Raw genomic sequence first — 72,089 nt, forward strand, 5'->3', positions numbered from 1 at the left:
AGTATCTCACGAGCTGAACTAATTTGTAAGCAGATCCAGTTCAATTACATTTCTGTGGGCACGTTCATTCCACAGTGAAGTGGATGTCATTCACTGCTTTAGCAAATTAGGACACAGAAGCTGAAGAACACAAAATTTAAATAGGACTGTCCACAGAAGATTTAGCCAAACTTTAGTGAAAAGACTTTTACAAATGTAGATCCATTTTCCTGGTATTCTCATACAGACAAAACTCACAGTGGAGGACCAGCTTTAACTTTTGGGGGCTTTTTTTGCCATACTAGTGGCTAGAAAAACTGTAGTGGCTCTTTTAGACATGTATTACAGTGGAGCTGTTGAGCCAGACAACCTGAATTGATTTTTCATTTCTTTTTCATCTACCTGAGCCATTGCATGTAACTTCTTTAAATACTGCGTTCTCTCCGCAGACAGTTCATCACCTCCTGTTAAAGCCAATTCCAGCACCTCCAGCCCTGTAGAAGAAAAGTGCCCCAAATATTCTTTCAAATCCTTTCTGTGCTTTACAGATATCCTTCAAGCAAATCTGTCTTCTCTCCTTCACACCAACATTAATTCCCTTGTGATTTTTAACAAGCATGGAAGTTCATATGTCTCCCTTTACCACAAGTTTTGTCATTTCAGGGGTTAAGAGGATCTCAGGCTCTTATTTCCGCTCTCCACTAAACTCACCTCTTTTACTTCATACACACTCAGCACAAGTCAGTCCCTTTGAGAGATGTTTCCCAGCCTTCTGATGAGTTGGTTGTCTGCCGTGCCCCTTATCATGAAGAGCCCAAACACCTTCCCTGTTTTGGTGTTTTTCACTTTTCCAGTATCAGGATTTGCAGAGGCCTGCTCTCTCCCTATCGCTGATTGTAATGAGGAGGAGTTTCCACTTGCCACCTCCAGCATGCCTTCTGCAAGGTTTCATGGAGGTCCTGCCACCACCATGCCCAGAATATATAATGTCTGCTCTCCAGGCTTGTCATAAAGGGTCCAGCTCATTCTGTGATACAGGAACACAGAGTAATGGACAACAGTTGTGCTAGACATGGGTAATGGATTGCATTTCTGCAAACAGAAAAGGATAGCTACTTAATAAAGATAATAGATTTTAATAGGCAGTACATTTTTTTTCTTGACACAACATGGTATTTTCTGAATGTATTTTGCACAAAAACACAAACAGGTATTTCACAATCTTTCTCTGCTTTTTTCTACTGTCCTTTCACTGTGATACAATATACCACAAAATATCTTGGGTTTTTAATCAACATGAAAATCCACAGTGACTGCTTTTTTTTTTTTTTTGAAAGAAACTTCATCAATCAGGAACCAGAATAGTTGTAGATGCCAACTAGCATATTTCAGATGGCCTGACCTTTCCAAAGTAGGCATCCAAGACTCCTCTGCTCCTGAAGAACACAAATGATCCAGGAATACCTGAATGAACCATGTAAGTTCAGCTGCAGCATGGACACTTGTTTGTTCCCCATCTTTTATCAAGCTTCATCAAAAGTCTTCCATGGTGCCACTAAGACAGAAGATTATCAGACCCACCAAAGTGGAAGTAAGAGCAATGGCCAAGCACAGGGAAATAAACACTTTTCAGATTTGTCTATAGATATGAACTAATAAATCTGCTCAGTCTCTTACCATAATGCTAGGCAAGTTTTAATATTTCAGAGAAGGAAATTGGAGAGAGAAGTTCCTCAAAAGTATTGTATCAATAGGTAACAAAACTTAGATGATCATCCTGGATCTTGGTCCTACACTTAGACCAACAGTTGTCTTCTTTCAATTTTCAATTAAAAAAAAGTAATTCCTGGAATGCTACAAGTCAGTGGATTGAGACTGAGCAGATGCTCACAGTAATATAACTTTCAAACATTTATAGTTCTAGAAAGGTAGGGTACATGCAGATAGAAGCACTACTTGATATTTTGGAACTGCCAGCTCTGTACAAATTAAGAGCTACTGTAATTAGCACTTGAAACACTCTCTAAACTTCCAGAGTTATTCAATAACCCACAGGAATCCAATGCATTACTCAGAACACAGGGACGAAGGTTCATCTGTGAAATTGCTTCCCTTGCTGATTCCCACTGTGTGCCCCAGGCTATATGGGAGTCATATTTGTAGCAAACATAATGTAATTAGCCAAGGAACAGGTGAAAACCAACTATTGCCTGCTACATTACAAGGATTATATTCAGTAATTTACAGAATTTAAAAGAGCCTCAGTGCAAGGTATATTCCTCCCTTCACAGAAAACAAGCACACACTTCAGCATCTCAGCCGGGCATCCCACCCTGTAAACATTTGTGACAAGCAAAGCATGTGCTACAGTGAGGAGTCTCATGGAAAACACTGAATTAATTTTCATAGTGGCTGTTTGCCCAGTCCTGTTTCAAGGGTCAGGCCCTGTTTGTATTCTGCTACATACAATTAAAAGATCCCTAGCTACCATAGGTTCAACAAAGTATACTGACATATTCCTTCCTCTGTGTGCAGAAAACATTTTTAGTAGCTACTATGCAAACATCACCTAATTTTTACATTATCTTCACCCTTCTTCTTTTTACATTCTCTTCAACCTGTTTCCCTGCTTTTACTATATGTGAAAATAATAAATATATATGATATACCAGTAATTAAGCCATCAAAAAATTACATGTCTTTCCAGAAGTGAAAGGAGATGCTTGAGATTTAGAAGTCAAAACCTGGTCATTGACACAAGTGCCCCGATGGTAAAAAGCTTCAGCTGCTCCACATTTCCCATTTAAATGCAACTTTGGTGGGATATTCCTGGATATCGTGATAAAACAGGCTGCTTCACATCTGAAATGACAAGTGTATCTCAGGATTATTATTCCAGGTAGGGTTGTTCAGGAACATAGGAGCAAGCTAAAATGGAAGACACAGAATAAATCCAATATGGGTTAGACAATAAGGATTAAATTCATTGTCCAGGCCATTGTCTTGCATCCACACAAACTGAACCACCTCTGGGTTTTCAATAATGTAGGCAAAACTGCATTCTGCTGCTCTAATTCAAGGAACAAAGGAGGTAATTTTGTCCTTTTTATTGGCATCAGGAAAGCTCAGTCTCTGCATGCTAGAGGAAATGAGAATAGGCCAAAACCATCAAAGATGTTCCTCACATCTCTGGTCAGCCAGGTATTTCTCAGTGGAGGGTGATGGGACCCATTCTAGAGGGGCTTCATCCTACAGTGCTGGTGGGAGGCTGGGCTTTGCCAGAGCCTCTGTTGGGTCCATCCCGCACATGCTGGGACACCCAGCTCCTCAGGCCATCCTTCTCCCCTACCTCCTGCTCTACCCTGGTCACTTAGGACCCTTCCCACAGCTGCTTCCTTCTCCCTCAGCAAAGGACCACAGCTCTCCACAAATGAGAGAAGCAGCTCCATGGGAAGTGGATACTGTGGTGCCTGAGAAAGCTTCATAAATGAAGGACAATGCAGTGCCCACATAAAAAACTGGGTTTCAGAGGCACTCTGATGGTCTCTGCCACCTCACACATAAAAATAGCATCCAGCACTTGCTGTGTATGTTAACCACCAAGGATTTCAAGCGGTAATAAACCACCTCAATCAAAGTGCTGGCTTTTTTCATGAAGTGAAAAAGATTCAGATTTTTCATGGAAAAAAAAGGAGCAAAAAATTTCTGGGTACCATATCTTTTTTTTTTTAATAGGTATCTGTCTTTAAAAATCTATTCTTTCTCACACAAACAGAAAGAAAATTTACTCAGGGATTTACATCCAGGAAATGCTGAACAGTTAAAGTCACATGCTCTTGCCTATATAGGTCTGTCTCTGGAGCTGGCAGCTTCTTCAGTTTGCCTGTGAATCTGGTCACAATGGTGTGCTCAAGCTGAGCTTTCTTTAAGACATTTTTCCTTGAGGCTGCTGCCAACTTAAGTCATTGTTCTTTTTGGTTTGCATTTTTAACCCTTTTTTTTAGTTATGTGGCACAATACCGAGACTAAAAAGTATTAAAGGGACTGACAAACACTAATGTTACAGGATGGAAAACAAAGGCTAGAAACTTACATATTTATTGCTGAGATGTGAAGAGTTGCCGAGTTTTATTCTTCCCATGAGATGAGTGCTCTCCTAAGACACAGAAAATATATTTGCATCAGATAAACATGGAAAGACAAAAGGACCAATGAGTCTAGCAGGAACACATCACTGACCACTGTACAAACCAGACAGTGTCTTTGTCAGATTTACTTAATGCCAAAAACTGTCCACACGATAGATTTTTAGCACTCTTCCTAGTTTATTGATTATCTCCCCTGCGATTTGCTCAAAAATGGTGGGTTACTACCACAACATATTTTCCAAGGCAGTTCTCAAGGGGGTTGAAGAGGAATAAGACTTTAATTAATTTATAGCTATGATTAGAACATTGAATTATAAAAATAAGAAGATAGAACTATAAAATTAATTTTTGCCAGTAACACTGACATCAGCTCAGTTCCTCCAAAGCAGAAGAATAAATATTTAAGAACTTCACACAGTTCTCAATCCTCCTTCCCTGGAGAAGCAGAGGCACTACCAGCAGTTACAGGCAGGCAAATAAGAATCCAGATGAGGACGTGTTTACAGATGTCCTATTTCCAAGGGCATGTCCCAGGAATGGCAGTGGAATTACTTTATGTCAGAGATTTGCACATGGAGATGAACAGGGAGTGGCATTCACAGACTGTCCAGAGCCACATGGAGATAGGCATGAGGGTGAGAAACCCCAAATGCCTCCAGGAAACTGCCTTCTGCCTCCCTACTCACCTGCAGGAGACAATTTAATTCCTCATGCACACACGAGAGGCAAGGAAGTGATGTATTACATTCCAGAAGAAGTGAATATGTGTTAAAAAGCTACAAATGATCAATGGCCTGGGGTTGCAAATTGTAACACAAGTTAGGATTATAGAAAAATTCACTGATTAGGCATTTAAATGATTAGCAGCCAAATTAAATAGTTGCACTCCTGAAGAGAATGGAAAAGACTTATCAATAGTTTTACAACAGCTTTTCTTCACAGCAAAAAAAGGCTCTTTAATTTAGTCCAGCTTTTTGGAGATGAGTATAAGACTTGGTATCTGCTAAAAACTGTTCAACAATAATGTGCTGGAATGGTGTTCACTTCCCAAGGGTTCAATTTTGGAAAAAAAACATTTTAAAGTAATTTTGAAGTGTTGCTAAGATAGAGCTTCAGAAGTTCTGATCATGTCACATTTCAGGTAGAGAAAAGAGAATCACAGGTTTCTTCTAGGAAAAAACTGAAACATCTTAACAAGGCATGTTTTTTGTTAGATAAAAATCTTGTTTTGAAAAGCTAAAATAAAGTGAACCAGTTCAAATATTGCACAGTTTTATACTAACAAAGGAATGAGATTTTCAAGAACGCTCATTTCTTTTTTAGTTTTTTTCCCCTTCTGCATGTCTCTACTTTCCTTGTTTAATATATAGAAATAGAAGATTAAATAGAGGATGAAAGAGAGAAGTTGGCAAAACTGTTTAAAAAAGAAGGTGATGGAGAAATTGTGAAATATATTACCATGCAGAAGAAAATATTCAATAGTGGTAATAAATATCAGTACTTTTCTATCAATTCCACTCTCAGCTGTTTTTTCTGCAGACAGATTCACATGGAAGCACCCCAGGAAAATAACATGTCTTAGGGCAGGCTCCAGAGTCAACGTAGCTCCCCGAGAACATCCCATTTATGCCACTAGACCTCGGATCAGTGTATGAAATGGGCGAGCAGCATTGGCTGCAGAAGGCAGAGTGTTTGAGTGGTACCTGCCCGCAGCAGTAGCCAGGCCAGGGGGGGTGACTCTGCCTTTCTGCACACCCTGAGACTGCAGCACACAAACACTCACGCCCTATCCAGATTTCCTGCTGCTACACCTTTTATCCCTGGAACAGTGAACAGTATAATATCAATGTCTGGTGAGAAATGGATGCAGGCAGGGATGCTCTATGTTGCTTTGCACTTCCAAGAGGGCAGGAGCCTGCAAGACTTGTGAAACGAAACCAAGTTATGGCTGCTCCATGGTTGCAAATATGCCTGAAGATATTTGTGTCATAAGGTCTGCGATCATTAGTGCCAGCCAATAATTCAGTGATGATGAGACAATGATTATACACTGGAGAAGAAGTGGTCACAGATGCTCTCTGTTCAAGAGATAAAAGGGTAATGGATGGGTTTAGATACAGGGCTGCAGTATGCCTGGAGATTGCACAGAGACGTGTCCAGATCAATTTGGGAGTTCAATGGTTCAGCAGTTTGATGTTCTGCTAAATATCCAGATGCAACTCAAAGGGCAAACCAAGAACATTCAGATTAGGTGCAAGTAAGAAGACATTTATAATGATTTCAAAACAGCGTTAACTGACACAAATAGGTTCCAAGACTAAAAAAAACCCAAACTTGCCCCCAAACCATCACCCACCAAAACAAATGGTTTGAACCTTGCTTCCCATAAGGGAAATGAAAACTAAATACTTGTGTTCGGTAGCTTGTTAGAACAGATGGCATTTTAATAGATTGAAGAAATTATTTCACACTGAAGTTTTTGGTGACTGAGAAAATAGAGTGTGCACTGGAGGTGCTCAACCAGTCCAGATAGATTACCTGGATCCTTTAAAGGCTGTCACAGAATCATAGAATTGTTAAGTTTGGAAAAGACCTTTAAGATCAAGTCCAACCATCAACCCAGCAACATCACCATGTTCACCACTAAACCATGTCCTCAAGTGCCACATCTACACATTTTTGAACACTTCCAGGAATGATGACTCTGTCACTGCCCTAGACAGCCTGTTCCAACAGCAACCCTTTTTGTGAAGAATTTTTCCCTAATATCTAATCTAAACTACCTTGGTGCAACTTGAGGCCATCATTGAAAGAGAAAGGGCATAGTTCCACAAAATATACCAACAAGAGCATAATTGCTGCACAACATTGTCAGTGAAAAACTGGGATTTTATTTATTCTGGATTATGCATTTAGAGAAAGATGACACACAAACTCTAGTGTTGTGCAGCAGAAGATGGAAGGTATCAGGAGAAACTTGAACTGTCAGCTGCTCACTATTTAGGTATTCAGCATCTTGAATAAAGGTATTGGTTGGTGTTCTGATACTCTGATCCAATTTGATGGGTACTATGGCAATAACTTTCTGATAATGGGTTGAAAATTCACTGTACATTTGTCCGCCTTGAAAAGTAGGTGCGCAGCCTCAAAAAAATGGGAGATGAAGGAAACTGGAAGAAAGTATTTGGTGCATTTAAAGTGCTACCAACTGCACAGCTGCAAGTGCTACGTGACCCCCTTTACCTGTGGTCCTGCCTTGTGACACCTCTCCTGATGGAGGAGGAGTTGTGGGCTCAGATAGATTGGCAGAGGGCAGTGAGAAGCCAACCTCATATATATCACGCACTTCTACAAAAACTGAAAGAAATGATGCACAGTTTGAGAAAGAGGCCTTAGGCAGAATATTTGGAAAATGAAATCAGATACTGATGTGGAAGTTTTAGCTGACAGGCAAAGCCTGCCATTACACCTTTTATTCTCCCTCTCATCCTCCAGTGTTGCATCTGTTTGTTGATTTTTGTCTAAAATTGGATTGCAAAAACAAAGACATAGGCATCATGAGGTCTCTTAACTATTACTGTCATATAACAGACAGATCTCTAGTCAAACTATCAGGTTCATTGCTGCAGGAGGCTGCAGATATCACAGCAAACAAGACAAATTTGTGGAATTAATAGCCACTGAAATCTGTGAAACACCAAGGATACAAAGTCTGATTCAGGATGTCTCCAAGCCACAGGCTGCTGGAAGACTATGGTGGAGGACAGGTTATTGGAGTCCTTTCCTGTTTGTCACGCTTCCTTTCACACCTCATGTGATCCACCCTCAGTGACAGGATTTGAGGCTACATAGATCCAAGGTCCGAGCAGGTACAGCTGGGTCAGATGATGGTTTCTTAGCCTCAGTACTAAAGGAGCTGGTGCTGTAGCAACCACCACAATACAGCACTGGTCTTTCACATACACAGCCTCCACGTGGCTACCCTTTGTACACTTCTGCTGGAGCCTTGGTCACCAATCCACCCAAAGAAATTGGCAGCGTAAGCACTGGGCCTGATCCCATACACCCTGCACACATCCTCCTCTAAAACATGGCCATGGTTCAAAAGGATAAAGATAAGGAAGACGTACAAGGAAAAAACCCAACTTTTGTACTCATAAATCCTCATCCTTCAGTGTACTTGTTTTGAGTTCATAGAAGGTAGACTGAGTACACAGATACTGAGGGCTGTTCCAAGCTGAAAGATAGCCAGGAAAGAAATAGTGCTGCAGTGAAAATGCAGGGTTTTCTTCCTAATTAAAATTTCACTTGTGCAGTATTTGTTTTGATTTTTCACTCACAAATATATCCTTTTCTAACTATTAATGTTGCATCCTGATGCCAATGTATGTGAATAAGTAATGGGTACAATCAACTGAAATTACAGATTACAATAAGGTCAGTTTTGAAGCTCTGAAACAAACATTTCTTTGTCTCACCATTGTGGAAGGATATTGGATTAATCTCACTACAGTTGGCCCTCTTCCCCTGCCCCTCCACATTTGATTCAGAATCTGAATATAGTATTCAGAATACACACACACTGCAGAACATCATGACATAAAAGAGAGTACAGACTGAGTACTATGAGTACAGAAAGCCTTTGACCTGGGTAAAGCCCTCTGACATTATTGGGAAAGCTGGAAGTAAAAGGATGTAAAAACAGTCTTTCACATAAAAAATAGGTTGTACCGCATCTCAAATTATATTGTCTGTAAGAAAGAAATTAATTGTGCTGTTATTTCACTGTAATATCTGCTGCTGAGAAATTGCTGGTAAGTGGCACTCAGGTTTGGAGCAAAGAATTAAAGCAAGCTTTCCATAAAATCTGATTGCAGAAGCCTATCTTTTATAAAAGTATAAAACTACCTCTGCAGACACAGGAAACAAAATATCTATTTTTACCATACTGAGATAAAAGAAAGAGGGGTGTATTACAGATGCTGGAGAACAGCATTAACTGGGAACCAGTGGCTGGGTTTGATGTGGGCCAGTGGGTCCAGCACCTGCAATGTACTGCAGCTCCCCTGCCACACACTTCACCATTTCCCTGCAAACTGCTCCTCGCTATGGCTAGCACGACAGAAGGATCTGAACAATTCACCATGGCAGAGAGAGGGTGTGTGGAAAAGTTCAGGCAAAGGACAGGAAGGCAATTGCTGCCGAATGGGCAGCAAAGGGTGGGAGGTGGCTCCCTCATGAGGAGCATCTCAGAAAACTGCAGGCTGTAAAGTCAGCAAATGCTTCACAGGGGAAAACATCCCCTGACCCTCAGCAGTCTGAATGTAAGAGACTGCTTTAAAAACCCTTGAAAATATGCACAGCTCACAAGTCAAATTAGAAATACAGAAGGAAGCATATGCTGTTTTGACTACGGTTTGACTATGTTTTTGACTACGGTTTTGTCCAAAAGTTTCAGCTGGAAGTGTGTGCAGTCAGAACTTGGTGGTGAGAGTAAACACAAACAGAGTCCAACCACAAGCTGTAAGGAGCTAAGAAAGTTTATTCCACAGTTTCTGTGAAGAAAGAAACACAACTTCAGGCTATTATACAATACAAGGTTAAAAAAATAGAGTATCAGAAAATGAGAAAGAGAAGGAAAGGGAGGGAGGTACTTGACATCTTTTTCTGTTGCAAGGCGAACCTTTCCTACAAAGTGGCATCTAGGTGTTCTACCTGCAGGGGAAAAAACATAAGACCCTGAAACTACATCTCAGAATAGGAAACAGAAAAAAATCAGTATCATATCCTACATTAGCAGGAACATCCACTCTTACCGTTCCTAAGCATGCAGCATGCCAGCAGACTGCTCTTCACTGACCTACACTGCTTATCTTGCAAGTAATTGGAAGACGGAAGGGAATTTCCATTGACAGAGTGTCTCATCTAGGGGGTCAGATTCTTCTGCTCCTAAAGACATCTGGATCCTAGATATAAAGAAAAAGAGGTCAAAGTCCCAATGCATGTTGAGAAACCTCATGGCCCACTATGGAACCATGCCCCCTCACAGGGGTAAATTTCCCTTGGTTGGGTCTGTAATGAGGTAAACCCCAAAGATTTCTTACCTTCTTAAATGTCACGGTCTGTGCTTAGATGTACTCAACATAACAGGAAACGAGGTCTGCATCAGCTCCTGATTTGTCCCATTGTACCAAAACCACATCTGTGGTTTGATGAGTGAGGCAGAACAATTAGTCTCAGCATTTGGAGGGTCGTGGAAAGCAGTGACGAAGACAACGTCATCCGACCACACTGTTTCAGAACATCACAGGATTTTCCATGTCCAAGCCCTAGCACCAGTGTGGGTTGTCTTGAGGTACATTCAGTTGAAGCAGCAGATAACAGGTCTAAGGCCATTATTCCTGTTGAACAGCAGCAGCTTTTGGAAGAGATGTGGAGCATATGGAGAATGCAAGTTTTTCTGCTTCCTCGGTTCATGCTATCGCGCACTGCACTGCCATCTCAGAGCACCTCTAGGTATTAAACGATCTCTTTCTCCAGCATGATTGCAATAGGTTAAAGGGGTTTCAAATGGACCAGGTTAAGTGTCTCCCAACTATCCATCTTTGCCTGGTACATTTTCTCATCTCTGTTTAGTAGCAACACTTGAATTTTCATTTTTGTCCACAATGGGTATCTTTGGAAGCCCTAATGCAGACAAGTACCACAGACCCTTCTCCAGCCTCAGGTGCCTTTCAGCAAACTCAGTGCAGAACAGGCAATACGCCTACAAGCCAAGTAAGTCATATCCTACCCTTTCACATCAAAACAGCTCAGTCTGGTCATAAATCATGCTTTATTGGATCAGCTTATGCTTAGGTGCCAGGATTATACCCATGCCAGAAATATTATGTCACCTGCACATCCCTACGAGACTTTACATTGAATATTGAACTGGTGTGCTTCTATTAAAAGGCCTTTCATACATTTTACATGCTCTAGAATAGTTATTCCAGGCAAGGGCCATAAAAGAAAATTGTCAAGTCATTACTCAGGTATCAATACTTCTATCACGCATCATACACCGGTATGGAGTAGCCTTACCCAATTTTCTATTTACTAACCTTTCTGTAACGGAACAATTTTCATTCCTCGACATTTTTCATCAGTCCTTAAAAGGTGATCAATAGCCTTGCTGTTTCTCAGTGTAATACACAAGAACCCTTACAGAAAAAGTTAGGTCTGTTTTCAAGACAGGCAATACTTTAACCTCATAGCTGATGGTATTGATCTCTTAGTCATCAATTAAAACCCTTCATCTTATATTCTCAGGAAATATAATTGTCACTGACAAGCTAAATGTGCAGTTCTGTGGGCTATGTTGAATCTCAAATAAATATTTTTGCAGGTAGGTTTTCTAGAATGCTGTATTGTAGAAGACCATTTATTCTCCGTAGGGAGAGTCACCCTAAATTTGCCTGTACAGCCAACATGAAATGGCTGCCTTAAGTCCTGCATTTGTACATTAGTGTAAAACTTCTGAGATGATTCAGCATCCTGAGCATTTTTATCCAAGACGAGTTTTCAAGTTAGATGCAAGAACAGGCACTTATCTTGTATCAGGTGTTGCAGTTCACTGACAAACATGCATGAAAAATTTACTGAGTCTAGTTTAGTTTTCGGGTTTTTTTACTTTACATCAATTCTACACCAGTTGTGCCTTAGAGCTCAAAGCCATTAGCAATTCCATCTTTCTAAGAAGATTTATAAAAAATGAGAATATTAAAGCTCCATTTTACCTAGTATAATACCATTAAAAAACATTACATTAGTCCAGGCTTAATTGAAAACCATTCTTTTCCTGTATTCTTTTCACATTAATTGTAGGTATTTGAAATAATACTCTTGAATTCAGCTGTGTCTCTGAAAATGGAGTCTTTCCTTTTTCTTTCATTTCATATCCAGAACCTAATTTTAGAAGTCCCGAAATAGGATCCTTCAGTAGTCCATGGACTGCCACAGGTCAGCCCGTTCCAGCTCAAGGCAGATGGGATAAACAGGGATAAACAGCCCTCTGGACATCTCTTTCAACTATGTGCAGCTGGCATAGTTTTTAGACAGATAAAATAAGGCAAGATTAAACTCACCATAACCTTTGATCAAGATCTATGCACAACACTGACACAGGGTCTTTCCAAGTTGCTAGCTTGAACAGTTTGTAGGTCCTTATTTGTCCTGTATATATTTTACAAAATTATATAATCTCAAAGTCTTCTGTTTGGAATAAAAAGCAAAAATTAAAAAAACCCCAAATGTATACTTCTAATAAAGCTTAATTTGAATACAAATCAAAGCAGAATTTCATTGTATATATGCTTGACCTTAGGGAGGAGCTGCCTATTCATAGTGAGAGGATGATTTAGCCCTGCCTGTAAAGTTAAGGCTGCTCTTTAGAGCTTTCTAATTTTAGTCTTTCTACTCACAACTCCTTGTAGTTTTGCTGGTACGTGCAGAGACAGCCACAATAACACTTTCTAAACAGCTGGACCAAGGAAAGAAGAAGAACACAGGCAAAGAAGTTTTATGCAGGGCAATTGCTGTCAGTAGTTGTGAGAAGGCCCATGAGTCAGACAGTTCTTGCGCCTATACTATAAGAAATATTTGCCTTTATGCCTGAGCTTTTAACGAAGCAAGTAAATCTGATTTCAATGGGGAGGCATCCTAACATATTTGAAATACCTGTATGAGTGACAGATATTTCTGGAAGAAAGAGACTCCTCTGCCAGAGTGCTTTTAAGTTAAGAAGTAAAGCGACTCTAAAAACCTGGGCAAAAGCAGGACTTCAATTTATGTGAATGCATTTTTAATTTTGAAACATATAATGATGTAAGAATTCAAGAGAAAATGGCAGCTAGTTTAAATATGAATTGTATTAATGAGAAGAGGGCAAGAATCTTGTCTTCTAAGTGGTTATGACTCAAACCTTCTAATTATAGCATGCACAAATCATACTTCAGTATAAAGGAATATCAAGCATCCTCTGGATGGAAGATGCTCAGATAATCTGTGAGCCAGTAGCTGATTAACAGGCACCAGAGCTCATCTGGGGGGAAAAAAAAGTGAGCCTGTGTCTTTTCTCATTTACCCTGCTGTAAGCCACAAACATTTCTGCTACTGTCAATGAAGTCACTTTATTTCTGAAATGGCATGAGGGCAGAATCAATCAAAAAATGTCCATTAATTAGTTTCTAACTTCATTCAGTTTAAAACAAACAAACAAACAAACAAACAAACAAAAAAACCCCACAGTGGGGCAGAATGATGTGTCCTGTGGTGGAGCAGGCCCTTCCTGTCCCACTCTACCCCTAGCTCTGTGTCATGAGGCCATGGGGAGGGACCTTGCCCGACTCTGATTTGTTGCAATGGCTGCGAGAGATGCCCTGTAGGCGTTTTGGACTGCATGAAAACTTCTGGGAGTTGCAGAGAAGGCTGGAGAGTCTAAATTGTGCCTCTCCAGCAGGCAGAGGATAGTTCAGATCAAGTGCTGTATTTCAGAGGACTTCCCAAGGATTTGGACAAAAGGAGAATGCAGTGATTGGTCAACCTCAGAAATGTCAGTAGGAGAAACAGATGGCCAAAAAGCTTAAAGACAAAAAAAGAGCTTTATACCTAAAAAGTAGGAAGTAAGTGATGGAAAGACTTCTGCAGATGAGGGGGGACCTACATGACTGAGAAAGCATTGGGTGAAGGTGTGAAGTTTCACCATGGCTAGCTCTACCATGAGAGATTTAGGGGTTTTGATTGATTAGTCAGAATTTTGTTCTGCCTCAGTCTTATTTTGTGCTACTCCATTTTTTTTCAGAATCTATAACTGCATCCATCTCTTTCCTTTGAGATTTTGCTTTCTTTTGTGCATGTTATGAATAACCTTTGTTCCTTTAGGCTTTATACCCCAGATTTTGTAAGAACCTGAAGCACAGGACAGACGGATTTGCAATGAGAGTAGGATTTTGAATGCAAAGGGTTACTGAGTACAGGGCTCAGTCACTGTACACTGACTGACACCAACTCCAACAGAACCCTGATTACATACAGCACTGACCCCGAGCCTTTTGATCACTGGGATATTAGCTCAGTTGGTTGGAGCATGGTAATAACCACACCAAGGTTGTGGGTTTGATCTTCATGTGGGCCATTCACTTAAATTCACCTGAGGGCCCCTTCCCGCTCAGAACATTCTGTGATTTTGATATTACCAGTCTTCAAACCTCCTTTTACAGCCAGATCTAGCTGATAAATACCATGATCACTGTTACTCCTGAACATGCCTAGCTAGATCACTTACCATCAATGATTTAAAAAGTATTTTCCTAAACCAGTCATACTTCTCATTCCCAAGTACTGACAGCACACACAGAACAGCTGAACTGCAGCTCTACAGGATCCCAGTCTGGGGATTTGCACTGTAGAGGAATTGTTTGCAGCAACTTTGACCTGACAGAAAGTGAACACGGGCTTGCTATAAGAAATGACATCCCAAAAGCTGCTCTTCTCTGAGCTCAGACAGGGAAACAGACATACACACAAAGGCAACACTCACCAGTCTCAGAAGAAGTTGTCTTCACAGAAAGAAGTTTGACTCCTTCTTTGTCTGACTGGGCCCTGTTGAAGCCAGAAAACATTTAAGCAGACAGTCAGCACACATGCTGGTCAGCCAAACAAAACTCTAAAATTATGGTCCCGAGGAGGCAGCATCTACTCCAGTCTACACTGGCAGGCTTAAAAAGGGCTTTGCATGGGGTGATGAAGTGGAAATCTTGGTGGTGGAAAACACCATATAACAATATCTCTGAAAATACCTTTCTCTTACAATATGTAATAAATCAAGTTTAATGACTCCAGGCTTAATCTAGGACTTCACAGAGGAGGTACATCTGGGGAAAAGGAGTCATACTTTTTCTGTCAATGCAAGCCCTTTAGACATATTGAATTGCAAAGGACCACTTCAGATGCCCAGGGAGTCAGGGCTACCAAGTAAATCAGCAGCCCAAATGTTGCTTTTGGTCATAGAAGTGGCCACTGCCAAGCTCAATGGCCTTTAGCACATATCTTCTAATGGATCTTTCTCAGTTTCCCTCTCCTCACACTCCTTATGCTGCTACTATTTCAACTGAGCCTATGCAAATGGTCTAGTGGAAACAAGATGGGACAGAGGAACATGATATAATGGGGACCAAAAGAAATGTAAATATAAATATAAATAAATAAATACAAAAATAACCCAGAATAAAAAGGAAACACATTAAAAAGAAGGAAAACATGAACAAAAGAAGGGGGGTGGGAAAAGATGTGGGGGGAGAGGGGAGGGATCAATGGGGGAAAAAGTGGAAAAAAAAAAGAAAAAGACTGGGCCAGTGAGTCCTGTGGCACAGTATAAGCTGTTTATCCATTTCAAAATGACCACTTGCAAAACAGTTGAGAGTCACCACATTTCTACCCATGCTGAAACAGCTGCTTATCATGCATACAGGTCTACAATAACTGCAAGTGCAGCACTTTCAACAGGATATTTCTCTTTGGGGTGGCAACTGATTATTATGTTTGAATAGAGAAAGATGAAAGAAAATCCTATGCAAAATCTGCTACATTTACAAGTGCCCTGTGATAGATCTCCAAGCAATGAAAAGGATCCAACTTACTGTTCAGCGCCATTCTCTTGTCTCTCTGGAAGAAGAAAAACAAGTTAATATCATTTTGACTGCTGGAACTCAAACCCCAAACGTTTAGACATGACTATTGCAGTTGCTGGCACAAGGCTCAGTTGTAATTTTGCAGTATTGCATTAAGTTCATTCACACAATCAATCAGCTTCAATAGTAATTGTTATTTTTCTGGTCATCTATGGAAGCGAACTGATGCTGCTCGTACTGATGCTTCTGGAAACCAGGGAGAATGACAGAGGACTTGCCCAAGAGCACAACAGAAGCACATTTTTCCCTGCAGCTCCCAAATCCCTGGGTAGCTGGCACAGAGGACATGAGCATGCAATGGTTCTTGAGTACACAACAACTGAGCTAAAAGATACGGGCTGAGGGGACTGAGAGAACAAGGGTGTTCCTGAGGCCATACCCCCTGTGGGGTACAGCCTGGCACGACATCCAAGAACAGAGTTTGTCATCCCCATCGATGAGGAACAGGTTTGTCTCCAAAATGAATCATATGCTGAATGTATTTTATGTGCAAGTGTGGGCAGATAGAAGGGGCTGGGGGTTACATCAGAGACACGGCACCAACTCCATGGCACCAAATACGGGGCTTTCCATCCGCAGGGGAAGTGCACTGGATGGGTCTGGGCAAATCCTACAGGAAGCACCACAGATACCTACTCTATCTTCAAAATGAATTTGCTAATACAGTGCCTGATGACATTTGCGCAGAGGGGAGGCTGGTAAGGAAATGTTCTTCATCTCACATCTTTGTCTCTTGACTCTGAATATTCAGTAATTTCCTAAGTAAGGATCATACCTTCCTCTGTTTATCTGGGTCTGTTTTGCCATGTCATTGGCTAAATTGGTTGTGACACACTGTTTGTCTTGGTTTACAGTTTCAATACTCTGTTGTGATTTTGTATTTCCAAGGCTGGGTGATTTCACAGCTCTGCACAGGTCTCCTAACTCACAGCAGCTCACAGGGACAGAAAAACCACAGTCTGGATTCAGATCTGGATTTTCACTTAAGGAGATTTCCACTTACCTGTGGCCTACTTGGGCAGCCCTGGAATATTCATCAAATGGACTCTGATGGAACTATAACCCATTATCTTAAGTGTTTAATGGACAACAGAGAAACAGATACTGACTTTAGCTGCTCTGTCAAAATGACTATTTCTGCAAATACTATTTGCTCAGGGATTTTGTTCCATGCACATTATACTGTAACTGGAAAATTTTACTCATGCGTCATGTGCGTGTGTGTGTGTATGTATCAGGTATATCCCAAAAGAAAACATTGATATTTCTTTGCCTGTATCTAGAAGAAAGATAAAATAAATAAAGGGATTTTGTTGAATATCTTCAAATTTAGTTTTCACTGTCTATTTCTATCTGATTGATTGTGTTAGCACAGGTGTTTGTTAGCTCTTTGTAGCTGCAAAATCATGAACAAAAGGCTTTACAGCATTATATGTTCTCCAAAAATCATTTTTGCTCACTCTGCTCTTCCTACTGATTTTGAAAATGAAGTGTTAGTTTCCCACTTTAGGCAAAGCACTTCAAAATACAAAAGGCTTTCCCACCAGACTGCCACAACAGTGATGGTTAAGGTAATCTAAAAGAGATCTTTTAATAATGAAAAGCACATTGATTTCCCCCCCCTCCCCTGCAGAGAAAGCAAACCAAATACCTGGAGTTTTCTTCTGGCACATCTTGTACAAAGCCACCAGTGAGAAGACAGAGAGGGTAGTGACTATCAGGGTGATGACAATTGGCAAGATAACATCTGCAAAAGAGGGAGAACAATTCTGGCTGCTGCCTCTGGCTTACATTGCCTCTGTGTATAGGCACTAACACACACTAAGGTGAGAGGCACCTCCAGCTCCATTTCACCAAACATTATCCATTTCTCTGGAGCAGGGTAACTTGCTGCTCCTGTTAGTCTTCCTGCAACCACTGAGCCTCAGGCTTGGACTCTCTGGGGAGGGAAGACTGAAGCACCTTCCTTCTCCCACCTTTACTCCTTCCCTGACACTTGTGCTGCCCTGTGGAACTGCTTTCACCCATTTTTCAATAAAAGAACAAAGCATCTGCTCCACTGGGTCTATCATAATTTTGAGGAAAACACTCGTCATTCAACCCCAATGCTGATGGCCTCCAAAGGTTTTGTGAGAAAGTTGTGTTCCAGAAATAAATTTTTTGAACATGCAATTTATTTTTTCCTCTTTAAAAAAAAAAAAAAAAAAAAAAAAAAAGAGTTTTAGCATTGTGCACCCAGGAAGACACCAAGGAATTACATAATTCAGTAACATTCCCCACAGCACTTACAACGAGGGATAGAAAATGCAAGATCTCCTCTTAAAATGAGGACATTTCTTTCCTTTTATTATTTCCCACCATCTGCCATTTCCTGACAGGTGTTTCCCAGCCAAGAAGCAAAAAAAAAAAAAGAATTATGTAATGAAGAAAAGCTTTCCCGGGGAAACATATAAACCCAGCTTCTCCCTTTTTATCTTTTCTCTGGCAGCAACCAGCCACATTCAAACTTATCAGGCACTGTTCCACCTGCTGGCCTAAACCCTGTGTCAGGGGGAGGCTGCATTCAATGGCTCTCGATGCAATTAATATTTAATATTCATATAGATGTGTCTGTGCATCTATGGAACTAGAGGGAGACTGCTTACAGTGGGAAAGCATCAAACATATTTTGCTTAGCCAGTAGGTTGGGTAGGAAAGAGCAAATCTGCAGCAACACTCTTGCCCCAGAGATGCATAATATTAAAATGAAAGATTAAGTAGCATGCATCAGGCAAATATCAAGTGCTTAAAGAGTCTGCAGAAGACTGCCTCCTGGACCTTTCCTCCCATGACGATAGGAATAGTATATGTGTATCATACATTCACAACAACACACTCATATAATATGTACAACATGTATATGAGCAACTTTTTTGTATGTTCCCTTGTGTCTTCTCTCAGAGGGGATGACTCTTTTTCTCTCTTTTTTTCTTTTTTTTTTTTCAATTTTACCACTCTGAATCAATCCTGTGCTGCTCTACAGTGAGAGCGGTGTAAACTTATCAAGCTCTGTTTTTCTTTGAGAGGAGTTTTATAACCAGCATTTAAATGGTTTGTAATAGGGCTTAAGTCCAGTAAGGCTACAAATAAAAATGCCGGTTTAATTTGTCTGCTGTGCCAATCACTCATCAAAAGCAAAAGTGACCAGCTCAAAACTCAAAAGCCATACAGTTAAGTAAGAATACTCACTAGAATAGCGGATATCACTCCCTGTCTGAGTCTGGTTTCCAGAACTGCTTTTAGGATTTCCAGAAGCTAGACATGCAAAAGAAATATTGCCTTTCAGGTAAACATGTATTGCCAGAATTCCCCAAACAACTCCCTCTGAAAAATCACCCTCCCAAAACAACTTCTGTGTCCCCAGTTCTGGAGCTTCAACTTGGTGCTTCACATCTATATTTCTTCTCAATAATACGTGGAAAACTTGACAAGAGGGGTGGAAAAGTTTACCTAGCATGGCCTAGAAGAAACACACACTTTGTATGGGTGCAGATCTCCCTAGGATTGTCTGCTTGTCCACTTACAGGTTGTGAGCTACAAAGTTTTTCACTTTGAGGAGGTTATGGTACTGTTCAACATTGAAAAGAACTTTTAACAAGTAAATAAACATGAAAGAGAGTGAAAATTAGACCTGTCTCCAACAGAAGAAAGACCAAAATATTCACTGCTAATTAAAAAAAAAAAAAAAAAAGTGCTAATAGTAGATGAAGAATTCCGAAGAGGTGCAATATTTGTAGATAGCAAGTTTCTTGAGTGTTGTTATATATGAATGTGCCTGCTCTCTGCCACATTTGGAGAGAGCAATGACTGTTGTGAGCCTCTGGGACATTTTTTAGGGCTGGATTTAAAGGAATACATTTCTACCTTCAGGTGCTAATGTGAATTTGAGTCAGGTATCAACAACACAAAATATTTATTACCTGGCTGCATACAGCCTATGAAAAAACAATGACTAAACTTCCAGAGAGAAAACAGAAACTGCATATATCGGTGTTTCCCTGGGTGTAATGTATAACACATGGGATTGCATTCCATATTGGATGGAGGCTTGAGCAGACAAGTGCTCACTGCCACTGAAGGAGCTGACTGGCTGGACAGATGTGATGCAAGGTCAAGCATTTCCATTGCTTGGTTAAATATCAGAAGTGGCTCTCAAACAAAGGCATCTGGGGAAGGTGATCTCTTGAAAAGGGGTCCTAGCAGAGGTTATAGCTCCATATAAAAGTGGTGAGAACATGGTAACAGCCATTGAGGTTTTGTTACTCAGGTACCTACTCACAACCCACACCTGTAGGATCGCATGGTTTCTCTTCCAAAGAACAGAAGAGGGCTCAAACTGTTGGGTGGAAGCTACGAAATTAGTTAAGTCATTAAAACCAATTTCTTATGGCCATTTTGAGGTCTAGAATACAATTTTGTTCTACTAAGTCTCTGAAAGACATGTCCCTGTTTTTACAGAAACTTTTGTATATACAGTACTTGTAACTTGTCATAGGTTAGCAAGCATAGTCCCGGAAGGGATGTCCTTGCTAAGGGGTCCTTACAGTTTCCTCTGGGAACTGATAGAACCTATCAGCTGGCCAGTTTGAATATGGACAATTCTCTAAGCCACTTAAAGTTGTGACCGCCTCTGTGATCCACACTTAAGAATAGACAAACTCCCCCTCCAAGCTCTCTCTCGTTTCCGGCGCTGGGACAGGTGGCTGCGGGGCCCGAGTGGGGGCCAGCGGGCCTGGCCAGGCCCTGCTCTGACCAGGCCAGGCCGGGCCACGGCCATCCTGGGTCGATGGACCTGTTCCATCTGTGGAACCCTCCCCACTGCTTTGCTGTGGGCAGCTGGAGCGGCTCGGCTCTCCCCCCTCTCCACTTTGATAAGAAACATTCAACATTCCAGCTGCAAAGCTGCAAGGCCAAGGTGAGAGTAACCCTTTTACTGCTGTGAAGAGCTGAAAACCTGAGGGAAGAGAGAGAGGAGATGCTTAAAGCTGAAATTCTGTTGTGAAGCTATGATATATCAGAGTATCCTGTTGTAATTCCATGAAGATATGGGGGGTGGAGTGTTCAACTCGTAAGCAAAAGCACCTGTGCTGAGATAGGCAGATGCTGATGCAGCTGTAATTTCATGAGAAGTTTGGACAGGGGGAGATGAACCAGATGAGGACTTTTTTGCTCCAAATGGGAAAGGAGAAAACCTCAGTTCCTAGAGATGCTCCCAGAGATAGTCCTAACGATGAAGATGAGGAAGACCCTTTGCTCCCAGGGAAGGAGAAGGGCCTCTGTTTTTGTTCCTGAACGGCTCAACCTTAGAATTGTACCCAAAAAACTTCAAGAGTGGACCCTCGAAAGCAGTTGCGGGAAAAGCTGCAAGTCGGGGGAAAGGACTCACACGCAGGCAGAGAGACTCCTCTTCCTAAATGGACTGAACGATATTTGGAAGTGGGCGGCTGTCTCGTTGTGATACTGTTTTCATAGCATGAGCAAGAAGAGACTTCTCTTTCTATATGGACTAAACAAGGTTATTATGGAAGTGGTAAACAGACTGAACATCTTAAGGGTTGTCTTTTTACATTGTCAGTGGGAGAAGGGAGGAAGGTGGGGGGAGGAGGAGAGTTCTGAAGGTGGTATAATTTTTTTTCTTTTTTTCCCTCTTTTAGGTCTGTTAATAAACTTCTTTATATTCTTTCAAGTTTGTTGCCTGCTTTGCATTTCTCCAAATTCTCATCTCACAGCAGATAAACAGTAATGAGTATTTTGGACCAAACCACTACACTAAATTGGTGTTTCCGCCCGGTTACAAACCGAACCCGCGACATAACTCTAATCCATGGAGTTACAGTAACAAATAAGGTTTGTTTTTCCCAACCGTGTAGGAATTCCCCTTCCTTGCAAAACTGATTTTAAACTTATGCCCACTATTAAAAAATGTTTTTGTGGTTGTTTTCTTTCCCCCTTCCCCACTCTTCTACCCTTATTTGTCTGGACACAGTCAGAAACCTCCTGGGGAAAAATTATCACTTACTAAGTGTTTGTGTGGTGCCTAAACAATACAGTCATAACTGAGACATTCTAATGCTATAGTGCAGGAAACAATCATTGCCCAAGACTTTATCTCTGAAAAATGACTGTTTCTTTAAAGTAGAAATTCTCTTTCCCTCGGTGCCTGTTTGCTGAGGGGTGATAATGTAAGGTTGGAAACTGAGCCATCATCAAGTGACTAAAATAATTCCTATGAATTCTTAATTCCATGTGATTGCTTCAGATTTCCCAAGGAAATACTACTGCCTTTTTTTTACCTTATCTATTATACCACATGATATAGAGGGCAAGCAGGCAATTATCACAGCAATGAGTTACCCTGGATACTGACTGGAAATGTCAACAGAAACAAACTGCACTGAAAAACAGGAATATGTATCCCTGCATTTGTGCAGGAGATGTGTGCCTCTCCTCAGGAGAAAAACTGAGGACTGAAATCCACTGCGTTTTTTTCCTGGTTATGTGTTAATTGACCAAGATGTGAGTAATGAAGGAAAGAAAAAAACCATAGGTCAGCATTTTAACTACTTGTGACCATCAATAAGAAACATGACAGCTGAAAAGAAACAGTACTGAACAAAATAGAGTGAGGAACTAAAACCTTAAGCTCATTTCTCCACTTCTTTCATTAAAGTCTCACAAGTCAGCCAATCCTGTCTAGTTTCTCTGGATGTCAAAGGTATTTTCCAGTTATGGAATAATCTGGGATCAGAATAAAAATGAATTGGAGAAATACATCCATCATGGTAACAGGAGCGCCAAGATTCTGCAGGCAGCAGCAGCAAGAACTGCAGAGACCAGTACAGAAGAGGCTGTTTCCTGATAAGCCCAGAGAAAGGAAAATAGGACAATACAGGTTCATTAGCACAGGAAACTTGCCTTACTCTGGGACTTGCTGCTTCTAACTACAGGATGAGGAATGAGAGCCTGGCAAGAACAAGCGCCTTGGTAAACACTCTATTTATATCAGCTTCCCATGGCATCATGTAATATGCCAGGCCTGATTTTTTTTGTGGTCCCACCATGTTTTCTTTCCAGTATCTGCTAGTCCAACATGGTACTCAGCTGAAATCACAGCAAAGTTACTCAATGCTACAAGCTGAACATCACTTTTCTGCTTCTCTGTACTGTGTGTCAGGTTCACTATTCCCCTAGATCCTTCTTGCTCCCTGAACATTTCCTTTCCTCAGACTGTCCCTTTCCCACCCACACCAGCCTTTTTTCATCGGTGTGCATAGAGCAAACCCTTTTATTGCTCTTACTTGTTAAACTTGTTGGAGAGCTCACGGGAAGGCCTGCAATAAAACAGAAGGAATAGTTTTGTTAGTATCTGTTTTAGACATCCAGAGTCTTCACATCATGCAAACTGGCAGGCTCTAGCAACATGCCAACAGCATTCCCAAGCCCAGAAAGTCTGAGCTGTGACATCCCTTATAGATGGGAGCAGAATCCGAAGCCCAGCCTATGCTAGGTTGTTATTCTGCTCAAGGGAAGAAAATCCTGAATTAATTGATACATTCTTAAAGAACTCCTCCTTCCAAAACCAAGTAAGTGCCTGGGAATGAATAGCTGACCTTTAACTGAGAAGTAAGTGTTTTAATAAAAGAAACTAATTGAGACATATCTTCAAGAGTCACAAAAGCCTTTAAAAATAAATCTTTGTTTATTACCTTGGTGTTTTTGGCTAGCAGACTGCCCAGCAGCAGGAGTAAGAGGCACTGGTAATGAGGAAGAAATTGACCTTACAGAGCACTGGGCACGATGCTTACTGTCTCACTACTGTCAGCTTCCCCCAGCTACTTCACAAGTTTTTGGGGCACAACACATATTTTTTGTTAGCATGCTGCTGTTTCTGTGTGTCTAGACTGTAGCAGGCTTGGAAATTAGGGCAGCTGTGAACACCTCCCATTCGTAGGCCAGCTGTGGACAACCATCACTCCCATAAGGACTTTTATTACATTGCATTAAATCTCTTCAAGTCAAAGGGAGACAAGCACCTAACTCCTCTCTGTCTTTGAGAATACCCACCTGTGTGAACTGGCTGCAAAATATTTATCTGCTTGTACAAGACTGACTGTCTTTTGCAAGGGACAAGTGACTGACACTTGGCCTGCCTCTTAAGACCTTTCACACTGGATTACAGGAGCTACCAGGGGAAAAAACACCTCAGGCATTATATATCCTCAGCAGCCACTCATTCTTTTGAGCTATAAATCATAGAATCATTTAGGCTGGAATAGACCTCCAAGATCACAGAGTCCAAATTTTGACCAATCTTCACTTTGACAACTAGACCATGGCACTAAGTGCTACAGCCAGTTGTTTCTTGGACACCTTCAAGGATGGAGACTCCACCACCTTCCACCTATTCCAATGCTTGACAACTTTTTTTAAGAAGAAATTCCTCCTGATATCAAACCTGAACCTCCCCTCATGCAACTTGAGGCCATTTCCTCTTGTCCTGTTCCTGGTTGCCTGGGAGAAGAGACCAACACCCACCAGACTATGCTCTCCTTTCAGGCAGTTGAGGAGAGTGATAAGGTCTCCCCTGAGCCTCCTTTTCACCAGGCTAAACACCCCCAGCTCCCTCAGCTGCTCCTCATAGGAGTTCCCTCCAGACCCTTCCCCCGCTCCATTGCCCCTCTCTGGACATGCTCCAGCACCTCAGTGTCATTCTTGAAGTGAGTGGCACAAAATTGAACACAGGATTTGAGGTGTGGCCTCACCAGTGCTGAGTACAGGGGGAAAATCCCTGCCCTGGTCCTGCTGGCCACATTATTCATGATCCAAGCCAGGATGCCATTGGCCTTCTTGGCCACCTGGGCACACACTGGTTCATGTTCAGACAGCTGCTGACCTGCACCATATCATAGCATTTGGTTACCTTTCTCAAGGCTAGAGAACATTTTAGAAGTTCCCCTCACTGGGTCTCTTCAGTGCTGCCAGAGCATCTGTGGGGGAGTGGTGCCTCTGACCCTGTCCCAAGAGCTCCATGGGAGGATATGACCCACCAGTGTGGCCTCCACGTCCCAGCTGTGCCAGGCTGGGGGATCACAGAGGCAACATCATGAAGGCAGCTGTAACTCCAGGCAAGCATTAAGCCTCTCCCCTGACTGCCCAGGTTGCAGTGCCCCTCTAAACCAGGTTCCCCAGAGTACAAATCCACTCTTACACCCTCACTGCACTTTCTGAGCTATGGACTGATGCTTTGCACAAAGACAGCTCCTACCAGCAGAGCTGTAATGCACATTATTCTATTGCTGTGAATATACTCTTTGAAAACCAGAATGCTGCTCGTTTTCCTTCTCTCTACGCCCAATTAAAACCATGGATCACTTCAGCCACTGGGGTGCAAATAACTGCTTTTGCTAATAGTACATGTGACAAGATTTTAACTGCATTTTAATCACAAACATTCATGAAAAGTATGTTTAGGTTAAAAAGCTAAGTACTTAAAAGTCAGCAGTAAGAGCTCTTCTTGAACATACTAAATATTTGTAATGCTAAGTATCCTGAATATACACAGTTACCTCACCCTGGCTTCCTAGAATGCAGAGGAGACTGTTTTCCTAAGGTTTTTGTCGTCTCATCAATCCATCTGCAAATAGCAATATCACTGTGCTCAAAGAGGATCTCTGTGATAAATCATTAGGCAACATTTGTAGCACGTTTGGGCAACATTACCAACAAAACCAAGCAAAAGCTTTCAGGAAGTTAATAAATCACTTGTCAAAGGAACAACACAGAGTACAGAATGCAGCAGAACACATACCTGGCATTAAGGAAACATCCTAACATGACATGATTGCTGCTTACCAGAATACTGCCTTTCCTTCAGCCTGTAAGACGTGGGATGCCATGATAAAAATACCATGCGATCACACAGGATGTGGTCAAACTAGCAAACTGTAAGGCCCTATGTGTGGATATTCTTGGAGAAAGGCAGAAGACTGTCAGCTCTTACAAATAGGTCACTTCTCGGTGAAGTGACTTTGAACCTCTCTCTCAAGTCTGTGGAACTTTCCTTTGAAAGAACATTATAACATAATTATACATTTTCCCTTGCATTCACTCTTGCAAACAAGGTGAAGCATCTTGGCTCAAAGTAAAACAAATAAATAAATAGAAAAAGCATATGAAGCCCAAGACTGTCACCCAAGTTCACCCCAAAGATTTAAGGCTTGTCAAACCTGAATGCAGGCGACGTAAGGCTCAGCAAACAGGAGGGGCTGTGGGACATGCTTCAGCACCCACAGGCACAACCAAAAGCCTTGCAGCCGTCCTGGCCAGACCTTGCTACTTCAATAAACCTAGACAGCAGAAATTACCCCAGGTAGGAAACATGACAGCATCCCCTGCCCTCTCTTTCTGGGCCTCTGTTATTTTTTAACAACTGCACACATCTACACGCAATAAAACTACCAGCATCTTTCTGAAAGGTATCTCACCCAGGTTTTGCTAGAGCATGAAAAATTAAATCAGAAAATTCTCATGCCTTCCTCTCTCTCCCTGTCTCCAGTATGCAAGCAAGGCACCAATTCACCCTCTGTTCAGAGATTGCTTAATCCTGCCATGCAAACAAAGCTGGGCTCATCGGAGTGATTCAGCAGGTGATTTCAGTTTGCATTTTCTAAATAACCATCCAGTGCCCTTTTTGGGGGGGGCCTCACATGTTGCTGTTCTCCAGAAAGAGAAGGACAGAAGGAAAAGCAGCATTTCACTGGGTAACAATTACTGTAGTTGCTCTAGCTGCCTGTACAGAGCTTGCTATGTCCTTTGGGGCTGCAAGCAAGGTGCTCTGCATAAATAATTTGGGAAGATTTCCAGATCCATCATGAAAAGTGAGGTGTGCAACACTGGCTGTGCAGGTTGCCTCCTTGTGCAGTAAGGAGGACAAGGATAAAAAATTTGGCACCTGACCATGGTTTTATTTGAAATTACCTGCCTGAGTCAGTTCAGCACTGGTGAGAAGCTTGACAGATGGAGAAAGAGACCAAAAACTAAACTCTCCCTATTCTGCTCTCCAACAACTGCTACCTAAGCAGCCTGGATACCCTGCAGTTTGCTACTTCTGTTTTTTGGAGTGCAGCCATATCCAACTGTGTTCACTGGCAAAACAAACGAATAAATTTGGCTGATTACTCAGAGGGGATACCACAGTATAAATCAAAGCAAAATTAAAAACTTGAAAAAGGCTTTCTTGCCCTGACCACACCATAGACCTGTAACAGTGTTAACTGAGGCTTTGCTATGTTTTCCATCTCCCAGAAACATCTATTTTTGTGTCTCTCTCTTTGTGAAGGAGCTGAAGATATGGTGGGTAATTTTTATCTAATATCACTTTCCAGAGTTCCTACAGTTTGTGTACAGAAAGAGTCAAACCCTACTAGTCTTAGTCATAAAAATTTTTCTTAGGGAGATGCCTCCTGTGAATCAAGTGAGTAGGATTTATAATTGGAGGAGTGCAATAAAGATATCAATAGATGAAGCAGGTTGATTCATCTGACAGTTTATTATAATAGATCATTTAATCTTACCGCCCTGCTGAGTGAACTTAAGCTCATACTGCTTTGTGGATTTTTTTTTTTGTTGTTTAGATCATAGAATAAAAAGCCACAATACTTGCAGTTGCTCAGATGTATTTAGACTCTAATCTCCAACTTTTCATTAATTAAACAGAAGGAGAAAATTAAATATTAGCAAGCAATCCTCTGTGGAGGTGGAGAAGGAGTGGGAGGTATATTACACATGACAGCCAAAGTTAAAGAAGTGCCTGTGTCAATGGCACGCATGCAGGTTGCTCTCTTTGCTAAAAACAGTCCTGATTGCCCCCTCTAGCCTGGGTGAGCACTACGCAGCACCTCCTCTGTGGCTGGTGCTTTCAATCTCCTTTAATACAGTAATACCGTTCTCTGATATTCCTACAGCTTCCTACAGCTCTTTCCTCAGCTCCCCCACTCATCTCAGTCGCTCTCCAGCTCTCTGTAGCACTCCTCCCACACCCTGATCTTTTGATATGGATGATTGGAAATTTCTCTGCAAAGTGTGCTTTCTCCTTTTTCTGAATCAAGAAAGGAAACTTTCACCAAAATGGCATTTTTTTAAAAATGGAAAATGGTCTCAAAACTAAACATATTTAGCCAGCTGAATTATTTTGGTTGGGCATACCAAATAGAAATGTTCTGGTTTGGATCCATTTCACATTAATTTGTCTTCCTTTGAGCTCCCACACAGAAGACGTGGCTCAGATAGCATAGCTTGCAAGCTGAAGGTATCTCCCACAGGCTGCAGCCTTGGCACACAGCCTCTACTCTGGTGAACAAAAGGCATCTAGTCCCTATATAAGCCCCTGAATGCAAAATTCTGGAGACCCAGCAATAAATAATCGAATGGCAGGGAGAGAGGTGGCATTTCCTCCAGCCTCAGCACAGGATGAAACAACTGGCTTCACACTTGCATTGCTTTAAAGTTATCAGGGTGCAGCATATGGCTTCCCCTGGGCCTGAGCAATTGCACACAGGAGAAGGGATCTGTTTAGAAGGAGCCAAAATATTTTTTCTTAAAGCCTTTAACACATACAGAGAATAAGGGAGCAAGGGTGGTCTGAGGTGCAACCATTTGGGATAAGCTACCTAACACATCAGGGTGAGAAAGGGGATTTCTTGCATATACAAGCTCCAAGAAAGAAGCAAGGAGCTGGTGCTGTGAGGAGACAGGAAAGGTGATAGCGTGGAAATCCTGCTGTGGGCAGAAGTGATTTTGAAATGGCAGTTTTATGGGAACTCGGAGCACTGGCTATGCCAATGATACCTAGACTGACTTCCCCTGGATAGATAGGTTCTTTCTGGCTCAGCCAGGCAATTATAGTTCTGGCGTCTCGGGTAGTCTCTGAGCTCAAGAAGATTTATTGGTTTTACAGCAGAGTGAGCTGAGTAAGATGATGACTTTTGCAAACAGACCCCAGGAAGGTTGTAAAACTTTCTTGATGAATTTTAAATGTAAAATGTAATTGTACACACAGCATAATAGGTAATTCAGTACACGATACATAGTCAGATATGCATTCAAATTTAATTTTAACCTGGAGAATTTACCTGTGTGAGAGACCTTTTAATTAAAAATGTTGTAATTTACTGTTTTATTGCAGTACACCAATGGTGAGGTTGCCATACTATGCCTGTATTTGCCAAAAGACATGAAACCTAATAGGAAAGCCAAGTAACCACAGGTCACAGTATGTGCACTATGGGGAATGGGCTTATTGAAATAATTGCAAAGAATTCTCTCTGAATCACTGGCCTTGAGTTGACTTTAACTTCCTTAAAATGCTTATAATCTTTTTCCATGCTTCTAAGCATTTCAATGCATACTGAGCATATGATACTGCTCCACTTTCAAATCCAAATCTATCCTTTATGAGAAAAATCACAGTACACACACGTGCTTATCTCCCACAAACACAATCCAGGGGTTGTAAACAGAGTCTTGTATCCCTTGGGGGATGTTAAACAATAATAATAATAGTAGGGATATTCAAACAATGACAGCATCCTTGTTGGATTTACACACATGTAGCTAAGAGTAAGTACTAAATGAAGGCCCAAGAGACCTTAAGAAAACCTGAACAAGTGGTTCTTCAAAACCTAGGAAAGCTAAGCCAGCTAGAAGCATAACAGATGATCATTCATATGACCTGGGATCTGCATTCACCACAGGGTTTCTTAGTGAATACATACACCAAAACACACCCAGAAAAACAATAAAACCAAATTGGAGTTGGGAAGAATTAATATATTTTTGACCTTGCATGTGACCACGTTGTACTTTGAACAACATAATTTAATTGGTAATATGCATTAAATTTCTCTCCAGATTTTTTTAACAACTGCAAAAATTATAGCTATTTTCTCCTTTGTCTCCTCTGCCTTGCAGACGGAGAATTTATCTTAATGACCTCCTCTGACAGTCAATGCTACACAATGACCTCACACAGCATATATGAAGATCACTATTATCACTTGTAATTTATATCCTCCTGTAATGACACCACATATCTCAACTGAATGTTTAGAAGTTCACCCATCACTCAACAGAACTTCAGGGCTAGATGACATGGACATAGTGTACCCTGCATGAATAAGATGTGGTCCTCATTCCAGAACGAAGCACAGCAAAAGAAGAAAAGACTCAAAATTATTTGCATCATTTTAACTGCTTGTATAGAGAGAGAAAGTGTATTTTTTTGAGACTTACCTGAGGTTCCAGAAGCAAAAGTGCTTCCTTCTGTAGAGACTGTAGAAGAAAAAGATCCCATAGTAGATGCAGCATCCAAACTCCCATTTTGTGCCACTTGCATTCCACTTGCTTGTGTAGCTGGAAATTAGAGAGATGTTCAGCTAAGATGCACCTGCATAAGCACTGTCTTAGATCCTGGACCATTCCTCAGACAAACACTCTGACCATCACAGAAAAGACTTAAGGTAAGAAAGCACTACATCTTCTGGTAACTGCCTCTCAAGGAACAAATCATCCCTATGGAATTGTTACCACTGGCATAGCTGAGGCATCTTCAAAGCACATTGTAGCAAGAGAAACAGCCTCATATCTGTGACAGAAGACAACCCTGAGCTCTGAATTGGGAGCCTAGAATAGTTAGACAATCTTGCACCAAGAGCAGCATGAGCAGAAGAGAGAAGCTCAACTTACTGCCCTCCATATTTTCCTTCATTTTAAAAATCAATCAATCAATCAAGCTTCAGTTACAACTATCACATAATGTGACACTGTATAAAGTTGAAGGGATTGCACTTAAGCAAAGAGTTAATTATTTCATTCTGTGCTGTTAACGCCTAGGAAATAACATATCCCTGAATATTAATGTATGAAAAATAAATTGTCTTATTTCTGCTCTCAATCAGTCAACAGGAGATCAAGGCTATTGTGTCACAAGATTTACAGCCTAAGGTGAGGCCAAGCAACAGTGCAAGGCATAACCTGAGCCCATGGAACTGAAGGTCACTGAATGACGAGAAATAATTTAAAATATTCCAGCATTGCCCATAATTCCTACGTCTATACTCAAACCTCAGAATAACAACAGGCAAGACAGCGCCTACTGAATAAAACATAGAGGTGCCCAAGAGTAACCTTATACTTCCTGTCTGATATAAATCAGAGAGGCAACTGAGCTGTAAACTATTTTCAGTGCCTCTTCATATGAATTTTAAACACTGAAACTAAAACAACTCTAAGACATGTTTTAGTCAGCGAGCAACATCACACACATACAATATATAAATCTTGAGGAATGCTTCATCACACAATTTATCTAGAAACTGATTACCAGTTTGGCCCCTTGAAGAACCCAAAGCTCCCTATTCTGCCACCACACACCTTTAACTTGGTCCTTCCCTTCCCCTCTTGTTCATTAGATGCAGTACCTTAGAAAGGCAAGCTTCAATTTCCAGTAAGCTAAGAAAGAGTGAGTTAGAGCTGCTGGAGTCAGGGGATTCATATAACTTTGGAAACTGAGAGAAGCTGGGCAGCCAGGGATGGTGTCTTTCAAGGCTGAGGCATGAAAATTATGCAAAACAAGCTTAAGTGCCTAAAACTTTCAGTGGGATTCTAGTGATGAGAAGCAGAATTTCATGTCAGCTTCCTTCAGAAACTTCAGCATTGTACCCCTTCAACATGCAAGTCTAACCTGCAGTAGAGATGAGTATAAAAAGCCCCTGTACCTCATTTTTTACTATAGTATAGTGCAAGGATCTGAGAATGTTAACAATTTCTACATTCTCTTCATGGAAGCTTTGAATGAATCTTGAAAAGCAAACTTGTTCCACATTTGAGTCTTATTGTCGTGGCTTCAGACTCAAATTTTATATGTCAAATTTTAATCTGAGATCAATTTTTTAAAAAGGAAAGAAACCTGAGGTACCTACCTCTCCCTACAAAATGCACAGGCTTGTAGCAGTAACAGCAGCCATCTTGTGGCTCCCTTGTCATAGGTCAGTAAAGGATTGCATGGGAAAATGAAAAGTAAGTTGGAATAACAGTAGGCCTTCATGTGCAGAGACACTCAAACACAAATATGCTTTGTGAACACTGCAAAACAATCAGGTGTGTGGGAGAGAGGAGGAGGGAGGCAGCCGGTTCCCCTGAAACCCCCCAGAGGGCTGTTTTCCCATGGGGATCACTCATTCCACGCATCTTATCAGTCCTGGCAGCAACCCAGCCTCGGGTGCTCCTCTTGTGTTTAGGAGCTGTGAGAACAGATTGTTCTCAGGAACACGGGCTGTGCACTGGATATGCCTTGGCAGGGGATCGGGAGGGGAGGGATGATGGCATTTCCATTTTATTTTTTTAAAAATTTTAATTGGGTGAGATTCTTCCAGTGACCCAGGTAGCACCGGGTATGAACGAAGTATGACTTACACCTTTACCTAGGGCTTGGCATGAAGCTTATTGCATTTATTTTGTCAGACTGCAGAACAGGCTGAGTGCTCCCTGTGAAGGGGTGAAGTAGATGTGCTACAGGGCAAAAATCCGTGTGCCAGTTTTCACCACTTCCAAGACGAAAAACGCAACCTGGTGGGTACGGTTCCCTTAATTCCACTGCAAAATTAAATCCTAGCAACCAAATTCTCTGCTGACTCGTGGCTTTGAAGCAGCTTTTAAGCAGCAACCAAGCCTCATGCCTGATGCACAGCACAGGCTCTACCACCAACACATTTAGCAGATGAGACAGCTTCTGCACCAAAAGCCTGTGGGAACAGAAGCATCTACACCCAGCCACTGCTCATGTACGGAATGCTGCTAGAGATCTGCCTGCCTGGTAAATCCCGTAACTCATCTCTGTGCGAGCTTTAATTTGATCTCGGCGGCAGGAGACAGCACAAGCCCTCGCTGCGGTGGCCGCGCTCCACGCGGGAGCAGGCGGTGGGCTCTGCGCCGTGACTCAGTGCTGTCGGCCCCGCTGACACATCGCTGCAGGCATTCGTGCGCCTCGCCTCAGCCAGCTGCAGCGGAGATTCCTGCCTGCTGCCAGGGGGAGGCCTGGCCTTGCAGAAGAGCAGCACAGCACAGAAGGGTGGCTGCAGCTGCTGCTGCTGCAAAAGCGCCCGCATCATCGGTTAATGGGTTTGTTGTCAACAGCTGATTATGAATAAAAATGGTAAAGCAGTATAGAGTGTAAAATAGCTGTCCACATGGGAATGATTGCTGCAGCAGCAATCTCTGGTGGTGATGCAGCTCTCCCTGCTGATACTTTGATAAGATAAATGACAGTGTGTTAACACGTATTTGGAAAAGGGATAATCAACAACAGGGAACCTGAAGCTGCTCTGCAAAGCTGCTGTCTGAGCTTCAGGAATTTCCTTGCTCTCTGTGCTCTGAAAACACTTCATTCCCTTTAACCTGCTGAAATTCGACACATATCCTCACTTGATCTTAGCATGGTTTTCTACTTAACCTATGCATAATCCACATATATTATGGCATTTCCCTACAGTACTTTAAATTTTCTTTATGGTAAGCTGTTACCTAACTAGCTTTGACATTGTAAGATGCTTCAAGTAACCCACAAATACTCTGCGTATATTCTGTGCACTGCAAAGAATATAGACATCTGTATTGTATGTGTTGATACCATTCTTGACCAATTAATCAACCAAGAAAAGACTTTTAAGGGGCAAAACGAACTCCACCCAAACCACGTTAAAACACCAGCACAAAAGCTTTGTTAGATGGAAGACTAAAGCTTTTCCCTTGAGCTCGTATTTTTAGCATTAACACACATACACATTGCCCCCATAAGCCTGAAAAGCCACTTGCATTAATGACCGCACAAAAGCTTTGAAAAATCCCGTTGTATTAATCCCAATGACATTTTTGCCCATTCAGAGGAATGGAAATTGGCTAGGGAGGTAACCAAACAGATCTCAGTTTTAATGTTTACATCCATAGTTGATTGCATTTGCTGTCTGCAGCTTTATATTTTCTGGTAAGCAAAACCCCAAAGTATTTTAAAATACGTATTTTAAAACTTGTCACTGCATAAATGTCTCAGCAGCCAACTATACTCAGTGTTTACCTATAGTATGAGTTAACAACCTGAGGAAAATTGAGCAATACCTGTTAGCATAATGCTTTTCTGGTAGCGTTCCTGAAGTAAAACTTCCTTTTCAATTACCAGTAGTTTGATTAAAAAAAAAAAAAAAAATTAAATCCTCCACTGTTTCCCTTTGTCACTATTTAATAGTTAATATACCATTGCACCATAATGTATCATTATCCAGAAGAGTGGGATGACATCACTCAGAAACACAACAGTCAAAAATCCACTCTTATTTGTCAATTAACATCTTGAGTACTGATCTTATATAAGATGCTTGCTCCGTATCCAAGGGAGGAACAACAGAATTTTTTGTTGCATTTCATTTCTTATTCCCTTTGATAACTTCAAGTGTCCCAGGATACGAAATCCTGATTGCAGATGCAATTTTCTGTGGTGTGACACCATATAAACTCTTGTTTTAAGGGCCTGAACCACACGCGTGAGGTCACTGACTAATGCGAACTCTTGGATTTGACACCTTATCTTGATAAAAAAGAAGGCTAAGGAGATCAGTCTAATGTTGGCTTCTAATACAATAAACAGGGCAGAAAGGCAAGAAGGAGAGATTGTACTTGTGGCCTGCAGAGGAAAAGAACACTGAAGTCTTAAAAAAAAATGAAGGACAAAGATGTTTGCATGATTTCAGTGTATGGAGCACCGGGGGCTTTTCCTGGATCTATAATAAAAGGAGACAGCAGCCACAGAAATTGCAGCAGAGACAGGAAGCCCTGTCAAATCTTAGTTGTGTGAATGCAATCACTTGCTGAAGCTTTTAGCAGGGATTGAAGCAGAGAAAGGGATGACTTCCATTACAAAACAACAGAGGTGCCTGCTTTCTACTAAAAATCAGATGTAGCAAAAGTAAATTTTGAAGTGTCATAAAGGCACCACCAATTTCTGCCTCAGTTTCATACAGCCAGTGCAAAAAAGGGGAGAAATGAGTGCTAGTGAAAAAGAAAAAGAGAGCAGCCAACTTTCCTCTCCTGTCCATTTTGAGAGCAGGAGTTCTGCTGTGCCTGTGCTGGCTTCAGGGAGTGCTGCTCCCCCAGCCCGGTGCTGCTGCCGGGGATGCCGGCAGGGGCTGGGAGGATGCAGGGAAGCCAGGGACACCCTGTTGTGCCCATGCAGGGGGTGGAAACGCAAGGATGGCTGTAGCCTGCAGCCCGATGGTGGCTGAGGGGTCTGAGGGTTTTCTGCAAGGCCAGTCACACACACACAGCCCCTGTGCCACGCCCTGTCCCAACACCAACACCTTGTGCCCCATCCCACTCCTTCGTGCTGAAGCCAAGGCTATGATTTTCTTGAAATGTAGACCAGAATTTAGTCTTAAAAACCCACTAAAATTTGTTTTCACATACAGATATTTCCAAGGACTACTTTTGCATTAAAAGATGATACACATTGTTTTAACTTAGGGCATTTCCGATGTCCAGGACACACTGTCCCAGTTTTCCTTCTTACTAAGGGGATTGAGAGACATGTAAGCCCTGTTTTTAGGTTAATTTACCAAGCATTTTTTAATCACAAGTTGGTGGTGGAGGGTGCTTAGCTTAAATGAGGAGTTTTAAAACGAAATCACAACACAAACAGCTAGGGACTAAACTCTAGCTGATGGGAAGAGAATGCAAGAGGAGTGGAAAAGAAGCACATTGCTGAAAGCTTCTTGCCCAGGCCCATCACACCTCCAGCACCACTGTACCCCCAGCACCAGTTTTTCAGTGCAGAGCAGTGGCTGGAGCTAAGCTGCACTGGCAGGCATGCCTTTCCTCATTAGCTTTCCTTCCCCTGCTGGGAGCTCTACCTGTCACCAAGGTTTAGTTCCAGGTGGCTGTGCTGCTCCGGTACCCACAAGCCAGGAACCTCTGCCAAGCTGAAAGGACCAGGAATCACATCCGTAATGCAACGTGCCATGCTGTGGGCTTCTGACAGGCCTGCAGCGTCACAAATGCAAGCTTTAAGAGATTCTTTGGGGCCTTTGGTATCTCTTTGAGCAGCCTGTGTGCTGGCCAGGCTGTATGTATTCTCTGACTCATTGACACTGGCATTTAAAAGCCAAGCCAAAACCCCAAAGGTTTTGGGCTGACAGTCAGACCACTCCTTACACAATGCACAGCAGGAAAGCTGCATCAGTAGAAAATGAAACCACAAAGCGAAAGGGGAATAGTTCTCCAGGCAGCTTAGCAGGCTTGGGTCCATGAAGGGTGGCTTTAAAGGAAAATCTGCACAAAGAAACCGTACAGACTGCTTCACAGGAGTCCCTTTTTAGGCAAACTAGCCAAGGGAAGAGAAGTCACATTCTAATAATTTGTCACAGTTCAGTATGCTATAAACATCAATTCTGAGTGCATTGGTGTGCCACTGACTACCGAGATAAATATCTGGAGGGTTTATTTTTAACTTTTAGTTAATTAAATATTAAAAAAAAATGAGTGTTTCAAAGCTCTGGTTCATCAAAAGACTGGAGCAAACATTTACGGTGCACATCACAGACAAACAAGGGAGACTAAATTTCGTCTTAAGTTTACGAAGGTTCTTTTGGATGTTATTATACTTTTTTAAATTAACCCAACTACTTTGCTGGGTATGTGGGTTTGATTTTTTTGTTTGGTTGGGTTTTTGTTTGGGGTTTTTGTGGGTTTTTTGTTTATTTATTTGGGGGTTTTGTTTGTTTGTTTTTGTGTTTCTTTTTTTTTCTAAAATCCAATCTGATATTCCAGGCCAACACACATGGTATTCCGAAGATTTATGGGAAATAAAAGTATCTTATAGAAGTTTCTTATAAAAATAAGAAACAAGGAGGTGTTGTTTTGACACCATTCTGATCACAAAGAATAATTTTTTTTGACTAAATGTTTATTGGAAAAAAAACCCAAACAAAGAAGAAAGTAAAAAATTAAAACTGTTCCAAATACATCTCTCTCAATTACAGGGAGATTAAAATCCAGTGTAATGGCTTCAGACCACCTCCATTACAAATTAAAGGTGTAACTTTCTTTGTGGGGGATTCTAGGGCAAGATTCATTAAAGATATATAATATGGTAGGATGAATAGCTCTGCTTCCCCAAATCACCAAATCCAAATCACCAATCACCAAGCTACTCTCTTTTTGACCTCCTTTTACTGTTTCGCAGTTCTACAGAAATGTAGCATAGAATGAATCAGAAATGGCTCAATGAAATCATCACTTACTGTTTGCTGTGCTGAAACTTGTATTTGCTGCTGAAGTCACCACTGGTGGTCGTGCTGTTGTACCTTGTGTTGCTTGTTTTGTAGCATCAGTTGAAGGAGGCGTGGAGTCTAACATAGGAAAGACATTCAATTTATTTCCTCAATTTTGTAAACACACATAAAACACACCTAACTGCCCTGCTTGCAGCCTGATTTTAAATTATCAAAACGATATTTAATTTAAATTCAAGAATAACAGGGGCAGGGTCCCCTTCACTGCAGAAAAAGCCACTCCCTGTCCCATAGGTGGGTCATCCCACTGAAGACAAGCCTGTGATAATGCAGTTGGAAGGCGTAGCTTGGAGCTTCCTTTAAGACTGACCAAACAGAAGCTCCTGCACACATCTGCAAGGTTTCACCAAAGAGTTCACTCTCTGTAAAACAAATTCCCAAACCAAGAGACACTCCTGCTTAATTTCCTCAATGATCACTAGAACAGCATCAGTTAACTTGGAGATTTTCACTTACTGCTTGTGATGGTTTCACTTGCAGCTCTGGTTGAACTTGCTGCCAGCACTGACGCTGTCAATGATGTTGCCTGTGAAGCTGTCGTATTCACAGGATCCACTACTGCAAGAAAGGCATTCACATCATTATTGATTTATTTTATCATGCCTAAAACAAAAATCACATTCTTCTAGCTGTGTTCTCTTACCAAGGCAGTGAATTCCTGTTTAAAGGCTGGCCCTTACAGAGCTTTATTACCCACATATTTTGGAAGACGATTGAAAGGGTTGATTTCAGGGGGAGATTTGGCCTGTGAACAATCTGCAAGTTGCCTACTGAAAGGTAGCCACTGTACCTTCCAGCCAGCCCCTAAAGGAGAGGCACATGATCTTTGGGGGTTATATAGAGGTGCTTGGTGTGACTTCTAAGGGAAGAAGTGAGGGGAAAGGAGCCTGGTGTGGATGGATGGGTTCACTGTGCTGCTAGACTACCCCTCTGAGCAGCACTTTGCTGCATACCTGTTTAGGAGGAGAAGGGATGTAAAATCTCCATGAAGAAGTGTGAGTGACACGTGGGAATACAGCTTATAGATCACAGGTAAAGAGATGAAGGGGAACAGACTCCACTAGTGTTTGGGCAATTTTTTTCTGTGCTTGCCCACCCTGAGACACATTTGAGTCTTCTTCATTGGCCAGCTTTCCTAGACCTTCTTCCTCTGCACTCAGATTTCTGGGGAAAAAGGAGCACCCACCAGGCCTTCCTCTTTGGAGTACAGTAACGCTTAGGACATTGTGGGTGATATGAATAGTATTCTCTAGTAAATTATATTCCTTGGGGTGAATTCGGTGCCCTTTGTATGGTGGCTCCTGTTTCTCTCTTCAAGAGAAGTGAGACTTGGAGGAGGGGAAAGGGCTCCTGCAGGCAGCAGGGATCCCTTTCCAGACACTGCTGATATGGACAGATGGGAGCAGAATTGCCCAAACATCACTAAAGCAATAGCAAAGTTTAAATCACCTTGTCTTGCTGTGTATGGATGGCATCCTGCAGGTTCCATGTACCCCTGGCACTTGCTCAAAGGAATGGACTTACCAAATTACAGCCAGGGAATCTGGACTAAAAAACCCCATAATGAACCAATTTAAGAGTTGAGTTTTCAATTCTGTAATCTAAGGCAAACAGGAAGTGCTACTGTGAGCTACAGAGGCTCATGTAAATACCTGACAACTAGTACCTCTACCTACCTACTACCCTTTCTAGCATTTTTAATGGATGGCATACATGAAGGAACAGGAATAAAGCATTACATGTAATTTTCTCTCATATGACTTAAGTACTTCTAAATGCAACATTCACACTGGAACTTTTAAAATATAACTCATACTCTCTTTCTCTGCTCTCAGTTTTCTGGCTGTTCACCTAGAATAGCAATGCCTCAAGGAATGCCTCCCCCTTGTTCCACACTCACAAATTGCTTTAATCTCATACTGGGTTTCTAATGCTTTTCTCATAGTGGCATAAATACCAACACTGCTTTCCCTTCCATGAAAAAAAGCTGCAAGAAAAATTTCAGTGAAACATTCAAAGAGCTAATTCACTGTGAGGTGTTGGGCCTTTATGAAGTGTCTTTTAAACAGACATAAACATCAGGGTTTTCGAGAACTCCATAAAAGAACTGCAACACAATTTGAATAGATCTAAATCTTCTGCTGTAACAAACATAATACATGCATATTTCACCTGGTTGCATCTTATCCACCTCCATTACTAGCACTTCAAGTGTATACTTCATAATCTCAGTGCTTTCAGCCCCACAGCAGACTCATATAAAAAAATAGAATACTGTGTCCATGTTTTCTTCTCTCACACGTATAACTTCTTGGATGCAGTAGTCTTCAACATTCAGACTAATAAAGGAGTTCACATAATTGAAATATGGTCAATATTGATTTTTCATACATTTTCATAACAAAGCTGCACAATAAAGAGAATTGAATGTGACAGTCGAGGTTGTAGACCAGAAACACAGATTTTTAATGTCTGAAACAAGTATTTTCTCTGTTAAGTCTTCTTGAACTGGCAGTCTTTGGTAATTTATTACTCTCTGGTCTCATTTGAACCACTCCTTGAGAGTTTAGGAACTCACAGAACCTTTTTCACCTGAAACAAAAAAGCGTAGCCTGCTTAAATTAACTGGCTCCATACTAAGATACTTCGATCCTTCATTTGCAACAGAGTTTCATTAGAGACTCAGGGAAATACATTGCTCTACAATCAGCCTGTAAGAAATAATTCACCCAATTTTGCCCAGAAGCTGGAAAAGCTGAAAGCTAGAAAGACAACAGGATCTTCAGAACACCAGATAACAGCGAATTGGAGCTCTTACCAGCTTTTGATTTTACTGCAGAAGTGCTTTTACTGACAGTAGTGGTTTGATTGCCATCTTCTGAAAGAAACACAGAAAGAATCACGTCACTTCTGCACATTCCAGACCTATTTAGCACTACAAAGTCATAATACCAGAGAGCAGCAAGGACCTTCCTGGAAAATCAAGTTCAGAAGCTTATTAGCAGAAGCAACCAAATCATGTAACTGCTACCAACCTTTTCAAGCTGTATCCTAAATCCCTTCATTTTGCCCTGACTGCTGTAATGGGGAGCATCTGCTGCTGCCTCCCACCTCGGACTACGGTGCAGTTTTCCCACTGGTGTCTCCCAGACTTGTTGGTAGGGGGAGATGGAGCAAATTAAAGTTTTTTGCTCTCTCCTCCTCTCCTTGAGTACAACCACAGCTGCTCTGAGTCTTCAGGGTGGAGGATTAACTAAAATAACTGGCCACTGGAGTAAGGAGCTCTTCTCCTGTCTTGAAGTAACAAGATTGTACTTGCTCCCTGGCTAGTATAAGCACTTCAGGAAGGCTTTTCAGCATCACCCTGATCCCTAAATGTGAGAGGAAGAGGAGAATTCACAGAGCATGGCTTGAGAAGCACCACATTGAGTAATGACTGACGTTCTCCATTGTCCTCAACACAGTGCTCCAGCTATTGGGATTTTACTGCCATAAATGATGCCAGTCTTAAAAGGTCATTAGTAGGTGCCTCTTCAATCTTACAAAACAAATAAATCATCCAAAAAAGAAACTTCAACAAACAAAAAGAAAAGTAATTTCTGTCTCTTCTTACTGTGTTGAAAGGTTGTAACAGCATAACTCAACAAGTGTTTTGGCTTCAAGCAAGATTTTCAGTCTTATTGCTAGGATATTCATATTTTTCTACTAAAAGATGTTGGGGGTGTTGAAGGGGGTGAAAAAGCTACACTGACTCAGAAACAGACATTTCTCAACCATTTTAGATGGCTGTGAGACAAGTACAGGTACATTTGTGGAGGAATAGATCAGCTCTGTAACTGAATGGGAGAGGAAAATGGCACCGGCTAATCCGCATGTGCTGTCAGATTTGAAGCATGACATCCTGTCAGGCTGCATTAGCATGCCGTAATACAGACATGCTAAACTGAGTCAGGACAGCATGTCAGTATTCTTGTGTGACTCCACTCATGGTAATATCTGCTGGCATTCTCTCTTTTGAGAGAACAGTCAGAACAGTCAGTTTTGTTCCCTTTGCTCAGTGTACTGCGCTCCGATTAACATTTCACAAGCATCACCCGAAGCCTGCAAGAGCCACAGATCTAACCTGGAAAAAAAAATACATAATACAATTGCAGGGGCTCTGCAGAAATGTATTAAGGTTTAACCAAATGAGCCCTTACAACTTCTCTCCAAGCAGTGTGCCCTCTTGGCACCTGCATGTGTGTAATAGGTCTCAGCCCTTTCCCAGTGAGTTTTACTTTCTTGGGCATCTTTTCTAGGTATGCTGTTGCCTTCATAATGCCTTGTCACAGCACATGCTGGCCCAGTTTGATATGGGCATATCCTATATAAAATTAAATGAGTCCTCTATGGGCCTGCTGCTGCCCCAGCTCTACTCCCCAGAACACAGTCACACCATGCACAGACTGGTGCACACTGCATTTAAAATACAGGTTTTCTTGCCATTTAGTTACCCAGTCACAGTAATGCTTCATAGCCCACACTTGAAATAATTGGAAAACAAATTTTATCCAGAGAGACCTAAAGGCAATCTTGTTTCCCTAAACAGTGAACATTTTTCCATCTCTTCATTCTCATTATGTGCTGCTGACAAAGCTCCTGTAATCTCCCACACCACAAGGCCACAGCAGTAGAACAGAATGTTTTTTCAACAGTGCCTACATTTCATATGGTTTTGTTTTAACGTACCTCAGTATCTACCATGTCTGTAATGCCAGCTAAATGTACAAGCTGGCCAATCAGCTCGTTCCCAAACTCACTCTTCCCAAAACTCTCCCTCTAACTCAGCATGACTTTGTAGAAAGCTCATTGCAATATTTAGATTATTCATCCTTTAAAGATGTTCCATTTAATAACCATGTTGATAGGCCAAGGTTTCCTTAAAACTAAAAAAATGTGAATATAAGTCACAGTTTTATTATGACTCACTATTGGTTGATTTTATCACAGGTTAGAGATAAACTAAGGTAAATTCAATTAACAGAGTACAATAGAGTTTTATGAATTAATTGTTTTCTTGAAATGGTGAATAATTAAGTATACTTTAAAAATAAGTTGAAAGCAACATATAAGAATGTTTAAAACTTGACAGGATGGGGGGGAACTGTTTGATTAAAAGAAATGATAGAACTGGTGGCTTATTATGCTCTTATTTGCAATGTTAAATTGTAACTAAGGAGAATCCTATGGGGGATAAAAGCAAGAGATTAAAAATGATAGAGAAAATAATTTTCATCCATTAGAGACTGCTGATAGACAAAGAAAAGGACAGAAATCTTCATTTTTCTGCTCATGTCAGGTCGGCTGCAGCCTCAGATGATGGACAACTAAGTAAAGTTACAACTGCATTTTTTTTAGCAAATTTGAATGCAGTGATCCCTTTGATATGAGAGCACCTTGATGTACTCTGATGTAGGAGTAGCCAAATTTACTCAGCAATTGCTCCCACACAGAAACCACTGCTATTTGCTGTGTTTGCTGGCAATAAACCCAGCTAAAAGAGCACAGGTAACCTGTGATGCAGCATCCTTGAGTCTGGAGAATGCACATGGAGCTAAAAGGTTCTCAGACACTACACTGGGCTAAGTAAAGGAGGGATGATGGTGGTGGTAACATCCAAAAAGAAAAAAAAGAACAAACTGGGTCTTGAAGCAGATAATAAGGCAAGAAGAAATACAAACCAGGAGAAATGTAAAAGGAGAGGAAGAAAAGAAGGGAAGGGCAGAAAGGCCTAGAGACAGTAAGACAGTCAGGGTGGCAGGGAAAAATAAGGAGGAATTAAGAAGAGATCTAAGAACATGTGACACATGGCCACAAAACCAAACTAAAAAGAGAGTAACTGTTGTGATTTGTTTGTTTGGTTTTTTTTCTCTTTTAGTTTCACAGAATTTCCATTTATTGTCTTTTCTAGCTTAGATTTAAATGGCGTATTTGTTCTAAAGTGAAAGCAACACTACATTCATTGGTCTTTAGATTTTGAAATGGATGAACTGAAACACTGAACTTACTTTCTGCTATTAAATTCAGAAGGGGTCCCTGAATTTAGACAGGACTGACCAATAGGCACAGTTGTCCTAAAACTACAGCTTTTGATGCAGGCTTTAGTCTCTAAGATCTGAGCTTAGAGTTCTCACAAGCTCTTAGCTCTCTCTCTTATTATTTTTACTTTTACACTGGAGAGATAAACAGGTTCTGACCTCGTGTTAATTAGATGCCTGTTATTGCTATAATCAGGACAGGAAACAAAAAGGAATGACTGCATGTTATTATATCAGTAATTCTTTTTATACCCTACAGGACACCACAGGGCACAAACTACGAAGTTTAAAACACCACATGAAACAGATAACACAAAATTGAATGCCAAAGCAATTTTTGAAGATTAATAGATTGTTCAAAGTATATATTGATTCTATTCATTACATGAATTACTGAATTTAAGTGCTGTTTGGTTTGGCATCAATATTTAACTTTGAAAAGAAATTATTTTTATGGGAAAGTCACTATCGTTACAGATAACAAGTGGAATGGCCTGATTGACATTTCTTTCACTTGACAGTGCACTAGATAGACAAAACTGTGTGATTAAAATCCTTCCATTCAGATGAAAAACTTGGTCCAGCTTCAGAATGTTGTTAAGAAGTGTATGGATTCCTGGAGGTGGGAAGTTACTGGAGAACTATAAAAATCACCAAGAGTCTAGAGAAAAATGACCTCTCAGGAAAGACTGCAAAAATTGCATTTGCTCAGCCTAGAGAGGAAAGGATCAGTGGAAGGCACAGCAACAGCAGTAGGTGAGGAGCTGCAGCCAAGACAAAGGAATAAACCTATGTCCACTGAAGTTTTGAATGAGAAGTAATGGACAAGGGAAATTTGGACTGTAAACTCTACAGGTATTCCAGTGCCTGTGTCAAACTATTGGCATAACAGCCAGAAGCTGGTGTTTTAACCATTTTGCTGATGAGGATGTAATATATTCCCACTCAAAACCTGACCAATGCTCTACAGGCTGTAGCTGGGAACAATTACCAAAGACATGTCCTAAGGAAACCTGTACATAATAATTCCTTGCTTCAAGGTTATAAAGCAGAATCTACAGGTGTTGATACTATGTTTGTTTATTATATATTATCATAGAATCACAGAATGGTTTGAGTGGGAAGGGACCTTAAAGATCATCTTGTTCCAACCTCCCTGCTGTTGGCAGGGACACCTTCCACTGGACCAGTTTGCTCAGAGCTCCATCCAGTCTGGTCTTGAACACTTCCAGGGATGAAGCATCCTCAGCTTCCCTAGGCAACCTGTTCCAGTACCTCACCACCCTGACTAATTCTGCCCTAATTCTAGTAAAAAATTTATTTCTAATATGTAATCTAAACCTACTCTCTTTCAGGATGTTATATTATGGTTGTTTGTGTGACCCTGGGCCTTTGCAACTACACACAAGTCATGGAGAAGTCAAAATTTTTTCAATTTCTGTTTTTCCACACCATCAGAAATAGTGATCACTTTCTAGCCCATGATAATTCTGCTAGCCCTCATGACCATGAAAGAGCCTCTGTAACCACTGTTCCAGCAGTACCCATGTAAAGACTGTATAGTTCATAAAAAACAAAATTGTCCTTTGTTGAGAAAGTGACAGCTGTCCTTGTAAGAAAATCTGGTACAGATCTGGGAACTCAAAGTTCCTAAGAAATAGCTGCTGCCTGACAATGTACACAACTTGTTTACTCTTACCTTTAAGCTCTGTTGTCTGGTACATTTTCTCTTTCATTTAATGCTGCTTCATTTTTACGTTCTCTTATCTGATCTTTCCCCAGGCCCAGTACAGTCCTTGCACTTCTCTTATTTTGGTTTTCACTACTCATTTGTCTTTCTTTCCACTGCATGACCCTTTACCCTAAACCCTGAGATAAATTTTTTTCTTTTGTAATGCATTTTTCTGTAAAGGTCCATACATTATCCAAAGAACAAAAATACAGATGTACTGTTAGAAGAGGTTTAAGTGCAATTTTAACAGTGTTGTTTGAAACCATCAACTCCTTTCTTGCTATTTGAAGATCACAAATAAAAAATCTATTAGTGAAACACTCCAGAGACAAATTTTTTAAAAAAAGGAATACCACCCCACTCCCCCCGATATTTTCTTCTGGAAGAATTAATTTTATAGAAGTAATACTGTTTCTAGTGCATTTAATCCTTAAGGACTCACACTTCAGATTTTCCCTCTATAGTCACATCAACTAGATTTTTAATGGGAATCAAGGTTCTGATGTAATCCCGTAAATGGCCAAAGCTGATAACAGTGTGTAGTGAAGGATATTAAATTAAACAAAGCCATTTGAAAACTTCATGAATTTGAAGCAAACTCAAAAAACCCCACAACACTCATGTTTTCATATCTCTTTAGTATGCAAAGCAATACTCACAGTGTGGCACGCCTCATGCATGCATTCAGATGTGCCTGTAACAGGACCTGCACACAACCACTCAGGCTGTGACAGCACCTGGTGAAAGGAAAGCTGTGTCCCCAGTAACAGCCCCGTGCTGGGTCACTGCCACTTCGCTATCGTCAAGAGCCAGAATTGCACAGTGTTTTTCCAGCCTGGCCTCACAATGGTTTTGCACTGCTGCAAAAGCTCTTAACGCAGCCTCCTGCAACGTAAGCCGTTTTCCACCTTGGGATTTTATCTGCTGTGAATATCTTACATTAGCAGCTGGAGGGACAAAGTAGACCCTGAACAAAGTTACACTGGCCATGGTTAAGGTGAACGCCTGTGAGATGTATTTAGATACTACAGGCAATGCTAAAAATGATAAGGCAGGGAGAAAGGCCACATCCTTTGCTGCCTGATGCCAATCAGCTGAAAGCCTGTGATTCCTGCTGCCTAGGGAGGTGGGAAACCACCTCCAGTTTGCCAAGCTGCTACCTTCCTTTCAGTCACGTCTCTCTTCAGCAACAAACCAAAAACACATTATGAAAATCCTACATGTGGAGATCTTGCATTTAAAGTCTACTTTCTACTTCTTCACTGTAGCTGCTGGTCATGGTTTGCAGGCTGGTGTCACACGACAGAGACAGCCTGCTGCAAAAGAGTGGGAAAAACTTATAGGCATGAGCATAGGGGAAGACACAAAGGCAGGAAGAAGCAGCTCCTGGGCCGCAGACACATAACACTCTTCCTTTAAAAGGCAAAAGCACCTGGAAACAGGTGAAAGAGATGGATATTAGGGAAGGGAGAGCATAAATGCAAAGCCCCATAGCTAGGAAAGGAGAAAGGGACAGGGCTCCTCCTGCATGGCATGGGAACAGGCAGCAGCAATTGGGGTAATATGGGATTTGGTTTCTGCAGAGGAAACATAAACTGGGTGGGCTGGAGGCAGCCAGCAGCAAGAGCTGAGGGGAGGAAGGAAAGGGAGGTAGCTGCCACCATTTTTCCAGCAGGGACCAGGGAGAAGGCAGGAAATGCAGCTTCGGTGCCAGCACTGCCTCAGAGCTCCTCCTGCTCACTCAGGTGTGTGGGGCTAGCATGACCCAACACTAAGCACTAGCAGAGAGCTCCTGGGAATTACCAATCCCCAGGCAAAAAGCTCCCACAAAGCCTGCTCACAGCACCCAGCAAACAGCTCCTGCATAGGGATCTGCTGCACAGAGAAATATTGACAAGGCAGCTGCCAAGGACCAGCCTCAGCCAACTTAGGCCGCTGAGGGCTCCCCTCCTCAAAACATTAATGAGAAGCTTTGGATGAGTGCCCCCGTGTTACTGAGTATTTGAAACAACCCAAGCACAGCATGATTTGCCTCTCTGCATGTGTGGACATAGAAATCTGGGCACTTAACTAGCCAGTTTTAAGGGGGGTTTTATTGCCTTAGAAGAAGTGCAAACTCCCTATCAAAGGCTTTTAATCACAAGCTTTCTCAGTGTGCCTTCTGCTCACGTGAAGCTTGGTGGATATCTCTATTACTGTGGATGAGTACATTGTTCGCACTCCATAAAACAATAAATGTGCTCAGCATGCTCATCAGCACTCCAGCCTGCCTTGAATGAAAGCTCCAAGCTCTGAAATTCTCTTTATTTAAACCTGTTAAAACTATTTAATAGGTTTTAATTAAACCCTTTAAAGCCATTTAAACCACCAGATTGCCACCCTTTGATTGTGATATATTTGTTTGTCCATGTGTAACATAAAAGGTACGAGTTTCTAAGGACTATATTATAGTACAAAAAATGAACTGCCACCTCCCTCACCCTTGTGTTAGTCAAGCTAAATAAATTTGAAAAATGTCCTTAGTGGGTGCAATTTTACATAGAAAGCTCTATACATATTGTGCATTGCTGAGTAGAACAAGAAAAAGACATAAAGGAGAGCCCCTTCCCTTGCAACAGGAAGGAATAAAAGTGTTGGTGTAAGTCACCCCCACCCAGAAGGCAGAGAGAAAACTGCAGTGCTTACAGCTTTTTCCTCACCGTGCTATTTGCAAGCCTATTTTTGTTTCCCAGAAAGAGTATGTTTGGGTAGGGCAAATCTAAAACAGCCAGAGCTGAGCCCGGGTCTGTTGGTAGCTCCCCTTTGCAATGTGTTGCAGAAGTTAGGAAAGTCATATAGTTCTGTGCTGTGTTTGTGATCCCAGTGCATCTCCAGCAGCATGACTAATTGTATAATTCAGGAAAGGGTCACAGCAGTGTCTGCTATGATGAATTTATTTTTAGAACATCCGGGATCAGCCTAGACACCCATTTTAGCCACACCCGCCCATGTCACTCTGCTCCTGACAAAGCTCTGAAAGCCTCTGGAACATCAAAAAGCAGTTCCTGTCAGAAAACTCCGTGGAAACACTATAAATTGCTTCTATAATTAATGTAATTCCATGCTCAATGGCCCATTGAGACTCTCTTCATCTTTTCCACTCCGCCTAGAACAAAGGTTAAACGGTACAGAATATCCCAAAGGGAAGGCCCCAAACAGCCTTTGCAAGCCCTGAGCAAGTACAGTCTCGCTGGAGTTACTTTATATGCAAGGATGAAGGGTATACTTTGAAAATATCTCATTTCTCTAACTGGCACATATAGCAGATAAAGATCTCCTTGTCTCTATCTTGCCAAGCTGATTGAACACTCACGTTATTCTGAATTTCTACCAATCTGATACAACTGCTAAGATCAGTTGCAAAACTGAGACTCTCTTCTTACAAGCTTTTTGCCACAAAGTATTCCTTTTTAAAAAACAAAGTTGTTACTACAAAGAGCACTTGCAACAGAGTGTCAGCACTGAGGACTTATCCTACCAAAGAGCAGCGGGAACTGCTGCATTGGCCACGCCAGCTCCCACTCTGAGAAACAGCTTCCTAGCGGTACAGAGCGGCCCACACTCAGAGCGCTCAGGCCTGTCAAAATCCCAGCTCCCAGTCGGCGCTCTGGGAAGTCATGGTGAGCTGGGAGCTGATCATATCATGCAGGTGAACAGCTATAGACATCCCTTGTACTTTTATTGGCCATTAGTGTGATTGTATTCCCCATGACAATTACAACTATTACAATTGTCAATAAGCTGTTCCATTCCTACAAAACCCCTTCTGCTCTTCTTCAAGCTTTTCTCCCATGAATGATCAATCCCCACTTTACATTCTGCATCTGGAAACAGCATTTTGTGCCAGCTCTTAGAAATGCAAGGTGAAAGCAATTAGGGAAGAAGCAGACAGTGCACTACAAGGAAGTGTCTCCAAGCCAGTAAGATAAATTGTGCCTAGTTCACCTAAATTCAAGAGCATTAAGACATGCCAGCCACATGGCTCCATTAGCACAGGGAATGGCTTGCAAATGTAATGGAATCCTCTGGAGCCATTTGAATTAGACAGGGTAAAATGTGCAGAGAACCAAAAAACCATTGTGCACTGGAAGGTTTTTCTGTCTCTGATATGTGTGCTGTGTCCTTCCCTTGCTGTCATTAGCACATCTCAGGGATTAGGTTATTTGGCATAAATCTCCAGTAAGTCCTTTTTGTTGCTGCATGTTGGAAACAAGTGAGTTGTTGCAAGCCCAACAGTTTCTTAAATACATTTGCTGTCTTCTGAATCACAGCAAATATATTAATACACTACTCTGATAAGAAAGGACCTTCCTAAATAGAACCTAAATTTGCTCTGCTGGAAGACTCTTTCTGGGCAGCCAGCCTTTGGTGTAGCTACAATTTCCAACGATTATGTGATGAGAGTCAAAACAGAATAAGACTCCATAGGATGTCTAAAAAGCTCCACAATTCAAAGAATTCAGTAGTTTTCAGAAAGAGATTTTAACAGTCCTGTGCAAGAATGAGTAACTACAATGGAACTGCACACTGGTCCCAAACACTTCCTTCAATACACCACAGATTTCTGACTTAATGAAGATCTTTATGAGTCAAGGGCAAATGAGGTTTGACAACTTGGCAGAAGTTTCAGAGTGTCTATAATTCCTGGGTAAAGAAAACCCTCAATTTTTTGCCTTTGTGGACTTCAAATGGCCATGGAAGAATTAGCCATGTATCATGTCAAAAGCTGTCCCTCTCTACTGGACATGAGACCAGGAATTTGGGTGGAAAGGATTTGAATTTCACATTTCTTTGCAGAGTAATTGTCACCTATTTTTGCCATTTTGTCTGAAAATATTTGGTGATACTTTTGCTTCTCTAACCTTTGAATGAGTTTGCAAACACTTATATTTACATCATCTATATTGTTGTGATATATAACCTGTGCTGAGATGAGGAGGAGTAATTTATCTGTCTAGGAAAGATGATTTCAGGCTGTCCTCTCACTGAGATAGATAGCACCCATACAATAACATTTAAAAAGTTATCAACACTGTATTTCAAATAAAATCTTAGACTCAATGTTGGCATGAGAACAATGGGTATGAGAAAAAGTAGGAAAAGTAGTAAAAACTTAAGGAATATATGGGGTTCTGATCACTTCAAGTAATTAATACGCAATGCAAACACATCTCAACAAATAAGTATTTTACAGAGGAAAATAACTCAAATTGGCCAGGAAGGTTAGTAAATCTCCTGGCACTGTTTTCCTCAGATCAACTAAAATCCAAAGCTTTTGCCATTCTTATCAGCTGTTGCCTCAATAGTCAAATTTCTCAAACCCAAAACCAACATTAATCTCCTGTTAAAGATTATGAAAGAAGAAATCTGCAAGAAGCATAGACATCTCATTAATACCATCATGTTAATTGATTTAACCCTAAAGTTACACTGACACTCCTCAAAGCAAGTCCCACACTGAGAAATCACACCATTAAGACAAACTGAATGTGCTTTTTAGAATGATTACTTATCTTATAGAAATCTTCAGACAGCAAGGCTGGTGTAATGCTCCTATCCCAGCAAAACACATAATTTTGTTAGAGCGATAAGACAAGGCAGAATGGTTACAGCAGATAAATGTGATGCAAAATTATGTGCCACTTGCTCTGTGGTTTCAGAAACCTGAAATGCATTGCTATCTACAACATGAAGCTAACACCCAGGAGCATGTTACTGCCACTGAACAAAAAAAAGGGTTTCAAAATAGTTGTAGAACTATTCTGCTTATCTACTGATAAAGCGGATAGAATTTGCACTTGTACGAAAGGAAAGCATTCACTTTCCACATAAAAGCAGTCAGAAAATCCTTGCCCTGTTTCTAGTTTGAAACATAACGTTTTTGGACCATCAGCTAGTCAGTCTGGCCTGAAAGGGGTTGTTGTCTACTCTGACTGCTGAGAAAAAATAGTCTTTTAAAATTAATTTGGACCCTTCCAGGCCAGCCTCTAGTCCATGGGTGGGTGGCAGTAGAGAGCTTCCTACCCCTTTCTACAACACCCCAGCAGATCACACTTGCTGAATTTTATTCTAAGTCATCATATCAGCAAGTGATCATCAGCTCAGTCTTCTCGCATGGGGAGGTAGGGCCAGAAGGCAGTGTGGAGATAACATCATATTAAATTGTGTCAAACCCCTCTTCCTATCGCAGGCAGGTCTGGCGGATACCACATGCCAGTGTTAGAGCATCCAAGGGTCCATTTTCACAAGAGAAGTGCCAAGGTATGGCTACTTGATATCTCAGCTGCTGGAACCGTGACAGTGACTTGCAGGGCCGGACATGGTGCTACTCAGGGGTTTGACACTTCTGTTTAAAAGGGAAACCTATTTTAATAGAGAAACACGTCTTTTAGAGCGCTAGTTGAAACCAAAAGTAGATGCTTGTCTTCTAAAGGAGCCAGGTCTTTGATTCTTGACTTGTTTTTGGAAATAACACCTGCTACACACAAATCCAACTTTATCTCTCTATTCATAGAATTGCAAAATAAACCCATTAAAGAGTCTTCCTTGAGCTGTTGTAGCAAAAATTACAAACAACAACAGCCTCTTCCCCACTTCATAAGGCCCATAAATAAAAATCAGTTTTCCACGAGATTTTACTGTCTTTACATGTTGAACTTAGTCTGGCTATTGAATAGTACCAGTTATAAGTACTCCCTTCCCAAGGTTAAGAGTTCCTTAAATATTATTTTTAATTTGTAATTTTGCAGTACAAATTACAGTACAAAAATATAAGTTCAAGTACTTTTGCAGGTTTTCCACACAGGACTCAGATGTATAAACAATCTGAGTCCAAATTCAAAGTACTTTCCTATTCAGGAAAAAAAAAAACCACCAAACCAAACCAAACCTCAGCAGATCTTTTTTCCTAATTTATAAACTAGTAAACATTTAATAAGAACTCTAGGTTTGAATACAGATAAAAAGAGTCAGCTAAAGAAAAGAGAAAACATTCTGGTAAATTTTCAGAAGAGACAACCATTTTTTGGGCATGTTATACGGCATTATGTGTTCCCAGGTTTGGAGCTGAATGCTGTAGGCAACTTGCCCTTCATATTCAGTTTCCATTTATTTTGGCTGTAAATCATAACCAAGCAGGTATCAAGCCATCTGCTTCTACCCTCAATAAATGCAGTAAACTTGCTTTCAGGCTTGGGGCTACAACATGCAGTTTTCTTCTGTCCGGTAATAAATACACCTTTAAAATCCATTAGGCAAAAACTGGCCCAATATGCAAAAGATCTAATGAATTAAAGGAATGTGGCAGCAGGGAAAAAAAACCAACCAAAAAATCTGTACAGGAATAAAAATTCAATATTCAATTAAAGGGCATGATAAACTCCAGCACTATAATTTGATTTTTGACAAAGCTAGTCTTGGCAAACTGCTAGGAACAGTAAAAGAACCAAATACAATTTTTTTTTTTTCACAACAGGCAAATTCACAAGACTTTCCAAGTTTTGGCTCAAGCAAGTTAAAGGTGTAAGAAAGTCTTATCTAAAGCCTATTCACATTTCTCAAATTTTCAGAAATGAGACAATGATCCAACTGTGACAGTCTGTGCCTTGCTGGTTGTCCAGAGAACAATACATGAATAATAACCCCGAGTGAGGGGAGACCATTCTTAAAAGCTTTCACTGCTCAAAACAGTTTAGTTAGAATTTAAATTTAAAAATTAATTTTTAAAATACTTGAAGGCTTATGAGCTGAGAGCACAGAAGATGGAAAAGAAAAAGACTATCCATCTCCTCTAGTTTACATCAACAAGAGCAGAGTTCAGACAGCTGCAAATGTGTGTAATCACTACAGAAGCCCTGGCTCAGTGGAACTTTTCTCAAGCTATCAGCCTGGGAGTCAGGATTAATCAGCTGGGCTGTAGGCTTGGGATGCTACACTGCATCCCCTTAATGAGGAAGGGGGTTGGGAAACACATCTTTTAGGGCTGATCCACAGTGAAATGGAACAGCTCCAAATTACTTCAGGGGCATTTAGACCAAACTCTGAATGCCAAGATTTGCTCCTACCTTTCAAAAAAGAAAAACAGCCTTGTTTTTTTGTAGTGCCATCAATTTTGACAGAGCACTCGGACAAAGCTACTTCTAGCTGTCACCAGGGGTCAGCAATCGGGCGTTAATAACCCACCCCCTGGACGTGTCCAACGCAAGGTGATACATTCCAGCTCCCCCGCTCGGGTGCACAGCCTGAACACGCCCAGATCGATGCTGGGAGGAGCACAACCCACTCTCCTCTGCCATCATTGCTGCAAGAAGCCAGCCTGGGTGCCTGAGTGAGAAGGATGCAGCGCTGTGCTACCAGCACTTTGTGCAGGGCGTTTGCTGTGCTGTGCAGCCACAGCCACGCTGTAGTACAAGACCAAGGCGCAGGAAGATGCAACATCTAAGCACTTACATTATAAGCACATGCCAAGGCTTATCCTCCCATCTTTTAGAAGAACAAACTTCACCTTTACACATTTTAAAAGTAATGACATCCTAAGGCAGATTCAAGAGCATTTGTATTTGATTACTATAATTTGACGTATTTTTTGACACATTCCAGTGCTGTCTGTTTAAAGCTGGAAATTCTATGAACCAACCCAGAAAGCATTTTTATTCAAGCTACATTTTGGAACAGGTAAGAATAGAGGGTAATATGCCAGGAGGACTGAACACCTTGTGATGAGCATGAAGGAACTCCTGTTTTAAGCATGTGATTTAACTCCCAGAAGGTTGAGAAAAGTCAAGATAGGAGGAATGAGTTGTCAGGAGGCTATCAGCCTCCACATCTGTACATAACTGAGCCCCCAGTAATGTGCTGACAGAGGGCAGACTCCTCCAAAACAATAGGGGCTTTTGAGGATGAAAGATCCCAAGACAAATTAGAAAATTTTATAGAAAGGCACTCTGAGAATACACCTGAAGAAAAAGCATGAAATTTGGAAGCCCTACAGGAGACCAGGTATGTTCTCTACTAACCACAGTGGAAATTTCCTAGTCCACTTCTGTATGATATACAAAAGATAGACAAGCACCTTGTGTGTGGCATATGAAAAATTTGCAAGCCCACACGTTTATCTTTGTGAGCTTTGAAGGCAAACTACTCCAAAACCTGGGGGAGGGAGTATTAAAACACTGCGGTGTGATTTGACCTTCTCTAAGTATTACTGATCATAATTTTAAAATACTAAAAACAACTGCAGAAAGGTCTTGTTGCTGTCTCCAGTGCTCAAAAAAGGGAGACTGAGCACAAGGGAGACTGGTGTGAGTCTCCTGACCATCAATTCCCAGCTTCAGATTACAAGACTCTGTTGTTACAGCCCAGATGTCCAGAGCAGTTTAGAGATCACAAAAAGTGGAAATCCAAATACTTTGGTCCAGCTTTGCACAACAGACAATAAAATCACTTCTGTCTTAACAAGCTGATGCATGGGGTAACCTGAAGGAAGCTTGTAACTTTACTTTCACAAGGTAGATAAAGACATAGTCCAAATTTCCCCATAAATTTTCTAAATTTTCTAATGTGAATTTACCAACAGAATTTCACTACTACATCTACCTTGCAATCAAGTGTTAAAAAATACTTTTGCAGAACCAAAATTGCTCAGAACAAATGTATCATATATAAAATCTGCTTATTCACTGTCATTGGTTCTGCCACATTCATATCATGCAGAGGAGGCAAAATCCTTTTTTAAGAAAGGATTGTACAAAATTAGCAGGATTCCTCCCACCTTTGCATGTTGCTTTGTGGTAAGCTTTATGGACTGTTGTGTTAAATACGCTCTTTTTGATGCATCTGCACTTTGCTTTTCAGAAATTGTGAAATTAAAGCTTCGACAATGACAGGAAGGCTATTTTTACTAGGAGTAGCAGACAAAGAATAAATAGTACTTCAACACATTTTTGGGGCTTGTACTTACTTAACATAATTTTAAAAGCAGTGCTTTCTGTGGCACAAACTTATTTTTAATCTCCTTTATTGATGTTTCCCTAAGAGCAGTGAGCCCAAGCAATGGCATAAGATATACCACAAAAGACTAGATTTCAACACATAACCTGAGCAAAAGTTGATTAACTTTGTTTAGATCAGTTAATCTAGTATTATCAATTTTTAAAGGTCTGATTAAGAGATCCTTTTCAGGAAATCTATAGGCATTTGTGGAAGTTTTGGCCCAGAAGGCTGCGAAATGAAAGTACAGACAAAAACCAGATTTTACTCTAAACGTATCTTTTGCCAAAGGTGATGATAGACTCTGGCCCTTGTTGCAGTTTCTCTCACCCTTTCAGGTTTTACTTGTTAATTCTATTTTAAAAGCATGATCTTTCAAGCTGAAGAATAATGCAAACATCAGTTCAGTGACCGCCTGAACACCAAAAGTTTGATTAAAAATGTGCATTTAAGAATTGTACCTAAAAGATATTGCACCCAGCAACTCACATGACCCCTAGGCTTGCACCCCTCATTATCTGACACTTGATAAATATTGCAAGCCCCTGTATCTTTGCGAGCAAAACTAAGATTATTTCTGAGAGAAATTCTTGGCCAAACTTACTGCTGGCATAGTCCCAGGGAAATCTATCAGGATGGATCTGATTTGCAAGAGCAAAAATTGCAAAATCTTTCAGATTCAACTCCCCCCTTAAAGCCATCTTTACAAAAAATGCTTTAATGCATAGAAGAAAAACAGAACTGAAAACTTTTGTAAATACACCTCTGCTTTTAACTCCTCTCAGATTTAGGAGCTTCATGACACTTAGAAAGAAAGCTGTCACAAAAATACAATGGCAGGAAAGTTTTTCACAGAACACATATAACTCGACTGCCAGTTAGTACCTTCTCCTCCAACACACAGTCTTTCAATCACTGCAGCAGAAATGAAAAAAAGCACCCAGTGACTGACAGCTAAGCTTTGTTCACAAGCCACTTGAGAGATGTGACAAGTCTATCCAAAAAAGCCAAAGAACTTACCTCCTACAGTGCAAACACAGAGTACAGCAAGGAAAAAGGAGGCAATCTCCAAGAGTTTCATGCTTGGTGGTAGTGGTGGTAGTGCTGTCAGCTCTCCCTTATGCAGCTGGGCAGGGAGTGCTCTCTCACTTTGAGGCAGGCCTTAATTACTCCATGGAAAAAGGTGTGTGGTGACTGTGCCTGGTCACTGCCCATTCCTGCTTATTTTGGGGACTTTGATAAAGAACAGGAGGAAACACAACATACTCCCTCTGGGAGTTCAGTACAGATGAGATTTATTGTTTCAGTCCTTACAGGAACTCCTTCTCTTTGGCAGTGAATCATGTTTTTGTTAATACATTATTTTGTTCTTCTTCAGTCATGAGGTCAGGAAGGTTTTTGAACAGAGGCAAATCTTTCCTTAGGATATGCTATACATCACCAGCTTTCATACTGTAGCTTGGGATACTTTTAAAGCAGAAATTTGTGAGCAGCAAGGGAGCCCAGGTAGAGGGGGATAACACAGCCAGGAGCAGAGGAGCAAAACAAGCAACAAGAGCCCTCATCTGGCTCTTTTTTGGGCTGTGTAAAGTGGCCTTTGTGAAAATCACAGCTGCCTCATATTAAAGGTAGAGGGTCTCCCTGAGAGAGCTGCCATCCTGCAACCAACAGGATACAAGGGGCACCAGAATAGGGAGAGGAAGTAGCTCCAACAAGGTGCCCCAGCAGGGAGAGGCTCTGGGCTGCACAGAGTTAGAGTAGGGTGGGGGTTTTTCCTTTACATGAAAATGGGTCCTCTTATTTTTTTAAATTTGGAAAGTGGCAACTATCCTTGACTGTATCTGCTCCATTAGTAATGGAAAGGTTTTTTTTGTTCTTCTGTTTAGCTACTTGTTGTGCCATGGGATAGGAATGCAGTCCCCATAGCAAGCCTCTTACCTGGGCAGTCTAATCAGCCAGCACAGATTCTGTCCCTTCTCAGGACCCACTGTGAAACTTTGGTATCCCTCCTTCTCACAGCAATTTCTCCAGCTTCTGTGAAAGAAAGCTAAGCAGAGCTCTAGAGTTAAAGGCTATCAAAACATGATCTTGTAATAGTCCTGTGCTCTGCACCTTAACGATTCAAAGCAGCCGATGGCAATTAATCACAAAACTTCAACCACAATGAGAATGAAATGCAGAACTCTTCTCCCTCTTTGCCAGCTCTCAGGAAAAACTGTGGGAAAATTGACCTCATAAACAGCCTAACTCATTAAATAGTGAACTCTACTTATTTCAGTAATTAAGATTTTTTTTTTCTTCATGACAGGTTCTAGCTATAAGGAGCAATTTTGGAATGTCTTCCCATGCAGGAACTCCCAGGTGCTAAGCCCCAGTGCTTCCAGCCACAGTGATGTTTTATTCATGGCATGAGGAAAATGGTAACAGCTTGGCATTATGTGTGGTATCACAGAACTGTTTAGGTTGGAAAAGATCTTTAAGGTCATTGAGTCCACCTGCTAACCCAACACTGCCAAGTTCACCACTAAACCCTGTCCTGAAGTGCCACATCTACACATCTTTTAAATACCTCCAGGGATGATGAATCAACTGCTTCCCTGGGCAGCCTGTTCCAATGCCTGACAACCTTTTCTGTGAAGAAATCTTTATTATATCCAGCCTGAACTGCCCCTAATGCAACTTGAGGCTATTTCCTCTTGTCCTATTGCTTGTTAATTGGGAGAAGACTGACACAACTTCTGTTTAAAAAAATGACATTGCTATATCTTAACACTGCGACATATCCTGTTTATTGCAGGTGATAGAGACTGGTGCTCAACAGAAATCTGATGGTAGACAATGAATTTCTGGCACTTCATTTGGACAAACTTGGGTATTTGCACCCATGAGAGATGCAAATGTTAAGTTCTCCTTAGCTGGACTCTGTTTTCAGCATTATTGAGAAGGATCCCACAGTAATACAAAATTGACTCAGAAAGTGGTGGGCCACACAATGACACTTTTGCCAAGTTCATCAGAGCATATGGCAGGGAGTTAGCGCCAGTGCTCTGTTTCTATGCTCGTTTTCTGCTGACGTAGGACCAAAAGTTAGAATGGGCTAGGAAAGCAATAACCACTGCAGCAGAAAGCCTTCAATAAAGATGACAAATCTGAACGCAGAGAGTGAATTCATCCCAGGTTAGTACTGTTTCTGATGTGATAAGAGGGACTCTAACCTTTTATTGCTACCACCTGAAATGTTAATGCTGAAGAAGGATACAGAAAAGAATATTATTTTATTGACTGAAATGAAATCTCTGCAAGATCTAAGAGGCATGAAGGTATGAGGACAGAATCCCTTCCTTGGGTTTTGAGACCCAGAGAAACTATCTGAATACCTAAATGAGTAATGGTTTACTGTTCATCTGAATAGCAGCACCCCAAGGAGTGCTCAGTGTACTGTTGCTGCAGCTGGAGATGATGACTGTGATGGTTCCCTGCAACTCACTGAGGGCAGAAAGGGCACAAAGTGTTGCAGCCCTGCAGTAGCCACCCATATTGTAGGTAGAGGTGTGGAAAAGTATCCCCAGCCTCACACAAGGGGTTGGGAGAGAAAGAAAGAGAAAGAGCCAAGTGTCTTTGCCTTACACTATGTCATGCAATTCAGGTTCTGTGTTGGAGAGTCCTGATGCAACTTTTTGCTCCCTGAAGCATCAAGAGAACAATGTCCCTCTCAGATAATGATGTCAACTTCAAAGGCAGCTGACTTCTGCTAGATCAAACTTGGGCAGAGAAGCAGCATGCACATAAGAAATAACAGGAACAGAAGAGGGACAGCTCAAATAACTCACTAAAACAAAAATTCTGGCTAAGGCTAAGTTGTAGCTTCTGGCTTGGATTATCTGAGCTGCAGAAGAGATCCTCACAACTCTTGTCAATGGAAATAGTTATTTTTCTTTAAAAAGAAATCATTTAACGTTTCAAAAGCTTCTAAAGATCTTTGCAGCAAAAGATTATTCTTCTATGTTCACTGAAAAGATTTCTTTTCTTTCCCTTCCTACCAGCAAATAAGTTTTCCTTTATTGAATAAATGTTTTTCTTTCTTTCTTTCCTCAAACCAAGAAACTTAGCTTCAGTGCCAACGTGTGCTTTGTTTTACAGAGAAATTTGGTCATCAGTACTCCTGCCAACTGTGGTGTTCCTGCCAGTGTTGGGATATCTGGAGTTTCACTTCAAGCCCCAGAACAAGTGACTGCGTGACAGTCTCAGTTTCCACATCCTTTCAAGTAAGATTTTAGCCCTCCTAGTTGCAGAAGAAAACTTGAAACATGACCAAAGAGCACTCTAGAAAATTAAAGGACTCTCTGTTTTAAAATACCATTATTTTGTAGTCCAATAAGGGTTGGGGTAGCATGAGTTATATATTCATTTTCGCCAGTGTGGTATTTCATTATTAAGGGGAAACCATTTACAGCCACAGTGGATTTGCAGCTACAGCTTTATTGGTCTCAGGCTGTATTTATATATCCTTTCTTAGTTCAGATTGCTTGGAGCATAACATTGCCTTTTTATGCACAGTTTTCCTATGAGGTTCAAATAATCCCCTTCAGATTTAGAGAATGTAAAAATTTTACATATTGTTCAATATCCTTGAAGCACCACTGCATAAAACAGGTAATAATGTGGACAGCAAAGTGCTACCTTGCTGTGGGCTGCTGACAATTTCCAGTGTGGGTGTGAAGAGTCAATTTACCAAAGTCTTTACAAAAGCAAAAATAAAAAGGTACAAAAAATACAGTCTTTGGTGTTTTATTAAAGTGGAGAAACAAACACACTGACTAAATTTTTCAGCCTTTCCCATTAATGCTTGCTATCCTTTCCATTGATGGTTATTTTAAGTCTTATAGCAGAATGATTAAAAAAGAGCAAGCTAACCTCAAACTCTATTGTTTTGCTCTATCTGCATTTTAGCAAATACACCTAAAGCAATACTGCACCAGAAATTACCTATGACTTACCTGTATATTTCATTATACTTACTTCCATAAACAGGGTAAATTTGTGTTGAAAAATGCAGTTATAACAGCGTGGGAATATTTTGTTTAGTTATGCTTTCTGTCCTTTTAAAAATTCTTTTTAAAAGTACTTGAGTTTTAGCCTATTACATATATTAAAATTTTTATATGAAGTACAACTTCAAAGAACTTGAATTTAGCAGTAGAAAACCAAGATATTTTGATGGCTATGTATAGAAGTTTCTCTGAAAATTCATGCTGTGGGACATAATAAAATGTAGATATTTTGTTCTGAAATTTTTAATGGAAACATTGGAATATGTCATGGACTAGAAATATCAGTATCCAAATTCTTCTGCACAAAATAATATCAAAAATATGAAAGACCAGGCTCACAAATGTATTTAAGTGCTTAGAAACCCAAGATAGCCACCTTTTCTTTGTAGGATGGAACTGCTTAAATCTCATTGATTTGATTTAGAGCCAGCTGCTAATGTGAAAAATTCCACTAAATCTCTAAGCGCCTTTATGTAGGCAACTAAAGACCAAAACACATTTAGTCTGTGGAGTTTTTTACAAAAGATTTTTTCAAGGCCAATGGAATTACTGCATCTCTGACTATCAGAGGATCAGAGGATTGTTTATTTGCTCTACCAACAGACTCTGTAACGATATCCATTACCACAGACCATGTTTTTCCTACTCTTTCCTACTACATGTCTTTCCCACCCTTACACACCTGGAACCCTACTGATATACTACAGGGACTCAAAACATGTTTGAAGGATCTGGCTCAATGTTTGTCCACTTGCAAGAGGTATAAATCAGGCCCACATTTGCAGAAATGTAGTTGCCACTCTATGAGAGTGGCAGATTTCAAAGGATTTTTGCATGTTTGAGGTATTCACAAGATACACATCACTCTTAAAAAGGTGCAGCAACCTCACACTCCCAAGCTACCTGTCCCTCTCTCTCCCGTACGCTCCCATTGCTGCTGCAAGCAAACCATGGGACAGAGGGAGGGCTCTGCACTCAGATGTTTTGTGTTCCTGTTCCAAAAGCTGTATTTCCATCCCAAGCCACACTTCATTTCACCATCTCATGAGTCTTGGGTATCAACAAAAACAGTTTCATTTTTGTGCTCAGGCCTTATATTCCAATCTAGTAGACAACATATTTTAATGGAAGGGCACTGATTTACCCTATACCTTATGGATTGGTTCACTGGCTTCAGGAGTTACTTATATCTGGATTATGTACTTTTAAAGCTGGTTTTGTTGACTAGTCACCATGCAGTTTTCTCTTGACTTTGTGACCTCCTCACCTGTAGTTGCAATGAGCAGCTTAACAGCCAAGGTCTTTCCATCCTAGGCACCATCCTAGGTCCATTCTTTCACTATTGGTGAGCTACTGATGGGTAGATGTTTTGATTTTATTAGTCAGAGAGAAGCTTAAGCAGAATACAGTGGCCGAGAGAAGAAAGTTATGAAGGGAAAAATGCTGCAGTCCTAAGTTGTATTTCATGCTTAGATATGGGCAGTCAGAAGAGCTGGAAGAGAGAGACCATAAACAGTTGTTTTAGGGATATAAAAACCAGTGGGTTTGCAAACTTAGAGCAAGGAACTTCATGTCATATAAAGACTCACACGGAATGTGTTTATAGGATCTGCATCCTGTCCTGAGCTAATGAAATGGGAAACAGTGAGTCAGTCTCAGTTTCTCGTGTTATTCAAAGCGCATGGAATGATTATATGGTTGGCTGTCTCAGAAGAAACAAAACAGAAATATGTGTTTGAACCATGCCTTAATTTTCCAAAAGGCTGGATAAATCCAACTACTATCTATCCAGAGATATACCTCATCTTTATTGTGGTAAACTGCAATGAGCTCGTTCTTCTTGGGCCTGATTAAAAATTAGGCAGCGGTATGACACTGCAGTGGACCCCAGAACTGAAAAGCAAGATGTGTTTCCTGTTCCAATTGTACTTGTCATTTTTACTGTTCAAGATGTTGTTGGACATTAAGCTGCTGAGCTGAGGTTCTGTGGTTTCTCTTTTCCATTTGGTTTCCTCTGCACAGGCAATGGAAAAATGTATCAGATTTCCCATCAGTCTTATGAGGGGATACTCTGTGCATTGTTTGTCTAAGCTATAGCTTTTAACAGTTTAGGCCACTAGCATCAGAAATACCCTAGAACATTATAAAATATCTGATTATAAAGAGCCTATTGTACTTAAATACAAGCATTATATCTTTCCTAGCAGCTGATGCTATGACTGTGCTAGTATCCCAGCATGTATTATAAACCTGAATTTTCATCCACTCATTAAAGGAGTCAGTGACAAAAATCTGTCCAGATTTCTCATTGCTCAGTTTTGTTTCTGTTTATAGATGTTGTGAGATTTGGGGGTCTTGGGCTACTTCTTGGAAGACCCTGGGAGCTTCTGAGCTGCAGGTCATGGGGCTGGAAAAAGGAGAGTTACAGGAGATTTGGCAGCTGCGCAGAATTTAATGTTGGGCAGATAGAGAGTATGCAGGAACAGCCAGGCCAGCACGCTCATTTCCTGCATCTCTTATTCCATCAAAAAAGTGAGCTAAAGAGATGTTTCATAATGAACAGCTTCTTCTGGAACTCACAGCAAGAAGCCAGAGTTCACATATAATGAATCTGAGCCTAAGTTATGCTCCAAGACAATATCTATCAGACATTTTTTTGAACAGAGCCTCTCTCAAACTTAAGACAGCTCTTCTCTGCTTGGCATTTTTCCTTGTGCTTTTTTTTTTTTTCGGTTTGTTTGCAGCTACCTACAATCTCCTGCAATCCAACTTCCAGCACTGATAGGCTTGAACTCTTTGTGGCTTAACCTCCTTATCCAGAACAGCTATTACTGCTGCTCCTCTGTGTCTGGCTTCCCAAGCCTTCATTCCTTTGGTGTATTTCAGACTTCCTGTTGTCGCTATCAGAACGAGTCCTGCTGGCAAGCACTTTTTGACACATGCAAAATACAATGCATGTCTGGTCTGATAAGGAAACAACATTGCCAAGAAAAGTAGGTAAAATCCCTGTGCCAAAATATACCCCCAGCATTCCAGCTTCCTAGAAGACTGCATATCTGCCCCTTCACAGATACCAAATACTTTCCTGTTCTCTGCATTTCTACTTTCCAATTTATGCAGCAATCCAGATGGGAATAAATGCTTTCCACAGCATGTAATAGGTAGGCAGTAAGTAGCCAACTGAAAATAAAAGCATCCTGAGCACCTGCCAGAAGCAGGTATTTTAGATCATCTACAAATAGCTGGAAAACACACAAAAAATATTTCACCCATCCATGCCTTTGGCAATCTCTTATATTGCTGGGCAGTTTGTCATCAGGAACGCACTGACTGACGTTCATCTCTGCTTACACTCATCTAAACTTTTGTTCCAGACAGCTAGGATAAGACCACAATCTTTTTAAGGGAAAAAAAACCCCACACCAAACAACAGAAAAAAATGAACTACCAGCATTCTGTGCTTCCACATACTGCACTTCAGGCTGTTCAGTAGCAATGAAAACTGCCTGTAGTAACAAAAAGCTGTTAATCAACCACTACATATTATGCCAATCACCTTTAAAAATTAACTTTATGGTATACACTGTCAGATATTTGGAGTTATAAAACTATGCTCAGGGACTTAACACCATGGGTCTTTGCAGCAAAAACACCTTATCTCAATTTAACATTACAAAGTGCTGATTTATAGTCAAGACCTATACAAATAAGTTTGGGGCACCATGAGAAGATGGCTAGGCAAAGAACAGTTTTAAAAAATTGCTTCTCTCCTACATTTCTCCATGAAGAACAGGACCACTTATGACCTACGTGTTATGCTCCAACAGGTTAATATAATTTATTTTCCTTTACAGCTGGATTAGATTAGGAGATTGTTAATTTTCATGGCTCAGCTTAAAAGCAAAACCCCAATGAATGCTGGTAAATCAAGAGGAGTCACACTCAGAAGTCCAGCACTTCAGAAACTTCAGTTAAGACTTAGCTTTCATTTTTGTTCAGTGCTGGCAGTAGCAGGCAGACAACAATTGCTTCTGCAGACCAGTCCTTTTTGTTCCTTGAGGGATGGGCAAAGAAAGGAGGAACAATGTCAAGGCTGGGACAGTGCTATTCACACAACCATCATTTCAGGCTGAGTACCCTCATCATGGTAATGAAGGAAGTAAGCACTCAATAAAGCAAAGCATATTGTTTTCATCTGACTTTTTACTGTCTGAATAGTTTGGCTGAAGACAGGGAGAATTGCCATCACTGGGAGCACATAAAAACCGGTTAAGTGTCTATCTGAGATAATGCACCATGGTTTGAAGCAGAAATCTGACTCATATTTCTGTAGAACCCTTACTATTCTGACAGTCAGGAGGTAGAATTTCAGTCAGAATTTCATCAGATAAATAAGTGTATCATTTACCAATTTATTAATCCACTACTTATCTAACTTCTGTCATCACCCACAGATATGGAGAGCCATTTTCAGCCTGCATGTGCAGACCGCAACTGGGGATCCTGGGGGTTACTCCAGCAGGTAACAAGATGAAGTGCAAAGTCTACCTTTGGCTGTCCTAGGTGTCAATTCCTCAACATGGCCTGTCAAACCCATGTGTTAGCAAAAGACGGGTCTCTTGACAGCCCAGACCTGTGACGTGATACGCTGTATTGTCACATTTACTGAAGTGGATATAATGACTGCACAGAACTCCTCCTTTGCAGGAGTATTACTGTACTGACAGAAAGTTCAGTTTTGTAGAGTAGCTCCATCTGCATTAGGAGAACTGTAAAGTACTGGCACTTGTTCAGAACTCCTTGAGGAAACCTAAGATTTTTATTTCATTTATTTGGTATAACCATTTTCTGTCATGCTCACTGAACGACGGAACTTTATGAGAAGAGACTGTTTCAACCTAGCTTATAGCTGCTGGAAATCACTGTGTAACCTAATGCTTGGATCAGCTTACAACTAGAACTGGATCAGTTCAGTACTTGAAAGAAAAAAAAGCATTGGAAAGTACCTGTGTTATAGAAATAGTATCTAGGCATTAGAGCTGCTCCAGCAGAACACCAGTGAGCGAGGGGCAAGAGGAGCAACACCTCCCTGCAGCCACAGCCAACCTCCGCTCTGTGGTCTCCCTACTTTGATTGAGTACACCTTTACAGCAATCATACCTTCCTTTTGTTTGGTTGGTTTTCTTTTTGGAGGGGGAAGGGGAGAAGAGAGCTCCTGCACTTCAGTCTCTCGGTAGCAATTGGTGTTAGAAGTACTTTCATTTCCCTGGGATCCTGTTGTTTGGCTGGGAGGCCCTGCGGTGAGTCACTGAGCCACCCACCGCAAAACAACAGGAAGAGTCACAGAATCCTTCAAGAATAACAATGTCTGGGAGGTGTCTTCATCCAGGCTAGATTGCTGGTTGCTGACAACTCTTGCAACTGCATTAGAAATATGCTTCTTTCAGGCCATATTTTTATTCCCTCTTCTAAAATGGATTTTTTTTGCAAATCTTTCAAACAGTAGAGCTGATGGAATACTATTTATCAAGCTTAAAATTTAGTGCATTTTTCTGCATTTTGTTAAAAGATCTGTGAGATAAAGAATTGTTAAAATATTTGATCATCTTCACAGCTGGTGATATATATGTTTTCAGTGCATGTTTTGGGGAGCAAATAGCAACATTTGCTGAGGATTTTAACTGAAAATAATGTTTCCAGGTGTCCAGCCAGAGCAGATCTGCGCTCAAGCCAGGCCAGATCTACTCTCTAGATAAAGTTACTGGGAAGATTAGTCAGATCTTTCCAGAGCAGTCGAACTGCGCTCCCAGTGAAGTCAATGAAAAAAAATCCAGAACCAACCTTTGACCAATTTCAGTGAGCAGCAATAGGTCTGATTACTTTGGAAAATTCTGCTCATACCTATTCACTACTTACTTTAATGGCAGGTTAAAAAAATCTGTATTTTGAGTGTGTAATCATTATTCCTACTAAATTCAGCTGGACATCTTAATATTGAAAGTTATACATTCAAGTGTTCATAGAAACAGGCCCTGGGGAGAAGGAACAGTGGCATGTGAACAGCAGTCCTGTATTTCTATTTTCTGCAAATCTCCTGAATCCTACTCCAGTTTCTTATTGCTTTCCCATACATATTGCCATGTTGGCCTCACTCAGGGTGGAGACTACATGGAATAGGGATAATCCTTATTTCCATTGGGCATTAGCTCAGTTTATGTGACAGAACGGAACCTGCAGTTAGAAACAATACCAACAACAACAGGAATTTTCTATCACATCAGATCTAGGGCTGAGTTAGTTGTGAACTCGATGAACCATTAACCTGTGACATTCATTAGGCATGAAAACAAGCAAGCATATGCAATTCTAAGTACCAGAGCATGGAACAAGAAGCACACAACATATTCACTTCGAAAGGCGAGGCAGATGTGATCTATAAATCAATGAAGCACCTGATATTGCCTTTCTGCAATTCAGCTGGCTACTTATACAGAAATCAACTGCCTCTTTTAACCACATGTCACCTTGCTAATGTGACCTGCAGATACCTGAGTGTCCAGCTGTTGCCAAATATACCCTTTTGCATACAGACTTGTCGTGGTAATAAACAGAGAAAGCACTCTAAGGTGGCCAGTTGTCCCTGGTTTCTACACCCCCGTAACAACATGGATCTAAAAGCTTGGCTGAACATGTCTTTGTTCTTGCTTTGACTTCTGTGAGACTTCTAACATTTTGTTTCCCAGTTTTCAACAGTTTTGACATGCTTTCCGTTTCCCTGTAATCTTGCACCTCTATACATTCTCCTCCCCTTTGTACCTGCATTGAAAATAAGCAATATTTTTCCTTGTTTATCCAACAGGCAATACAGTTCACACTCAGCTGGAGTGGGTTCTGGCCATATGACTGCCTGGCAGACCAACACAACTAAGGCCTTGCTAGGCAAATTATCTTCTTGGAGATCACAAAAAAATGATAAATAATTGGCCAGGAGAGGAAAAATGAAGATAGTGCTCACGCTTCTGTAGCTGGCTGATATTCCTCCTCAAGTTACTATGGAGAATTATTTCAGATGTGGAAAAGCCGAGGCTACTTTACTGCTAACATCCTCCTTCAGTTTAATGCAGTTTTCACTTTTTGCCAAATGCATTTCCTTGATCTGTAAAGCAGGGAGAACTGCTGGCACACTTCAGTCAATAGGTCTGAACTCCTGTGGTGTTCAGTGATGGGCTTTGGGATGGGTTTGGGCAAATGTATTGAAAACACTACCTATTAACACAAGACATTAACAGGAGTTTCTTGTATTTGGAAAAAAACTTCACAGAAATAAAAATACATAATTCAGGAACGAGCTAAAACTGAACATCAGCATGCTCCAAAAGTGGGTGTCTAATGTTTGACTCCTAAATCCTTCTTAGCCACCAGGATTAGTAGCTTGATCTTTGTTACTGGTAATTGCCCAGCAGATTCTGGGAAAGTAGCTCATTTAGGCACCTAAATGTCAGGTTTAGGAACCTAATTTCGGCTTCTAAAATAAGAGCAGCATGATTTTCAGTTACTCTTAGAATTTTACTTTTAGGTCAGAAACAAAATCAGAAGGGCTCTAATTTTCTACTTCCACTTTAGATACAACCCTCAATGTCACCATTGCCATAATATTCTGTAGGTGGACAAGAGGAATGATGGCAGGGCCCATGGAGGAACACTGAGCACCTGAACAACTCTCTTGCCACAGCCTTGCTTCCTTTCCTCCTTCTGGCTTCTTGTGAAGTGGTCTCAGGTCTTGCTGCATTTTCCCCAGTTGCTTCCTTCCTTTCCTCTCTTCATCTATGCAAAAGGCGCTCATGGCTTATCTGTCTGCCAGGCCTCCAGCAGGGCTACACAGGCTCTCACGTCACTTTCAGCCCATGCAGTGGAACCATTCCCACCTTCTGCAAGACAAGGGACCACTGAGGTCCCAGGGACCTCCTGCACTCCAGCAGCTGAAATGACCTGCCTTTTTCTGCTGAAGAAGTGGATTTGCCTCTACTATGCAACTGGTGACAGAATGCTCTAAAAGGAATTGGAAGATAGAAACAAAAATAAGCTAATTTGATTGGCTACTTTTAAAGAGGTTCTGTTTTCCTGGTCAAGACCCTCCAGAACAGAAAAGCCTAACTCCAGAGCATGCTTGAAACCAAAACCAAGGCTAAATCTTAAGCAGAAGCCAAAACCAAAGCAGAAGCACAAATCAAAACCACGTGTTGCTCTATTCCTAGAAAGTCCTCTTCTCAAATAAAAATATAATTACACTCTTATTTTCTCAAGTCTTGCCTATACACAAAAGCTGTAACCATTATACTAACCCCTTTTAGAAACTGATTTTTATTTTAATTAGTACAGCCCTTTTATATTCTTTTGGTTATCCTCAGAACACCTTGCACTGATTTGTCTTAATTTATTCCTTACAGACCAGGGCAGCTTTCGTCTCTGACATCCTCAGAGAGCACATACTATATGTTCTCTGTCTGGAATTTTTTTAGTGAGTACATTTGAATAATTTTACAAGGAGTAAAAATCCTTCTGAATTCCTTAATTTAATTTAGTGTAAGATGAATTAATGAAAGTCATCCTCTGCAGGACTGCAATGCAGACTGTAGGATTATAGTGTTGACTGGTCATATATAAGTAGGGAATTAATCCAAAGAGGCACTAAAAATAGCATGAGGAAGAAGCTTTCTTAGAACTGTAGCCACCCTAATCAGAGAGTAGAGCAAAGTGGCAAATGTTTTTACTGATAGGACTGAGAAAACAAAGACGAGAAACGCTAGTCATGTGAATTTAGAGTTTATATCTTTATATATTCCCTCGATAAAAGGAGAAAACATTTTCACAGGAGATCATTTCACAGGATCTCCAACTTTGTAGAATGGCTTTGGGTTTATCTTCTAAAACTGCTTATTCTCTGAAACCCACTGCAAAAAGCAGGGTGAAAAACAAAATGATGATGGATAGGACAAGGTGGGATGGCTTTAAACTGAAAGAGGGTAGGTATAGATTTTATATTAGGAAGAAATTCTTTACTCTGAGGATGGTGAGTCACTGGAACAGGTTGCCCAAAAAAATTGTCAATGCCCCATCCCCAGAATGAGTTCAAGGTCAGGTTGGATGGAGTTTTGAGCAACCTGGTCTAGTGGAAGGTGTCTCTGCCCATGGGGGTGGGGTGCTGGAGCTGGATGATCTCTGAGACCACTTCAACCCAAACCATTCTATGACTCTCTGACAGTGGAAGATAGCATTAAGTGAACAATTACAGTGCAGTGTTGAAGCTGTACTTTCAAGAGCTCACCCAGGCACAGTTGCTTCGAGAATTTTAGTGCACACTTGTGTTCAAGTACAACGTTAAGAAACTTCACAGACCAATTTTCAAGGGCTTCCCCTTGGAGCACTGCCATGCGTGCAAGACTCAGATCATGAGTTCAGGAATGGCCAAACCCTGGCTTTATTTTCACCATCCTTGCTAGTAAAATAAAGTTAGTAAACTGGTAAGAACTATTTAGTGGTAGATATCTGCAGTAACCAAAAGCAGAATTGGATTTGTTCTTTCCTAATGTATCTGATTTGGTTGTGATCGAAGAGTGCTTCAATACTGCAGCAAAGGAAGCTATAAGAGCAAACATTATTACAATTATGAAAACACCCCACCTATGATTTGCCTAAACCATAGCCTCACAGTAATTAACAGAGCCTTACGTGTTTTCAGCTCTATCATTAGTCAAAGGCTTAACGAAACCTCTCAAGAGAAAGCAGGAAGGGCTGTGCACAGATTCCTGGTGATTCATTGATTTCCTTCCTTCCAGCCCGAGCTACTGTTTTACTGGACAAGTCTGCACAGCAACGCGTGCGGTGCTGCAGTAAGTCATGTCCAGTGCAAGAGAGACCCCCAGCTCCTCGCTTGCCTTCCATGGGAGAGCAGTGGCAGCTCCAGTACTGTCCCACAAACACCCCCAGTGCCCCTGGGTGACCCATTGGGCTCTCTGAGGAACGCCTCCCACTTTCAGGGGTGCTCTGCATTGCCCTTCAGTGAGCCCTGCAGCAGGCAAGCATGCCTGTGGCCCCCAGCCTTGTCCTGCTTTTGTGGCCTGACAGACCCCTCCCTTCTGTGTGCCTGAGAAACAAGGGGATTGATTACCAGCTCAGACTCTCTCCTACAAAAGCAAGTTATAAAATAAGAAAATATAAATTTTAAATAGATGTGAAGGTGTTTTCTTCCCTCAGCTGTCATACAGGATTTCTCCAAGGCATCTTTTTGCTGCACTAATTCAGATAAACTCAGCAAAACCCTCCCACAGAGACCCAGTTATTTCAGTGTGATCAGAGATATCTGATAGGGTGTTACTATGTACAAGTATTAGCTCTTGAGTCCTGATTTCTTCTTCAAAGAAAAAATAAAAATAATTTAATCCAGGGGATCTCAAATGTGCACAAGGTCTAAATGAGCTTACCTTGCAAGGGTATAAAGGAAACAGTGTTTCCAAGTGTACTGGAAAGGTCCTGCAATGAACAGATTTCTCCAACTGTACCCCAACGCTTGTTAAAAAGCATCCCAGCAAACAGAGGTTATTTTCGCGTATTTCATAACCATGAAACGCACCAGGATCCTCATGTCCCAGCTGAATAGCTTCCGGATAGTCCAGCTACCTGCAGGGAATTAAACTGTATTTTGACCTCTGTTTTTAGAATACTTCGCTATTTACAGGATAATTTCAACAAAGAATATCAAGAGCTGTTCAAGGTGGCTGGAATAACTTTTGTCAAGCTTCTTGTACACGAAGCTCTAACTAGCAGTGTGTTTTTATTACTGGTCAGACTAACACCACTAATTAGATGTATCACTGCAGTCCACCATAGAAAATTTATATTCTTTAATTTTTTTTCCCATTAGTAATTGACATTGGGGAAGGATTTCCACTGGACTAGGGGTTGTGAGTGTGCTTTGATTTAGGTTATGTTCTCTCTATAAAGCATTTCCCTGACCTGCCAGTGTGAAAATCCAATTGACTTGAGAAGGAAATCCCTGTTGAAAAGGCTACCCTTAGTCTTCTTTTTATCTTCAAATAACCCATGTAAGATCAGTGAGACTATTTCAAAAGGAAGTTTTAACATATAAATGCTAAAAGCAGCTCCACAGTTGCACTGAACTGATGTTTCAACTTGTCATTCCTCATACATCTCGTCTCTTTTCTTGTAGCAACTTTTGCACAAAACAAATAGACTAAACATAATTTATGTGTTACAAAATCAGTGGCGTAATTCCCCACTATCTGTAGTAAATTGGAGTTTTCTCAGTAATGTGGAAAGGGGCAAAACCTGACCTCTAATGTCTGTAACATCTGCCCCATTAAGAGCCATGGCAAAACAGCTATGGACTTCAATGGAAGCTAGAGCTGCCCTTAGGTCCTACATCCTCTATTTGCATTGCAAGAATGATTCAACTGCTCTGTTTTCCCTCTCTTGAACAGGGTTTCATCACCTGTTCTTGTCCAGACTTTTCCCTATATCGAAGTTCTGTATACTCAGTTTCAGAGACCAATCGTCCAGTTTGCAGCGGCATAATTCCACCCAATCTTTTAAAAGGACTTGGCTCAGCTCCCAGAAAAATCAGTAAAATCGTTTCCATTGAGATCCCTGCAAGTTGAATCAGACACAGGTTTGTAACTCTGAGGTTTCCTCCACAGCCCCTCTGCTCTTGAGCCTTGAATTCCTGCAGGCTCTCAGGAATTCGCTCTGCTTTTCCTCCCAAAGCTTTCAAAACAAAACTGATAAAATCATTTTTTTCTCTGCAGCTCTTCAAGGTTCTTTAGACAGAGCAACCAAAGGGTGAATGAGAAAAAAATATTTGGCATAATGTTCTGCAAACAGAGGTCTCAGGAATGATGT

At 41.1% G+C, this 72,089-nt stretch overlaps 1 protein-coding gene across 11 annotated transcripts; it reads right to left on the reverse strand.

Annotated features, from left to right (window-relative positions):
* Window positions 1–1,092: 1,092 nt before the first annotated feature.
* Window positions 1,093–56,338, reverse strand: EMCN (endomucin). Of its 11 annotated transcripts, none has more exons than XR_006019887.1 (13): window positions 56,143–56,326; window positions 40,106–40,165; window positions 37,744–37,845; window positions 37,237–37,344; window positions 30,185–30,304; window positions 23,194–23,226; window positions 19,085–19,150; window positions 17,508–17,603; window positions 15,806–15,830; window positions 14,707–14,768; window positions 4,073–4,135; window positions 2,675–2,841; window positions 1,093–1,534 (listed from the first exon to the last, which is right to left on the reverse strand). XR_006019887.1 is itself a non-coding variant. In XM_042049715.1 (12 exons), exons 1-11 carry the CDS (start codon window positions 56,201–56,203, stop codon window positions 4,077–4,079), a joined length of 792 nt encoding a protein of 263 aa, XP_041905649.1. In that variant the 5' UTR covers window positions 56,204–56,326; the 3' UTR covers window positions 1,093–2,841; window positions 4,073–4,076. The 11 variants fall into 11 exon arrangements, 4 of the variants coding, with proteins under 4 accessions (XP_041905649.1, XP_041905651.1, XP_041905648.1 ...); XR_006019882.1 differs by lacking the exons at window positions 1,093–1,534; window positions 2,675–2,841; window positions 4,073–4,135 and adding exons at window positions 9,650–9,842; window positions 9,944–10,093; window positions 10,232–10,528 and having other exon boundaries at window positions 56,143–56,335; XM_042049715.1 differs by having other exon boundaries at window positions 1,093–2,841.
* Between the last annotated feature and the right edge of the window lie 15,751 nt (window positions 56,339–72,089).

The sequence above is a fragment of the Corvus kubaryi genome, unplaced genomic scaffold (assembly GCF_017639235.1).
Source record: "Corvus kubaryi isolate FWS band 111438036 unplaced genomic scaffold, C.kubaryi_AGA036_p1.0 71, whole genome shotgun sequence".
NCBI lineage: Eukaryota > Metazoa > Chordata > Aves > Passeriformes > Corvidae > Corvus > Corvus kubaryi.

Excerpts from the sequence above, each read along its gene's own strand:
- EMCN (XM_042049714.1), bottom strand. The coding sequence starts at position 56,203 with ATGAAACTCTTGGAGATTGCCTCCTTTTTCCTTGCTGTACTCTGTGTT. Across the intron at positions 40,166-56,142 it reads CTGTGTTTGCACTGTAGGAG|AAGATGGCAATCAAACCACT; the intron begins GTAAGTTCTTTG and ends TGTTTCTTTCAG. Across the intron at positions 37,846-40,105 it reads TGCAGTAAAATCAAAAGCTG|TAGTGGATCCTGTGAATACG; the intron begins GTAAGAGCTCCA and ends CCTTTCTTGCAG.